At 39.5% G+C, this 72,089-nt stretch overlaps 1 pseudogene; it reads right to left on the bottom strand.

Moving 5' to 3' along the window:
- Positions 1 to 47,964: 47,964 nt before the first annotated feature.
- On the bottom strand, positions 47,965 to 50,842 carry LOC100758180 (annotated as a pseudogene).
- Positions 50,843 to 72,089: the final 21,247 nt, after the last annotated feature.

The raw sequence follows: 72,089 nt of genomic DNA, 5'->3' as shown, positions 1-72,089 counted from the left end.
GGTCAAGGATTTTGAGCACTTTCTTAAGTGTCTTTCCACCATTTCAGATTCCTCTGTTGAGAATTCTCTATTTAGTTCTGCACCCCACTTTTTAATTTCATCGATTGGTGCTTTGGTGGCTAGCTTCTTGAGTTCATTGTATATTTTGGAAATCAGCCCTCTGTCAGATGTGAGGTTGGTGAAGATCTTTTCCCATTCTGTGGGCTGCCATTTTGTCTTACAGACTGTGTCCTTTGCTTTATAGAAGCTTCTCAGTTTTAGGAAGTTCCCTTTATTAATTGTAGATCTCAATGTCTGTGCTACTGGTGTAATGTTCTGGAAGCAGTCTCCTGTACCAATTCATTCAAGGGTATCTCCCACTTTCTCTTCTAGAAGATCCAGTGTGGCTGGATTTATGTTGAGATCTTTGATCCATTTGGACTTAAGTTTTGTGAATGGTGATAGATATGGATCTATCTGCAATCGTCTGCATGTCGGAATCCAGTTGTACCAGCACCATTTGTTGAAGATGCTTTCTTTTACTAATGACTCTATGCATTGCAGGCCACTTCTGTCTCTTCTGGCTATATTTGTATTGAGATAGTAGTTATAACCTCAAAATAATAGTCATGTGCTTCTCCATGCTAGGCAATATTATCAAGTGTGAAGTATTCTTCAACCAAATCAAGTGACTTCCACTAATGTAAAAATATATAAGCAATCTGAAGTTAATACAATCTTCTACTTTGCAATCTAATTTTCATTGTTGCATTCTCAGTGCTTAACATAATACCCATCATATATTTGTTTCATAAATAATTAGTTAATTATCTGATATGCTATATTAATAGTTCTTTGTATTCATTTGTACTTTATCTTTCAATTGTACCAACTGTTACAACTAGATTAATTTGAAATTTTAGAGTTAAAATTTCCGTATGTCTTGGTTTTTCTACTAATATCATTTATCTAGGGTAAAATTATTAATAAAAGCAATTCAAAATTACTTTCTTTGTCTCCAACTAACAAGGAACAGAAAAAAGTATATAAAAGTCTCAGTAACCCTTTTCAAATTTCTGATGCCAGTATTTTCATAACCTGAGGACTCCACTAAACATTAAAATGCAACACTGGAACAATCTATGGCATTTTTCCATGGCCATGGTGTCTCTTCATGGGCCAAGACAAGGACAAAACAAACAAACAGAAAAAATAGCCAAAGAAAAAAGCACACGAAACACACACAGAGGCTGAGACATACATATTCACATACACAGAAAACCCATAAAAACAAACATTTGAAACCATAGTCTGCAAGCAAAAGATCAGAATGAAAAGATAAAAACCTTACAAAGCGTGTTGAGACAAGACCCTTCACCAGCTATTGTATTGTAATTTCCTTCAGATGAGATTTCCTCCCAGAGGGAGCAGGGAGAACCATAAGGTCTGTAAGACTAAGAAAAAAGTTATAAAACCCTGGTGACCAACAAATTTATAAGATTTAAGAGCCTACTCCCTGATAGTAAGTAAGCAGGAACTATTGATGAGAGAAAAGGAATTCCTCAGTGATGTCGATGCCTGCAAGTGACTCAGTGACACAGTTTCCAAGTTTTTCTCATTCTGAGGTAGAGTTTTCCATGATTCAGTTACCTGAGTTGCTCATGCACTCGCATATAACCTCATTCATGCTACTATTTGCAATCTAATACATTAATTTCTTCCCTAAGCTTGGTCTTGGTTAGGAAAAACCAAACAACAACTTATTTTAAATTGTGATTTTGTTCATAGAAATCATTTGAACAATTTCTAAAGGACTTTACCTTTGTAGCATGTCCAATTTTCAACTACTTTTGCAGAATAAAAAAAATCTTGATCATAAATTCATACGATGTGAAAACACTTCTTGCTATCAGAATATATCCTACCCAAAACCTATCCTTTAAAAAATGTAAGGGGTGACTTAAGTGCATTTGAAGAGTCCAGCTTTTGATACAAGGTGAAAATGAAACTAGAACCCTTGACCTCTACTGCAACAATCACCACCATCACCATCACGGTTCACAGGCAGCTACTTACTCTTCAGAAATATGTGCCACAGGGCCCTGCAGGGCACAGTGATAAGTAGGCAAGATGTGCAATTTTACAGCCATTTTGAAAACTCTAACACTGGTAAAATTTCTCTTATCATATTTTCTTGGGGCTAAAATATGACACTTCATCATTCTTGATTTGTAGAAGCTCTCAGTCATTTTGTTCTCACATGTCTTTTATTTCATAAGTTTACACAAACTCACCTAATCTAATTTCTCAGAAGGAAAACTTCTGTTTGCTTGTGTGAGAAAAGTGCTGAGAGAAACTCATGAACATGGGGTAGATAGGTAAGATGTCAGCCATATGCACTGGAAAATGTGCTTAAGTTCTCTTTAGTCTATGTAGAAGATGAAAATCTTCTGAATACTATTCATCTGAGGCAGGAGGCTAGCTCATGGTAGGCATTAAGAGAAAAGAATCCATGCTTAAAACTGGAAGTTGCTTCAATGTGTTATGGTAGGACTGGATGTCAGCATTAAAAGGTAATGTTAGGGTTAAAACAATGAAGTCAGAAGCAAAAAGGATGGCAGACAACAATGCTTACAGCTGGGTACAAGACACTCAAGACCTCCAAAGCTACACAGAGAAACCATCTCAAAAAAATAAACAAAAAACAAAAAACAAAAGACACTCAAGACAACCTTATAATAAATAGAAAAGTTCAGCCAGATCTGACACACCCAGACACTGCAGAGGACGAGGTGGCAGTTCCGCCTCCATCCACTGGTCCAGGTAGTCCAGGGGCTGTCTCCAGTTCGTTCAGCCAGATCAACACACTGGGACACTGCCAAGACCCCAATGGCAATCCCGCCTCCATCCACTGGCCCGAGTGGGCCAGGGTCTGTTTCCGGTTCTGGGTAAGTGACCCTACTTGGAGGCATCTGAGGCCAAGGGTTTGCTTGCCAGATCCGAGATCAGCAGCGGGATCCAACACACCCGGACACTGGAGGCCCCCGAGGCAGTTCTGCCTCCATCCACCACAAGAGGACAGACATCAGAGTATTGGAACTATTTGCATCTACCAGAAGGAAACCTTGGTCCCATTCCCACCAGGAGAGGAAGAGACTCCTGCTACAACCACCAGAAGAAAGGATGAGAAGAGGTCAATGTAAAAGCATATTCAACAACAGAAAACCCAATATGACACCGCCGGAGACAAGGAACCATACACCAGCAAGACCTGAACATTACAATGCAGATGAAGCAGAAAAGAATGACCTTAAAAACATCTTCAGGAAAATGATAGAGGATCTCAAAGAAGACATGAGAAAAATCTCTTAAAGAAGAAAAATCAAACCAAAAAATACTAGATATCAACAAATCTCTCAAGGAAACAGTTTAAGACCTAAAAACTGAAATAGACACAATAAAGAAAGCACAATCTGAGGGAATGCTGGAAATAGAAAAGCTGGGCAAACGATCAGGAACTACAGACGTAAGCATAACCAACAGAATATAAGAGTTGGAAGAGAGAATCTCAGGAGTTGAAGACACACTAGCAGAAATAGAATCATCAACCAAAGAAAATCTTAAGTCCAACAAATCCCTAACACAAAATATCCAGGAAATATGGGATACCGTGAAAAGACCAAACCTAAGAATAATAGTATAGAAGAAGGGTAAGAAATCCAACTCAAAGGCACAGAAAACGTATTCAACAAAATCATAGAAGAAAACTTTCCCAACCTGAAGAAAGACACGACAATGAAAATACAAGAAGCCTACAGAACACCAAATAGACTGAACAACAACAACAAAAAAGATCTCCTTGTCACATAATAATCAAAACACTGAACATACAGAACAAAGAGGAAATAATAAGAGCAACAAAGGAAAGAGGTCAAGTAACTTATAAAGGCAATCCTATCAGGATTTACACCTGACTTTTCCATGGAAACTTTGAAAGCCAGAAGGTCCTGGATAGATATTCTACCTACACTAAGAGACCATGGATGCCAGCCCAGACTACGATACCCAGCAAAGCTTTCAATCAATATAGATGGAGAAAACAAGATATTCCATGACAAAACCAGATTCAAACAATACATATCCATCAACCCAGCAGTACAGAAAGTTCTGGAAGGAAATCTGCAACCCAAGAAAGTTAACTACAACCTGAAAAATATAGGCAATAGATAATCCCACTTTACCCACAGCCAAATGGAAAAAGGGATAGAATCCCACACATAATTTCAACACCATCACCAAATCAAAAACAAACAAGAATGAACAATCAATGGCCATTATTATCCATCAACATTAATGGTCTTAACTTCCTATAAAAATACACAGATTAGCAGAATGTATAAGAAGACAGACTCCATCCTTCTGCTGCATACAAGAAACATACCTCAACTTCAAAGACAGATGGTACCTAAGAATTAAAGGTTAGGAAAAGATTTTCCAATCAAATGGACCCAAGAAACAAGGGGGGGGTTAGAATCCTAATATCCAACAAATTGGCCTTTAAACTAAAATCAATCAAAAGAGATGAAGGAGATCACTTCCTACTCATCACAGGAGAAATCCATCAGGATGAAGTCTCAATTCTGAACATTTATGCCCCAAATACAAAAGCATCCATGTTTGTAAAAGAAACATTACTAAAACTCAAATCACACATAAAACTGCACACACTTATAGTGGGAGACTTCAACACCCCACTCTCACTACTGGATAGGAACACCAGACAGAAACTTAACAAAGAAACAAAGGAACTAATCGAAGTTATGGCCAAATTGGGCTTAACAGACATCTATAGAACATTCTGTCAAAATACAAAACAATTTACCTTCTTCTCAGCACCACATGGAACCTTCTCTGAAACCGACGACATACTTGGCAACATAGCAAACCTCAACAGGTACAAAAAAATTGAAATAACCCCTGTATCTTATGAGACCACCAGGCTTTAAAGTTAGAATTCAACAACAACATGAATTACAGAAAACCTACAAACCCGTGGAAATTAAGTAACACCCAATTGGACAATTCCCAGGTAGAGGAAGAAATAAAAAAAAGAAATTAAAGATGTTCTAGAATTCAATGAGAATTCAGACACAACATACTGAAACCTATGGGACACTTTGAAAGCAGTGCCAAGGGGAAAGTTCATAGCGCCAAGTGCCCACATGAAGAAACAGTAGAGAATTAACAGCAAACGCAAAGCTTTAGAAAACAAAGAAGCCAATACACCCCAGAGGAGCAGACTCTAGGAAATAATCAAACTGAGGGCTGAAATCAATAAAATAGTAACTAGGAGAACAATACAAAGAATCAATATAACGAAGAGTTGGTTCTTCGAGAAAATCAACAAGATAGACAAACCTTTATCCAAACTTACCAAACAACAGAGCGTGAACATGCAAATTAATAATATACAAAGAACTCAAGAAGCTAGTCTCCAAAACACCAAACAATCCAATTAAAAAGTGGGATACAGAACTAAATAGAGAATTCTCAGCAAAGGAATCTAAAATGACTGAAAGACACATAAGAAAGTGTTCAACATCCTTAGCCGTCAGGGAAATGCAAATCAAAACAACCATGAAATACCATCTTACTCCTATCAGAAGGGACAAAATCAAAAACACTAATGACACTCTATGCTGGAGAGGATGCAGAGAAAGGGGAAGACTTCTCTGCTCTTGATGGGAGTGCCAACTTGTACAGCCACTTTGGAAATCAGTTTGGCGACTCGTCAAGAAAATGGAATTCAGTCTAACACAAGATCCAGCAATTCCACTCTTAGGCATATACCCAAAAGAAGCACCTTCATACAACAAGGACATCTGTTCAACGATGTTCATAGCAGCACTATTTGTAATAGCCAGAAACTGGAAGCAGCCTAGATGCCCCTCAACCGAAGAATGGATAGAGAAAATGTGGTACATTTACACAATGGAGTACTACTCAACGGAAAAAAAATCAATGGAATCTTGAAATTTACAGGAAAATGGATGGAACTAGGAGAAACCATTCTGAGCGAGGTAATCCAATCACAAAAAGACAAACATGATATGTACTCACTCATATCATGTGGATTTTAGACATAGAGTAAAGGATTACCAGCCTACCATCCACACTGCCAGAGAAGCTAGTAAACAAGGAGGACCCTTAGACAGACATACTTTGTCCCCTGGAGAAGGGGAAAGCAAGGGTCAAGGGTTTTTGTTGGGCGGGGGTGGTAGGGGAGGACAGGAGGGAGAAGGGAACTGGGATTGTCATGTAAAACAATCTTGTTTCTATTTCAAATAAAAACATCTGGAAAAAAAAGAAATAGACAAATTCTGAGAACTAAGACCAAGTGTCAGCAGGCCAACTGGCTATCTTCCTTGAAAAACCTTTGCTACCTTTGTCCATCTGTAACTCAAGCTTTGTTAGTTGTTGATCTTGACTATTAGTCACTTGGCAAATATCACTACCCTCCAATACTACTGAAGTCTCAAATAAAGTTAGTTATACTACATTCTCTCTTTATTCTCATGCTGCCCAGAAATATCTAGTGTTCTTGATTACCACGTTGTTTTCAGGATGGTCTAGGGTCTCTTTCCTGGCCTGAGTATGGGCTTATTAGAAATCATCTTTACTTAAGTTAGTCTGTTATAATTATCTGTGTTAGGCACAGGAATGTGTAACAAGCAATTATCTTAGCCTTTGTACAGTTTTTCCCATAGCCTTTAAAAAGACCTAGACAAGGATGTTTGATGTATTTTTCATGTCTTGAAAATCCCTTCCACTCTTGGGAGTGTCTCTCATGTTTCCTTAATTATTCACTTGCTGTGGAATATTATTTTAACTAGGCAAAGATGTATTACATTTGTTTATGCTGAAAAACATTAACTATGTGAAGGTGTGTTACATTTGTTTATGCTGCCTTTGTTAATGATATAAACATGTGTTACATTTGTTTGTGCTTGTGCTATATTTGTTTAATTAATAAAAATGTATTGTATTTGTTTCACCTTGCCTGCCTAAGGCATCTGATTATTTTAATAAAAAGCTGGATGACATATAAATTTCTAGGCAGGGTAGGGATAGATATGGCTGGCAAGCAGAGAGAATAAATAGAAGGAGAGAGAGAGAGAAAGAGAGAGAGAGGAGAAGAAAGAGAAGAGAGGGACACTCCCAAAACCAGATGTGGAGAAGGCAGGATAGTAAGATGAAAGAAAGAAAGGAAGAAAGAAAGAAAGAAAGAAAGAAAGAAAGAAAGGAGAGGTAAAAGCTGGACATTGGTGGCGCATGCCTTTAATCCCAGCACTTGGGAGGCAGAGACAGGCGGATCTCAGTGAGTTTGAAGCCAGCATGATCTCCAGAGGGAGTGCCAGGATAGGCTCCAAAGCTACACAGAGAAACCCTGTCTCGAAAAACAAAACAAAAAAACAAAACAAAATAAAACAAAAAAGAAAGAAAGGTAAAAAGCCCTGAGGCAAAATGTAGATGAAGAGAAACAGGTTAAGTTACAAGCACTAGCAAGAAATGAGCTAAGCTAAGCCGAGCATTCATAACTTACAAGAAGTCTCCATGTCACAATTTGTGAGTTGGCTGGTGGCCCAAAAGAATAGCCTGTTAGACTCTTCTTTAATTCTCCTTAAGCCATTATACATCTTCTTTGCATAGGTCCATGAGAGTCCTTTTTTAATCTCTACTGGCATGAAGAAACAAACTTGGCATCACTGTCACAGGTTGATTTTTGCTGACTGTGAATGTCTCCAGACTAAGCATAAGTATGCTGTGGAAGGCTCCATGATACCAAGGAATTCCATAACAGGTAGAGTGAACCTAAATTCTGTACTCCAAGATTATTCTATACTGTGTGACTGATTAGTAGCAATGAAGCCAACTGGCAACGAAGGATTTGCTATGAGAGAAAGATGCTTCATTCTTCCTAAGGCCAGAAATAGTGACTCTATAGTAAGTTAGCCATCATAGAGACCTAGGCTGCTCTTCCCTAGGGGAGGAATACTACTCACTGTCCTTGAGCGTATTGAGAACCAGGAGAAGGTAAGAGAATCTGAAGGGAGAGGAAGCTGAAATGGTTAGTTGGAACAAATAAGTTTTTGCTAGAAGCTATATACACAGTGGGCAAACATTTCTGAAATTATACTCAATCCTTTTTACTTCTTTATCCTTTTATTCTCAGCTGTTTGCAGTGACATACTCTCATTGTAAGTTCCCTTGAGGACTAACAAGAAAAAAATAAAGGCACATTTACCTTTTTTTCCCCTTCTGACTTCCTTTTTATTCTGACTGCTTATTTGTCATCTATATCTTATCCCATTCTTTTTCTCCTTATTTTTTTTAATTTAAATTGGAAATAAGCTTGTTTTACGTGTCACTCACAATCCCCACTCCCTCCCCTCCCTGCCCCCCAATCAACCCCTTATCCCATCCCCTTTCTGCTCCCCAGGGAGGGTGAGGCCTTCCATGTGGGAACTTCAAAGTCTGTCATATCATTTGGAGCAGGGCCTAGACCCTCCCCCATGTGTCTAGGCTGAGAGAGTATCCCTCTATGTGGAGTGGGCTCCCAAAGCCAATTCTTGTATTAGGGATAAATACTGATCCACTACCAGATGCCCAAAAGATTAACCAGACCTCTAAACTGACATCCTTGTTCAGGGGGTCTGGAACAGTCCTATGCTGTTTTCCCGGCTATAGCTCCCCCTTGTTCAGGTCAGCTGTTTCTCTGGGTTTCTCCCGCCTGGTCTTGATCCCTTTGCTCATCACTCCTCCCTCTCTGCAACTGGATCCCAGGAGTTCAGCTTTGTTTAGCTGTGGGTGTCTGTTTCTGTTTCCATCAGCTACTAGATGAAGGCTCTAGGATGGCATTTAAGGTAGCCATCAATCTCATTATCGGGGAAGGGCATTTAAGGTAGCCTCTCCACTATTGCTTAGATTCTTAGTTGGGCTCATCCTTGTAGATCTCTGGACATTTCCCTAGTGCCAGATTTCTCTTTAAACCTATAATGGCTATAGTATCTCTTTTCTTGCACTCCTCTATTCTTCCCCTGACTAGATTTTCCTGCTCTCTCATGTCCTCCCCTCCCCTTCTCTTTTTCCCTTCTCTTTCTCTTAACTCCCTCTCCCCTCCCCCATGCTCCTAATTAGCTCAGGAGATCCTGTCCCTTTCCCCTTCTCCGGGGGACCATGTATATCTCTCTTAGGGTACTCCTTATTTCCTAGCTTCTCTGGTGGTGTGGATTGTAGGCTGGTAATCCTTTGCTCTATGCCTAAAATCCATATATGAGTGAGTACATACCATGTTTGTCTTTTTGTGACTGGGTTACCTCATTCAGGATGGTTTCTTCTAGTTTCATCCATTTGCCTGCCAATTTCAATTGTTGATTCTATTGTTGTTTTCCCACTGAGTAGTACTCCATTGTGTAAATGTACCACATTTTCTCCATCTATTCTTTGGTTGAGAGGCATTTAGGAAATCAGCCCTCTGTCAGATGTGGGATTGGTGAATATCTTTTCCCATTCTGTGGACTGATGTTTTGTCTTGTTGACTATATTCTTTGCCTTACAGAAGCTTCTCAGTTTCAGGAGGTCCCATTATTGATCTCCATGTCTGTGCTACTGGTGTTATTTTCAGGAAGGGGTCTCCTGTACCAATTCATTCAGGGGTACTTTCTCTTCTAAGAGGTTCAGTGTGGCTGGATATATGTTTGAGGTCTTTGATCCATTTGGACTTCAGTTTTGTGCATGGAAATAGATATGGATTTTTCTGCAGTCTTCTACATGTCTGAATCCAGTTATGCCAGCACCATTTGTTGAAGATGCTTTCTTTTTTTTCCAGTATAAAATTTTATCTTCTTTGTCAAAAATCAGGTGTTCATAGGTGTGTGGGTTAATATCAGGGTTTTCAACTCGATTCCATTTGTTTACCTGTCTGTTTTTGTGCCAATACCAAGCTGTTTTCCTTACTATAGCTATATAGTATAGCTTGGAGTCAGGGATGGTGATGCCTCCGGAATTTCCTTTATTGTACAGGGTTGTTTCAGTTATCCTGGGTCTTTTGTTTTTCCATATAAAGTTGAGTATTGTTCTTTCTTTTTTTTCAGATGAATTATTTATTTGGAAATTTGTGATCAATTTCTCACAACTTATAGAGGAGTAAATTCCATATCAAGCCAAGATCTGAGCTTACAAAATGAAACTTCACAAGTACAGGGTACATGAGTATGTTCTTCTGTGAAATGAGACATAAAAGGCTTCCTGATCATGACTAAATCCAAATCCAGGGGCTACTGAGGAAAATAACAATAAACTGAACTAAATGTCCTTACCTGTAAAACTAAAAGGAACATAGGCAAAGTCAAATCACAGACTACAAGCCAGACAGAAATATTTTCAATATAGATAATATTGACTATCACAGACAAAGGGCTACCCTGACTACATAAAGAAAAAACTTTAAGTTGAGAGAACAAAGAAAAATACTGTCAATAACTGGGGGAAAAAAACACAAACAAGCAACTGACAAGAAGGGGTTGAAACTTTTCCTTACACATGTGAAAAGATATTCAACTTCATTAATGCTAATAGTAATGCAGAGTGACTAAAATCTGTGAAGAATTGTGCTGGGAGTTTGATGGGGATTGCATCGAATCTGTAGATTGCTTTTGGCAAGATTGCCATTTTTACTATGTTGATCCTACCTATCCAAGAGCATGGGAGGTCTTTCCATTTTCTGGTATCTTCTTTAATTTCTTTCTTTAAAGACTCAAAGTTCTTGCTATAAAGGTGTTTCACTTGTGTATTTAGCATTAATCCAAGGTGTTTTATGTTGTTTGTTTGTGTAAAGGGTGATGCTTCTCTGATTTATCAGCCCATTTATCTTCTTTATACAGTAGGGCTACTAATTATTTTTGAGTTAATCTTGTATCTTGCCACTTTGCTGAATGTATTTATCAGCTGTAGGAGTTTCCTGTTAGAGTTTTTCAGGTCTCTTATATAAACTATCATGTCATCTGCAATTAGTGAAATTTTGATTTCTTCCTTTCCAATTTGTATCTCCTTGATCTACTTTTGTTGTCTTATTGCTCTAGCTAGAAGTTCAAGTACAATATTGAAGAGATATGGAGAGAGTGGATAGGCTTGTCTTGTTCCTGATTTTAGAGGAATCGCCTTGTGTTTCTCTCCATTTAGTTTGATGTTGACTGTTGGTTTGCTGTATGTTGCTTTTGTTATGTTGAGGTATGTTCCTGTTATCCCTGCTATCCCTTTATCATGAAGGGGTGTTGGATTTTGTCAAAGGCTTTTTCAGCATCCAGTTAGATGATCATATGATTTTTATTTCTCAGTTTGTTTATATGGTTTATTACATTGGTGGATTTTCATATGTTGAACTATCCCTGCATCCCTTGTATGAAGCCTCCTTGATCATGGTGGATGATTTTTCTGATGTGTTTTTGGATTCTATTTGCCAGTATTTATTGAGTATTTTTGGATCAATGTTCATGAGTGATATTAGTCTGTAGTTCTCTTTCTTAGTTGTGTCTTTGTGTGGCTTGGGTCCCAAGGTTATTGAAGCCTCATAAAAAGAGTTTGGCAATGACCCTTCTGCTTCTATTGTGTGGAATACTTTGAGGAGAATTGGTATTAGCTGTTCTTTGAATTTCTGTTGGAATTATGCTCTGAAGCCATCTGGCCCTGGAATTTTTTTGATTGGGAGACTTCTGATGACTGCTTCTATTTCATTAAGGGTCATAGGTCTATTTAAATTGCTTATCTGTTCTTGATTTAATTTTTGTAAGTGATATCTATCCAGAAAAATGTACATTTCCTTAGATTATTGAATTTTGTACAGTGCAGGTTTTCAAAGTATGACCTGAAGATTCTCTGGATTTCCTCAGTGCCTGTTGTTATGTCCCTCTTTTCATTTCTGATTTTGTTAATTTGCATGTTCACTCTCTTCCTTTTGGTAAGTTTTGATAAAGGTTTTGTCTGTCTTGCTGAATTTTTCAAAGAACCAACTCTTCATTACATTGATTCTTTGTATTGTATTCCTAGTTTTTATTTTATTTGTTCCTGCCCTAAATTTGATTACATTGACTATTTCCTGGGGTCTATTCCTCCTGGGTGAGTTTGCTTCCTTTTGTTCTAGAGCGTTCAGCTGTGCTGTTAATTCTCTAGTGTGACTATTCTCCAGCTACTTCATGTGGGCACTTAGCGCTATGAACTTTCCTCTTAGTACTGCTTTTAAAGTGTCCCATAAGTTTTTTTTTTTTTTTATGTCGTATCTTCATTCTCATTTAATTGTAGGAAGTCTTTAATTTGTTTTTTCATTCCTTTTTTAATTTTTTAATAGGATAAAAAATCTTTAATTACTACTCATATTTACATATCCATTCCCCCCATTCCCTTGCCCTCCCATCCTCCTCCCATGTTCCCCCCAAACCCCCAACCCACTCCACAACTCCTCCACAGGGATAGTGAGGCCCTCCACGGGGACTTTTAAAGTTTATCATATCATTTGGGGGAGGGCCTAGGCCCTCCTTGCTATATCTGGGCTGCAATAGTATGCCCCCATAGGGAATGGACTCCCAAAGTACATTTTTGTTCTAGGGTTAAAGACTGGCTCCACTGTTAGAGGTCCCATAGACTGTCTTGGCCTCCTAGCTGGCACCCACATTCAGAGGGCTTGGTTTGGTCCAATGCTATTTCCCCAGTTTTATGACTAGGGTCTCCATGCTATCAGTAGGTCAAGAATGGTGCAATTGTGCATTGTCCATTTTCCATGAGTTTGTAGGTTTTCTGCAATTTGTGTTGTTGTTGAATTCTAACTTTAAAGCATGGTGGTCTGATAAGACACAGGGGTTTATTCCAATTTTTTGTGCTTGTTGAGGTTTCCTATGTTGTCAAGCATATGGTTGATTTTAGAGAAGGTCCCATGTGGCACTGAAAAGAAGGTATTTTCTTTTGTGTTTGGATGGAATGTTCTATAGATGTCTGTTATACCCAATTGGGTGGTAACTTCTATTAGTTCCTTTGTTTCTTTGTTAAGTTTGGTTTAGTGGTCCTGTCTACCAGCGAGAGTGGGGTGTTTAACTCTCCCACTATAAGTGTGTGAGGTTTTATGTGTGATTTGACTTCTAGTAATGCTTCTTTTATGAATGTGGATGCCTTTGTTTTGGGGAATAGATGTTCAGAATTGAGACTTTATCATGATGGATTTCTCCTGTGATGAATTTGGTTGATTTTACTTTGAAGTCTAATTTGTTACATAATAGGAATGCTACCCCTCCTTGTTTCTTGTGTCCATTTGATTGAAAAATCTTTTCCCAACCATTAACTCTGAGGTACTGTCTTTCTTTGAAGTTGAGGTGTGTTTCTTTTATGCAGAAGGATGGATCCTGTCTTCATATCTGTTCTGTTACCCTGTGTCTTTTTATATGTGAGTTAAGACCATTAATATTGAGGGATATTAATGACCATTTATTGTTTATTCTTGTTTGTTTTGGATTTGTTGTTGTTGGTGGAATTGTGTGTAGATTTCCACCCCTTTTTTCTTTTGGCTGTTGGTAAAGTGAGATTATCTATTGCCTACGTTTTTCTGGTTGTAGTTAATTACTTTGGGTTCAGTTTTCCTTCCAGAACTTTCTGTAGGGACGAATTAGTGGATATATATTGCTTAAATCTGTTTTTTTTGTGGAATATTTTTTTTCCATCTATAGTGATTGAAAGTTTTGTGGCTATAGTAGTCTGGGCTGGCATCCATGTTCTCTTAGTGTTGGTAGAATATCTATCCAGAACCTTCTGGCTTTCAGAGTTTCCATGGAGAAGTCAGAAGTAATTCTGATAGGTTTGGCTTTATAAGCTACTTGGCCTTTTTCTTTAACTGCTCTTAATATTCTTTCTTTATTTTGTATGATTTGGTTTTGATTATTATGTGGTGAGGGGACTTTTTTGTGGTCCACTATGTTTGGTGTTCTGTAAGCTTCTTGTACTTTCTTTGGCATGCCTTTCTTTAGGCTGGGAAAGTTTTATTCTATGATCTTGTTGAATATTTTTTGTCCTCCTTCGAGCTGTGTTTTCTCTCCTTCTATGCCTATTATTCTTAGGTTTGGTCTTTTCACAGTGTCCCATATTTCCTGGATGTTTTGTGTTAGAGATTTGTTGGACTTAAGATTGTCTTTGGTCGATGAATCTATTTCTCCGAGTGTATCTTGAATGCCTGAGGTTCTCTCTTTCATCTCTTGTATTCTGTTGGTTGTGCTTGTATCTATAGTTCCTGATTGTTTACCCCATTTTTCCATTTCCAGCACTCCCTCAGTTTGTGTTTCTTTATTGTCTATATTTCAGTTTTCAGGTCTTGAACTGTTTGAATTGTTTTCTTCCTCTGTTTGGTTGCTTTTTTTTCTTGTCTTTCCTTGCTTTCTTTAAGAGATTTGTTGATTTCTTGTTTATTTTCTTCCATTTCTTTAAGGGATTTTTTCATATCCTCTTTGAGGGCCTCTATCATTTTCATGAAGTTGTTTTTAAGGTCATTCTCTTATTCATCTGCATTGGGATGGTCCGTTCTTGCTTGTGTAGAGTCCCTAGACTCTGGTGGTGTCATATTAGTTTTTCTGTTGTTGAATGTGTTTTTATATTGTCTTCTTCTCATCACTTCTTCCAATGGGTGCAGTAGGAGTGTCTTCCTCTCCTGGTGGGTATGGGTTCAAAGTTCCATTCCAGTGGGTGCAAGCAGGTTCAATAATCTGATGACTCTCCTCTTCCTGTGGATGGAGAAGGGACTAGTACTGGGGCCTTGGCAGGCTCTGGGTGGGCTGGACTGTCTGGATGGTGTACAGTCCCCAGGCCTCACTGGTGACTCTGAGCAGGGCATTAGAAGCTTTTTTTTATAAAAAAGATTTATTTATTTATTTATTATATACACAGTGTTCTGCCTGCATGTATGCCTGCAGGCCAGGAGAGGGTACCAGTTCTCATTACAGATGGTTGTGAGCCACCATGTAGTTGCTGGGAATTGAACTCAGGGCCTCTGGAAGAGCAGCCAGCGTTGTTAACCTCTGAGCCATCTCTCTAACTTTCTCAAGCAGAAGGAAAGGCAGGTCAGGCAGGCAACTTTAATTTGTGTTGTTGAAAATGAGATCCATTTACTTGTAGCATCCATTGCAGCATCAACTTACTCTATTTAGTTGGCCACCAGCTTCCTACTAGGGATTATGGATTATATGTCCTTACAGCAGCCATGGTCTTAGTCAGTTTGGGCTGATGCAACAATAATTGCCTAGATTGAGGGTCTTAATAAAATCATTATTTCTCACAGGAGTACCAGGACAAGTTGCCAGCACATTCAATATTTGGTGGTGGTTCACTTCCTGGTTTGTAGGTTGTTACTTTCTTGATATAATTTCACATGGTCCAAGAGCCTAAACCATCTTCTATAACTCCTTTTATTATTTTTAAGTTTTACAAATCAGCATAGAAAGTAATGAGTTTCATCATTGAATTCTCGTGCATACTTTGTTTTGTTAACCTTCCTTTCCCTCTTCTCTCCTCACCCTCTTTCTTGTTTGTCTCCTCCTCACTCTAGTTAGTGCCCTTCTGCTTTCCTGACATGTATAGGGCTGCACTTAAGAAGACATTAATTACTAATTTCTCTCCAAGTTCCTAGTAAAGTCATAATTTAGACCAGGATTTCTTTTTTTCTTGTTTTCTTTTAAGGTTTATTTCTTTATGTATTTTATGTATATGAGTGCTTTGTCTGAATATGCACCTCCACATCAGAAGAGGGCACTGGATCCTATTAGAGATGGCTGTGAGCCACCATGGTTGCTGGGAATTGAACTCAGGACCTCTAGAAGAGCAGGGCAACCAGTGCTCTTCAACTGTTAAGACTTCTTTCCAGCCCAGTGGGGTAGGATTTCAACATAGTAATTTCTAGGGTGACCCCATCAGTCCATAGTGCTAATTTGCAATCCCACTAGTGACTCTTGGAAGGTGACTATGACATGGAGGTTAAAATAAAATCATTTTTTTTCTTTCATCCCAAAGGAAAATCAGCTTGTGACTATCCACCTCAGCTAAAGACAGGAGAGTTCTGACAAACTATTTCATTAGTTCTTTTTAAATCTGATGTACCAATGTTACTGCCAGAACTTTACGTATCAAAGTAGCAAAACACTTAGGTGAGAGTCAGATTAACTAGGCAGAGGTCCTGCCCAAGTGACTGGGTGAACTTGGTTCATTCAACCCTTTTCTCATTCACAATATGAGTCTAAGAATGCTTACTCTACCAGGGTCTTTAGACTTTTGTTAATGAAGAGGATCATAAGGAAACTATTCCAGTAAGCAATTTCAAAAGTGATTATAAAATACTTCATGTGTATAAGCCGGCATGGGGGTATTATACAGAGGGAATCTGAGTGATCCTGTTTTGCCATTATCAGTGCAGAACAGTTTTAAGTGACAGTATTGAGTCCCCACTAAAGTTCAACCTGGGAAATAACCATTTAATAATGTCCAGGGAAGGTAGAACAAGGCATGTTCCAGGACTGGATGTGTTCATATGTGAAAAAGATTAATTAACCATTGAGTTGTTTCTACTTCAAAAATCAATAGAAATGCATCTTTATAGAAATCTTTTATGAAAATATAAAAGGTCAAGCTTTCTGTATTTTCTTTCTCTTGATGTTACTTTATTACAAAACTTATTAAGACAACAAGAAATAGGGCACAAAAACTATTCACAGAAACCTAATTGATATTTCTACTCAGAACCTGTGGTAATAAGAAACAGACTGTTTTAGTCTGTATGTTTTCTTAACCCTATGCCTTCTTTCCATCTTATTGGTCTTTTAGTTTGTTAAAGTCTCTTTTCTCCACTTCAGTTATTTATGACCACTGAAATCAGCCTGGAGCACCCTTACTTGCTCCAGCAAGGATCTCCTTGCAGTTAATAGGCATAGGCTTATTCACACTTCCCAGTTTGTTTTATGGTATGTTACAACATGGCACACATTGCTTCACTTTCCAGTTGCTGCTTGTGTTCCTTCAATGTCTGTCCTATGTGCTCAATGACCTGCTATGTGCCTGGCACTTGCTTGACCTTAGGAAACATCTGGGGGGATGAAACAATCTCAGCTCTCCAATTATAGCAAGGGAGATCACCAGAAAACAATAAACACAGTAACAGTTAGATTATGGGGTGTATTTTAAATCAATAAAGGATATGGAAGAAAGAAAATGGGACAAGAGAAAGTGTTTGGGAGTAGGGGGGTCTGGAATATGTGGAGCTGCTATTTTAATTTGGGTAGCTAAGACAAGACTTATCAATTCGGGGGAAATCTGAAGAAATATTTGAATGGGAGAGGAGAGCTTTGGCAAAGTGTCTCCTGGGAAGGGACTGTCCAGTGCAAATGGTGGGTTTGATACTGGGAGAGCTTCAATTACAATATTCTTTCCTGGAGGGAAGAGTCAGCAAAGTTAGCAGGTTTAGCAAGCTCCAGAGATTATAAGACTCACAAGGCATCCCTGCTTCCTGGTTAGAGAAGCAGTAAAGAGTGTTGAGGGAGAGGGACTTCTCTGGTGGGACAGTCTACATGTGTGGCAAGAAGCTTCAGGGATGCTAGGCTGGGGTTTCCATGATGCAGCTGCCTTTGAGACATCATGCTCCTGGAAATAAGCCTTCCACCCATGTTTCTGTAAGCAAAGCCAACAAAGTCCCTAAGCTAGACTTACATTGAATCATTTCTTTGGCTCATCATGGGTGCCCTACCTGGGCTGAAGAGATGTTTATTCAAATCCTACCAGGAAAACTCACACACAAGAACTGCAGGATGAATTCAGTTGTAAAAACAGTGGTAGCTCCAGACTGTACAAGGGCTATGGGCCAATGGGTGAATAAGGTGCCATTTTCTGAGATTGTAATATAAAAATTGAATGACTTTTGCATACAACATTTTTTTTGAGAATTAGTTGTAAAAACTTTTACCTTGTGACTATCAATTAGTTAATTGATATAGAATAAATCACAATAATATATCAAGTTGGACACATCTTCTATGTCATCAGTGGGTATTTAGGCAATTTTAAATTTGACTACTAAATATCCCATTAGAATTAGAATGGTACAAGTGTCCTTGTACAAATGGTCAGAATTTTTTGTTGAGTTATTTTATGTTTATGAAAAACACTTCTCTGATACTTTTATTAAAATATATCTCCCCCCCTTTTTAAACAAATTCCCTGTGTAGTGGAGGGTGACCTTGAATTTTTGATCTCTGACCCTCTGTCACCTACCCCCCCAGAGCTAGATTACAGGAATGGGCCACCATGCCTAGTTTATGTGGTTTTGGGAACTGTGTAGAACTTCCTACATAATAGGCAAACACTGCAGCAACTGAGCTACATTCTTAAGCCCTTTTCTATCTTCCTGTAGTTGATTTAGAGTTAATATTTTGTATATTCCAGTATTCATTGTCTTCAGAATTTACTTTGTTGTGTATAGTAAGACTCACTTTAAATTTTGTAATAGAGAGATCTTGTTCCTTTCCCCTTCTCCAGGGGCCATGTATGTCTCTCTTAGGGTCCCCCTGGAGAAGGTGAAAAGGGCAAGATCTCCTGAGCAAATTGGGAGCATAGGGGGAGGGGAGAGGGAACTAGGAGAATGAGAAGGGGAGAAGAGGAGGGGTGAGGAAGACATGATGGGACAGGGAGGTTGAGTTGGGGGAAGAACAAAAGAGAGCAAAATAAGAGATAATATAATAGAGGGAGACATTATAAGTTCCCATAAACATAAAATAACTCAACAACAAAGAGAAATCAGGCACTAGAGAAATGTCTGGAGAGCTACAAAGATGACACCAACTAATAATCTAAGCAACAGAGGAGAGACTACCTTAAATGCCCTCTCTTGATGAGACTGATGACTAATTCATATGCCATCATATAGCCTTCATCTAGCAGCTGGTAGAAGTAGAAGCAGACATCCACAGGTAAACCTTGAACTGAACTGAAATCCAGATGCAGAGAAGGAGGACTGATGAGCAAAGGAGTCCATACCAGGCTGGTGAAACTCACAGAAACAGCTGACCTGAACAAGGGAGAGCTCTTGGTCCCCAGACTGTTAGCTTGGAAATGAGCATGGGACTGATCCAGACTCCCTGAATGTGGGTGTCAGTGAGGAGACCTTGAAAATCAATGGGGCCTCTTGTAGTGGATCAGTACTTATTGCTACCATAGGAATGGACTTTGGGAGCCCATCGCACATGGAGGGATACTCCCTGAGCCTAGACACAAGGGAGTTGGCCTAGGCCCTATCCCAAAGAATATGACAGACTTTGAAGACCCCCTATGGAAGGCTTTACCCTCCCTGGGGAGCAGAAAGGGTATGGGATAGGTAGGGTATTAGTTGAGGGGGGCAGGGGAGGAGGGGACAAAGACAGACCTGGATTGACATGCAAAATAATTTTTTTTCTAATAAAAAAAGAAAAATGAATAAATTTTGTAATAGAGAATTGAATGGCTCACATTGCTTGTGTGTGTGTGTGTGTGTGTGTGTGTGTGTGTGTGTGTGTGTGTGTGTGTGTGTGTCTTAATATCTAGGACTCCCACAAATAAATAATTCTGGAATGTTTAAATTTTATTTTATCTCATATGGGTAGAGGAATGTTGAGATGGTAGAGTGCTAACAAGGGTTCTCCTTAGATGGAGTTGGGCCCAGAGTCAGAAGAAGTGATACGAGGACAGAAATAGAGTTCAAATGGGATGCTAGGAACAGACTGTAATAGTCATCTTAATTTGATTTCTATTGTTGTGACAAACCACCGTGGTCAAAAGCAACCCCAGGAGGAAAGAGTGTGTTTATACTTCTACATCACAGTCCACAAAGGAAGTCAGGGCAGGAGAAACTCAAGGCAGGAACACAAGGCATGAACTGAAACAGACAGCGTGGAGGAATTCTGGTTCCTGGTTCACTCACCTACAGCTTGTTCAACTTGCTTTCTTAAGCAACCCAGGATCACCTGCAGAGGATTGGTACCACCCATAGTGTGTGGGTCTTCCCACATTAATCATCAGTGAAGAAAATGCTCCACAGATTTGCCTGTAGGCCAAATTTTCAGAGACATTTTCTCAGTTTCGAGCCCCTCTTCCCAAATGGCTCTAGCTTGCATCAAGTTGACACTTGACTAACCAATACTTCATCTAAGAGGCTGGAGACTTCCAAAATCTAGAAGAAGCAAAGGGACACCAGTAGGAGAGGAAGTACAGAAGGGATGAAGCTCTGCCAATACCTGAACACTCTTGTGTAGCTTCTAGCTTTCTGTTGTATTGTTGTTAGTTTGTGTACCACCCAGCGACAAGGTTTTAATAATTTATCACAGAAAAGGGAAACTCATGTCTTATCTATTTATCCACTTACTGGTTCTTCCATTCTTACAGAGATAAGATTTCTGGAAGTATATATTCATAATGTTAATTAGGATCCAAATCATTTACCTGAATTAATACAGCAATTCATACTTCCACTGAAATGTCACATACAGGCATGAGATTTTACTATTAAAAATTTCCACTCTGACTGATGAAAAAATAGTGCCTCAATTTAGCTTTAATTTGCATATCCATGATGGCTAGTAAAACTGAGTGCCTTTTCAAGTGTCTGAGTCTTCCAGTTTTTTTCTATTTCACTATTCATATTCTTTGCCTTTTAAAAATATTGTCCTTTTCTTAAAAATTGATAGGAGCTCTTTGAATCTTACAGATAACTCTTACACTGTTTACAGGCAGTAAACATTTTGTCCTTGGTGAGTTCTCCTACTGTTCAAAACTGCTTTGGGACATTTTTTTCCCCTAGAAAATTATTTTACTTTTGATACATTAGAAGTGTTTATCTGTTTTTGTGTGTGATATTTTGGTTTTTCTCTTGTTCTTGTTTTGACATAGAAGAAACTCTTATACCTTGGGAATCATTCTTAGTTTTTTAAAAAAGTCATGACAATCTCATAAGAAGAGAAAGTTTGTGCTCATAGAAAGAATGAAGCCTCTTCTGTGACTCAGTTTCTCTCATCCTACCCAGGTTTCCTGCCCATGGGGATTTGGGATTTAAAATGACTGTTCTCATGAGTATTCTAGCTCAAGGTTGAAGTGCTCCAGAAAGCTGCATATTTTCTATTTTCCTTTACATATAAGTGAGATTGCCCAATATAGTTTGTTGCTCAAACTGGTCATATTTCCTCCATACATACAGCATCCTGGGAAAAGCTTGGGCATATGGCTACTGCAGGTTTTTGCTAGACTCACTTGACTTTTTTTGCTTCAACATTGGTTAAATCACCACAAGGAGTTTGATTGATCTTCTTCAGCCAAGTTTGGGTTCCGAGTGTTTGCCAGGATACTTGGCTGTGGGATGCATAACAATTAGAAAAATGGTTTGGTACAAAGTTTGGTAGGAGTAGTTCTAAAGATGACTATCTCCATGAGAAGCCACCTTCTCTGGACCATTTAGTAAAGAGGGAGCAGATTCACCCCCAAGAAGGTTGTGGGGGCTGACACCGTATTTTCATGATGTACAATTCTATCTTTATTTGGACTGAGATTTAGATTTTAATGTTGTACCTGTCTTCTATGTGACCATGGTAGATTCACCTAACTGGTTTTTGCTTCAGTCTCCTCATCCATACAGGAAAAATTCTGTTTTCTTCTGTCTACCTTGGCTTACAGGGTGAGCATGACAATTCTTGTGGAAGAGGAATGCCTTTTATTTTATTTTATTTTATTTTTATTTTTATTTAGAGACAATGTCTCATTCTGTTGCCCTGGATGGCATTGAAGTCACTGTAATGCCTAAGTGTACTAGTCAGGGTTCTCTGCAACAGCAGAACCGACTCAATGAATATTACAAGGAAATGTCTGATGATGGGGAATGTACTGTGTATGTTCATCTTATTGATTATTGAATAAAGTACTTGTTTGACCAATGAGACAGCAAGTTAGACGGGACTAGGTGTCAAAGAGGATTTTGGGAAATGTAGTAGAGAAGTGGTGATCCAGGCAGAAATTGACATAGCAAAAAGACTCATATTTAAGCAAGGAGAAACAGGAAGTGTCCCTTTCCCCTTTGCCTTCTACAGCGGCGGGATGTGAGCCACCAGCAAGAGAGGGCACCAGCGAAAGTCATCCTCTATAAGATAAGTCTTATAAAATATAGATTTATGATAATTAAGACTGAACTAACAGATGAGAAATTCTAGTCATTGGCCAAGCAGCATTTGTACCTAATACAAGTCTTTCTGCGTATTAATTTGGGCCCTAACACTTGGGCGGGCGGCTAGCATAAAGCATACACATGGCGGTGGGGCTCGACGGCTTTTGGCGGAAAGATTTATCGTAACAGTCTGAGACTGTGTTATACAGTATGGATGTAATAATCCAAATGGCTAAATCACACTGGAGACACCAAGAACTCTGGTAATTTCTCAGTTCCAAGAAGCTGGCAGTCTCAGGCAAGCCAATATGGCATCAAGGACATGGCATATTCCTGGAGGGACACTGGTCTTCAGTCGATGTTGGAAAGCTGAAGAAGCTGGTGCTGATACCAGTGAAGAAATCCTTCATGTCAACAAGGAGACATGAACCTGTCAGACAGTGAAAGCCAAGTGAGCAAAAGCATCCCCCCAAACACATGTCCTTTTGCCTGGGCCTGTACCAGACGGTACTCCTCACATTTAGGGCTGGATTTCCCACATCCATTGAAGCATTAAAGACAGTCCCCACAGACATACATACCCATGAGCCAACTCAGGGTGGGAAATCCCTTACTGAGACTCTTCCCAGGTGATTATTAATTGGGTCAAGCTGATAATCAAAGCTAAACATACCAGGCTACCCTCAGATTTCTAGAAAGCCTTCTGGCTCAGCCTCCCAAATGCTGGGATTACACATACCTCCACATGCAAGTTTCTTTATAAAGTGCATGAAAATATCTGATTTGAATTTTCTCTATTTATTACTCAAGCAGATTTTGTGTTCTAAACTTAAAACACACAGACATTAGTTTCTCTTGCATTCCCCCAAGATAGAGTTCATTTCAACATTTGCATAGAAAATAATACATTTGGATCAGCCAGCTGTAGCATTTTTAGAAGATTAACAAAAAATGTATTGGCATGCAAAGTGTGGTTGCATTTGATGTCCATAGGGAAATGACCTTAGGTCTCTGGAGCTAAATGGTATAACAAATGTAAAAGTGGAAAATTAATATCATTCATGTTTTTAATAGCCCTGTTATACACATAAGGATGGGCCTGAATCTATGATCCTCCTGTCTCAGTCTCCTGAATAGTAGGGCTATATGGGTGCATCACTGCATCCTGCTGAATCTCAGACAATAGCTGACATTTATTGGGAACTTGCAATTATTATTTCAAGCACTTATCATAAAATAATCTATTATATCCTGGGGCATCTCTGTGGAGAGGATTTTATTATTAGCACTATTTAACATATGAGAAAAGTTTGAAGCACAGAGATGTTATGTATCTCCCTAAGATCACACAGCTTGATTGACCATGGTAGAATCAAGGTTTAAAGGCTCCAGGCTTCATACAGCTGACCACCACATCGTACTTTGTTCATTTATTTTCCTTTCTCCTTGACAACTTTACTGAATCAGTTTCAATTTCTTTACCACTAGAAAGGAAAAAGTTTTGGGTCAGCACTTTCAGTTTCTCTATTCAGCCATGGAAAGTAACTTGAAGTTGTTCTTGTGGTAATAGATGTGAGAAAGGGCTGGGTTTTGCCTTGCATAAGCTGTGTGTGTAATTAAGGAATCTCAGATATAGGGGCTCTATGGTATGTAGAAGTCAGTTGCTATTGCTATTGTTAGTGAAGAGATAATTAAGCCTGATGTGCACAGTTCTGCTGCCTTTATTTGGCTAAAGAGATGAGAGCCATTAAAATCATTTTTAACTGATTTTATTTCTGGTGGAGAAAGAACAGCGATAAGACTTTGAGCCATTAATAGAGGACATTTTAATATTCTGGGTTTAAAGATATATCAGCATGCTGTTTTCCCAATACACAGTCAGAACAAATAAACTAATACTGACATGTGTGAGTGCTGTAAATACCTTTTCCATTGATGACTTGGTTCTCCCAAACTTCCTTTTTTAGAGCATGTGTTGTATTAGGCTACAAGATCAAGAGCTTCCTTTATTCCCACAAAGCCATGGGACTAAGGGTCATTGGCTTGGGTCAATAGTTTAACATGATAGTTTATCCTAATTTTATAGTATTTTCAAGCTTATGTGAAAATTTGCAAGCAATTAGGGAACACACTTCTGCCCCCCAGTCCCCCCCACCATCCTTTCTAAGTAGCATGGAATCTTCTCTACCTAAGTCTTGAGTTTGCACTCCTTATGAAGAGGACATTCTTGACATAATCTAATCATCAAAGACAGAAATACCACACTGACACATTACCTATTGCATCCTCTAACTGCATTCAGGGTCTGGCAACTCATCCCAACAATGTTAGTGAAGATGGTCTAGATTAGATTCCACATTGCCTTTAACTGTCTCCCTCCATCTTCTCTCATCTGGGATCCCTGTTATGTCGCTGAGCTTGGTGCACTGGAGATTTCATACAGTTTGTTTGTTTTTTTTTTTTAGAATTATTTATCTGAATTGTCTGATGTTTCTTTATAAAATATTTACTCTATGTATTTTGGGTAGGAATATTACAGAAGTGATTCTGTGTTCTTTTCATTGCATTCTGCCAGGTGTATCATAAATTCTATTTGCTCCTGGGCTGCTGATGCTACTTTTAATCTTTCCATTTGTCAAACAGATCCACTGTAGAGCATCTCTTTTATTCTTTATGGTTAACATGTATTTTTGTGACATTTGACACTTTGTATGCACCCTTGGTCTTACCACAGATATTAGTACTTAACAGCTAAATTGTCTATAACTATGACAGTTGCTACACAGTGATTTTTTTCTTGCTCTGTTGTTTCTTCTACATCTATTAGTTAGCATGTTATTGCAAAGAGCTTTCTTAACTCTATTTGTTTATTTGTATTCATATTGTTTCTTGCCTCCCCATGCTCTTTAATAGTTTGTAAATTACTCTGATGTGTGTTTTCATGATAAAAGTAACCCAGATTTGGTCAATGGAACTCTGTTATGTTGTTCTAATTTTGTTGAAATCTTCTTTTGTTTTAGTTTCTGGCTTAATATTTCAGAATGTTTGTCTACTTTCTTTGCTATGTCTATCTCCCTGGGTGATTCTGCCTGCTTTTGGTGAAGACTAGTATTCCTAAACAAGGATCTGATGTAGGTGTTCTCACTGCTTTGGAGTGGCCTGCTCTCTACCCTCTATTTACACAAAAATGTAAAGTATGTGTTCATATGTGTGAAGCTACATAAACATATGTCTTCATGTATATTTACTTGTACATAAGTCATTATAATTGAAAAACATACCTTAGACCAAAACATGAAATTCTAAACTAATGTTATAAGATTGATTCCAATTTTGTCTCCTTTCATATTTGTAACCCACTTTAAACATGAAAAACATGGCTTCTGTTGTTTTCAGTGAGCGTTTACATTTGTTTTCATTTTATTTTATGTGTATGGGTATGGGTGCTTTACCTGTAAGTATGTCTGTATACCACATATGTGCCTGGTACTAATGGAGCCAGAAGGGGGCATCCGCTGCTCTGGAACTGGTTGTGAGCCTCTATGTGGGTGCTGAGAAATACACCTGGATCCTCCGGTAGAGCAGTCACTGCTCTTAACTGCTAACCTGTTTGTTCAGCCCTTCAATAAGCATCATAAATTTGATCAACTTCCTCAATTACCCATCCTCCCTGTCAATCCACTGACTAACTGTACTTCTGGTATTTTGGATGGGGTCTTGCCATGTAGCTCAGGTTGGTCTAGAATGCAAGATCTTCCTACTGCAGTATCCAGAGTGATGGGATTATAGCTATGGGCCATCATACTTGACTCATACATGCATATCTTAGACTCCTAACCTAGGACTGATGTTGTTACCTGCAGGGACGCACCTCCTTGGCTAAGCATGTTATAGTCTACCTAATCACTTAGGTCTTGCCATTCTGAGCAGAGCTATGCCCATTCCCCTCCTGTTCTTCTCCATCTAGTTAGTTTTGGACTGAAATGTCCAGAAAGGAAGTAAGGGTGTTACATCTCTTCCATATTATGTTTTGTTCCTAGGCTATAGGAGCTCTTATCATGGGATAAAAAGGTAATGTCATGCAGAGATGAAATCACAAGACTAGTGATCTACAAGATCTCAAGCTGCATATAGACTGCTCATATGACATGTTCAGTGTTTATTAATTTAAAAAGTTACATTATCTGAATAAAAGTGTACAGTTTTTATCATCTTTTTTTTGGGGTGGGCAGCTCAACATCAATCCCAGGGAGTCTTGCTGGAGGGATGTATATCAACAGCTCCCAATCCCAGGAGGGGCTTGCCTGGGCAATCGAAAGTCTTATGGGCATATCCAAGAATTCAGTTTGGGATGTCAGCAAGAAGGGAGGTGCAGGGAGAATGGATAGGACAGGATAAGGATCCTTGCTCACTATATGCCAGGTTTTATTTATTGGGAGGATCAGGGGCTAACAGGGCAGCAATGGGAATATCCAGTATGAACCACTAGTATGAACAATGTCAATATTCTCACAATATGTGTGCCTGTCTACTGCTGCTCATGGGAACCAGGTTTCCAGGTGATGAGGCAGATGTCACTGTAAGTCTGTTCACTTGGCAGGGCTTTGGGAAAGATAGAATAGATAAATTTGCTCAGATACAGTTGGAAAAAGACCAGTAAGCTTGATGGGAGAGTGGGAATATCTGAAATATCGACCTATGCGTTTGAAATGAGTCTTGTTCTTTTCTGACTGGGAAGCATTTTCTGTTGGGAATGTTATAGCAGAAACAGAAACTACAGGCTTGGGAGGGCTTTGGGATCAGAAAGCACCCAAAGCAAACTGACTTTCTGAAATCACAAGAAGTCTGCCTGAATTCCAGAGTTAGAGTAAGAAGTGACTAGATTCTCATCACCCCTAAACGGTGAGCTGTTGACCCTTTGCCATTCTTCCTCAGACTTGGGATAGGGAAGGGGACAGAAGACGTGAGAAGAGGAGAGATTTTGCTTTTTTGAGGTTCTGGGGCTCAAACTCAGGGCCTCATACATACCAGGCCAATGTTCTACCACTGGACTAGATCCCCAATTCAGAGGACAGAAATCCACATAACATGGAGGAAAGGGAAGAGAGGAGGCTGGCATCTCCTTGCTCACAACAAATGTCACTTTCCCATGGCACCTCAGTGATGGTGAAGTAGAAAGTTTCCTTATTCATTAAAGAAGCCCAGCAGAGGTGAGATGCTGTAGGCAGTGCCTGTCATAGCATGTTAGAGCTCTAGAGACGTGAGGATTACTAGATCCAAGGAACAATGATTTAGGAAATAAGGGGCGAGTTCCACAGTGACCACAATAGCATACGATGAGAGGGATGGTGTCTTTGGGGATACCTACATTATATGATGATGATGCAGGGTTATCCCAGTCATGTTCTTATGGGCAATATTAACAGTAAAATAGTTGAGAGCAACAACTGGGAAAGCAGAGTTGTTTTCTGAACTCTCCTCGCCCTTCCTTCTAGTGAATGTGGGATTTCATAGACATGAAATTCATAGATGTGAAAGATAAGATGACAGCTCTTGCAAGCTAGTTTGGGCAGGGCAGGCTAACATTCTTCTCAACACACCTAGGATCAACCAGTACAGATAGAGTGGGCTGGATACTGTTTTGTTCATTATGGCCCAAAATACACTGACCATATTTGAAGGAGCTACCTCTCACTCAGTCATGCTACCAGTTCTGAGCTATTCATTACTTGCAGAAACGTTCCAGCTTCACTGTTTTGCAAGTGACAGTGACAGTGACAGTGACTTGATGGGACTATAATGATCCAGGGCAGTTAAGTTTCTTCAGAATGTGTTTAGCAGTCAGCCCCTCCTGCTTGAATGCACTTGAGCAGCAGGCTTGACTGAGACACAAAGGAATCAGATGGCTTGACCTGGACCCCCATCCACAAAGAGAGGTGACCACTTAGTCCACTATGGGATCTGGCACCTCTATGGTGTTCAGTTGTTTGCAGCAAACACCGGGTCTCCTGCCTCATGAATGCAGCTGCAGTCTCTTGCTGAAAGCTTTGCCTCCTTTCACAGAGAAGGCATAATTAGGAACACAGCTGCAAATTGGCTCTTCTCAACAATTCTCCCCGCTGTCCCATAAAATGTGGAAAATATGGGACAGTACATTGATTAGGCAGACTCTTAGGGTTGAATTGTATGTAATCCACCCACTTCTGGCTCTCTGAGTTAAGTTTTTGCTATTCCATTGGAATTTAAAGAGGTGAATGGGAAACAGCAGTAGTCTGGATAGTTCTTGGCTGCACACTTCTGGCTCCCAGGGCAGAAGGATATGATGGATGTATATTCTCATGTGAGGTTTGCAATACACAATAAATACAGGCATATTGAGGATGCCTCATTCAGGGCTGATAGCAATTGATCTGCTTATTTCTTCTCTGAGTCTCGGAAGAAGCAACTCATTTATTGTGGGTGTGCTCATCTGTGAGATGAAGGGGAAAAGGGAATGTAGGCAAGGGTAGCACACTTTTTCTTGGCTCCTGTTTCAGTGGCATTGGACAATGTAGTAGGTTTGTTATGTGCATTGGTCAGATAACTTGGGTTCAAATGCCATATCCACTTCTTCAGTCCTGATAGCTCAAGCTATTTGTTTAACCTCTGGGAGCCTCAATTTCTCCAGTGTGAAGCTGGGGTGATTATTGTAGAATTATGTGGTTGCCAAGAATAACAAATTTGTGCTTGGTTCATAGTACATGTTCAATAAATTGGCCGATTACTCACATCTTCATTGAGATAAACAAGGCTGTTAAGTAAAAGAGGGTGAACTAGCCTTGTTTTCAAAGAACACTGTAACATTTAAGCGAAATGATTTTTATTACACTGGGGCCATTACATTTAAGGAAGGAATGGAGAATATTGCTTCAATGTAAGTTGTGTGAACAATCTGTATTCAAGGGGAAAAATGCAACAATGAAACCCCCTTTAACCTAATTCTGAAAGGAGTGCAGGTGTATTACTGCTGCTCTGACTCTTAACACTCATCCCCAGTAGAGGACAAGGTACAGGGAAGGCATGGTAAAGACACGGGCACATTTTCTTCGTTTTTATTCCCCTCACTTTGGTTTTTATCCAAATAATGAGCTCAAGAGAGTTCCTGGTGGTTGCTCAGCAAGCTCTCCACTGAGTTTTTCCCTCTCAGACTCTCTAGTCAGCTGCAAACAATGCCCAGCTGCTGTCTCTGTAGACTCAGCCTGATGAGTGGCTGGGCCCTGTGCAATATTTGGCCCTAGGCTGTGAGATGAAACAAGGGTGTGTGTGTGTGTGTGTGTGTGTGTGTGTGTGTGTGTGTGTGTGTGTGTGTGTGTGTTCTTCATTTTTACATTGCCCCCTCCCCAAAGCAGGGAAAAAAGGGCGGATGTGTAAGCAGCAAATGGCAGTGGAGGGGAATGGATCCTCCTGCTGGGTGGCTGCCCTACTTTAGCTCCCTGGGAAGATTCAGCAGGGAGAAAACCAAGGTTCCATGCTTTGCACAGGCAGCGACTGCACCTGTCTCCCCCCTGCAGATGTGAAGTCAGATTTTAAATCTGCAGAGGATGTCTCCAATCAGAAAGCTGGCACCCCATTAAGTGTTTTTCAGCTTTTCTGTCCCCTTTCAATCACCCTCCTTTGCCCTCCCTACTTCAGGTATTCAAAAAGAAAGGAGCAGGATGAGTCAAAGAACTGTTTTATTCCTTGTAGAATAAATAGATGCATGAATATCTTTCCTGGGATTTAGTCTCATGCAAAAGGTTACAGTCATCCTAAGTATTTGCCTTTATAGGGAAGAGAAAGGTTTCCAATAAAGGCACAAACAAGGCCCCCCAAGGCTAAGACAAAGGAGTCTGGGGTTGCCAGTCAGGGGAAGTCCTACTCTACCATTTAAGTCCTTACGAATGCCATTCAAAGCCATGGTGTTTGTACTGGAGACTGATGAGCCCTGGGACTCTTGTTCAGCAGGGGTGGTGCTGTTTAACCTTTGTCTTCCATCCCTCAGGAGAGCAGGCAGCACCTCTGTTTTCAATGTTTCTTCTGAATGATTTCCTGCCCGGTGGATTGACAGGAACTCTGATTATCTGCCTAAGGAAAATGAAGGGATAAACAGCCGAGAGATGAAGATTGACTTGCAAGGACTCCGTCAAGGAGTGTATGTTACACTTGGATAAAGACAAGAGCAAAAAGGGGACATGCAGAGAAATGTCAGATTAGCACCTAAATATATTTTGAAGAGGTACAGCGCTTTGTCAAAATGGTTGCTTCTCAAATTGTAACGATGGCAGATTGTCACTGTCACAAGCCAAGAGATCTACCTGAGAAGATAAATCATTTTCTCTTTATGCCATTGACAACAGTGCTCCCTAACAGAGGACTGAGTCATCTCATTCAACCATTTCTGGTCATGGCCAATGGTCTTTCTCCTGGCAGTGAATCTGACCAAAGCCAACATGGGGAACAAAATTAATAAAAAAGGATGATTTTACATTTAGTAAATAATGATGAGTTTTCTTCCTGATGTATCAGTACCATCCCAAACCCAGACTTGCTGTTCTATTTGGGCACGGAGGTCTTTCATCAGCTCTATTGCAGTTGTTTGGGGTACTTTCCCCCACCTTGCATCCCTCTAGACCAGAGTGTCTGAGATGGCACTTGGAATGCCACACTTGATTTTCTCAGGCTTAAAGCATATTACCAGTAGCCATCTTTTTTTCTCACTTTTGAATGGTCTGTAAAGCAGACATCAAGTAGCCGAGTCTTGTTAACTGGTGTTCCGTTGATGATGGGTCAACTTAAAACCAAATGGCTGAGGTTAACAGTAGAAACAAAATGTGGTTTCTTACCCAGCTGTTACAGTTTGAATGTGGATGGTCTCTGTGCTAAAGGTTGCAGCCCCCAGGGGAGATGTGGATTTTCAAAGGTAGGGACTAGAGAGAGGTCCTTGGGCCACTGGGAACCTATCTTCTAAGTGATGATGGGAATTGCGCTTGTCCCCTCATCCTCTTGCTCTGGGTCAAAGTGTGAGCAGATTGTTCTTCCATGTGTTCCCACCATAGCTCAAGCACAATGAAGCTACCGAATGTTGACCTTGAACCCCAGAAGCTTGAGCCAATAGCTCACCTCAGGGGTTCTGTTGGAGGACTGGGAAGAGAACTGACACACAGGTTTTTTAAATTTTTAATTAGAACAAATACTTTATAGTACTGTAAGACAGACTTGTGTTTTCCTTGAAGCGAATAGTATTAAGGAAATTTTCAGAAGGAATTTTAATGTGTGTGTGTGTGTGTGTGTGTGTGTGTGTGTGTGTGTGTGTGTGTGTGTGTGTTTAGAGGAAAAGGGCTGTGGGAAGGAGCACTGTGCCCATGGCAAGCAAAGGAACATCACAGCTGCAAGAAATTAATGGGTGTGCAGTCCTCTAATATTACCCAGCTTAATCATTGGTGGGGTTCAGGCTTTTTGAATATTAATAATAATATGTGTGAGACATGTCTTGGGGTCAGGGGTACGTGTCTGGGGAGCTGGATCTCTCACATCTTTCCTTGAGTTCTTGGGATTGAATTCACTTTGTCAGGATTGCACAGCAAGTGCCTTTACCCTCTGAACCATCTTGCTGGCCCATGTGGACAAATTTTCTGTCAAAACTAGTTGTACCTGTGAGTGACCCAACCTTTTGAAAGTGCAGAGCAATTGTCCCCTGGCTGAATTAGAAAATGGAGCAGTGAGGTCTTTGAGCTGTACAGTGTCTGTTTGTTGCCCATTCTGTCAAAGTTAACTATGCTGGAGAACTCATCTGTAGCATGGACAAATGAGGTCATTAAGACTTCTTTATCCATCCTTGGTCATGACCAACTGCACTAACCCCTGGCACAAGGGAGGGTGACTGTTTTTCTTTCAACCATTGAGAGGATGTTCAGTCTCACATGCAGTTGAGAACAGGCTCTCCCAGCTTTATATTTCCTGAAAATGAGAACCCTGTGTACCTGTGGTCATGAAAAACACGCTGGGTAGGCCTTATTTGAAAATTTCTTCCACAGCCCACTTGTATGTGTTGGCATTCTATGGACCTGTTCCCTCCTCACAGGGTTAGGAGCAGCTGGGGCTGGGAGGCAGCACAATGCCCATTATGCCAGGACCTTCTGTGTCCTTGACCTGCGTAGACTAGGCCCAGTCCTGCTCATATTCACAACCTGTTCTGATTCCTCTGTGCACTTTCCCTTTGCAATTGTCTTCTCCTCTCACTCCAGTGAGGGGAATCTCTTGCTATTTTTTTTCCCCACAGGAGAATTTACCATATCTGGGTAGTATAGGGAGAGGAGCACCGCGCTTCACATGAACTTGTGTCAAAATCAGCAGTTTGGCTCCCTCCCTCCCCGCCTCCCAGCAGCAGCCTTCAGAAGGGAAAATGCTTAAAGGTCTAAATGGCGCTTTGTCTTTTGAGCTCAAGACAATCGTCCCAGACAGGAGCACTCTGCTGTGTTTGTGTGTTGAAGGGACAGAATGGCATAGACCACACAGTGTGGAAGACAGCTGTTACACAGGGGCCACTCAGTATGTCTGTCCTCTTGTTAATAGTACACGTTGCTACCTACTTTAACTCTGTTCTGAAATGGCTTTCATCTCCTCTCCTGTCCTTTCTGTTGTTCTCTCAGTTTGCAGCTCACTCAGTTGCTCTACCCAATGTTATTGTGCCTCCAGGGTCCTAAAGACTGTTCTCCTAACCTGTGAAGGCTCTACTCACTTGACTGGTCCTTCTGCTTCCCTGCTGACCCTGGCCTTCACACCTGCTGGGGTAGAGGGAACATCACTTTCAGCCTGCTGCAGTCCAGAAAGGAAGCCAGGCATGCCTTCCAGCAGAGAGATGCCAGGATTCATGACCTTCTCCACATTTTCTCTTAACTTTATGGGTGCAGGCTTAAAGGTTGGAGAAATTGAAATAATGTTGACTTCAGCCCTCCCTTTGAAGAGGCCATTGCTATGCTTACGTTTTCAAAAGGGATTATGATCTTGTGTAGAACCCGAGTGAAGTTTCTCTAAGGGTGTGGAGTGCCAAGGGAAAAAAAAAATCCCTAGTTGCCCCCTCCTTACCCCACTCCCTGCTCTTACTAGAGGGCACATTTTAGGAAGCTGACTACAGCAACTCTGCTTGCTGGACCTGGCCGGATCCTTGGCAAAGGCTGATGCTGGTTGGAGCCAAGATCTGTGTGTGGCTTCAGGATCAGCAGAAGTTTTATAGCACATCCATGTGGAGCTCAGGTGCCTTACTGTGGCTCCAGGACATACACACACACACACACCCCATCAGCAAGGCCCCTGCATTGGCCATCATTTCCCAAGCTCATCTCTCTGTGGACTGTGGCCAAAGTCCACTGTGCCCGGCCAGGTTGTAATATCCAGCCTCTAGCCGATTTGTCAGGAAACACCCTCAGTGTGTACGAGTAGGAAATCATCTAAATGTTTTTAAGGCAACCAGGCAGCCTGCTGTGTGGGCTGTGCTGCACAAGCCAACACAGAATCGTCAGCAGATTCCTCCCTCAGCTGTCACCCCTGGAAATTTATTCTGTGCATTAGGCCTTCCCTTGTTTGCCGACCGACTATGGATGCAGACGCTGGATTTCTCATTTTACAGCTGAGTTGCTTTCAAGACTGGAATTAAAACATGAGTGGCTCATCAGATAGTAGCCATGAGGGTGGTGGGAAACAGAACTGGACCTCATCTTCGTTTTCTCTCCTTCCTCTCCCGTTTCCTTTTCAAACGGTTGCTGTTCATTTGGTTGACCCTGATTAAATTGGTCCTTACTTGATTTTGCTCTGAGCACGCAGATTCATTTTGGTAGGAATGTAAGCCTTGGCCATGCCAGCGCTGTCAGAGGAAGCTGCTGCTGTGATGTCACCTCTGCTTCCCTCCCGTTGGGTTGCTCTGTGCCATTGATGCCTATTGTGGCTAATCAGATAGAGGATGTGGAGTTTTAGACTTTGCCTCGTTTTACTTCTCCAACTGAAATAGGAACTTGTCACTACATTTTATTGGATGGCGAAGTATTATGGACCAAGCTACTCACTCATTCGTCACTGGGAATGTGAAACTTGGGGAAGTGACTTGGGCTCACCCATGAACACACAGCAATTTACCCAAGCCATCCAAACAGTGAGTTAGCAGCTTTTGGCCCCTAAAAAAAGTATTTCTTTTGGTGGTTATTATTCTAGGACAATGTTAAAGAAACAGTTTTTTTATTAGCATGTGTTAACTGTAAAAGCCAGCTTCACTGTGACAATTTATAATGTAAAGCATGTTTGCCCCATTATCTTCTCTTCCTCTGTTCTGGCTCCTTGTCCTTCTCCACTTTCCTGTTTTAGTCCCCTTGGCTACTTTTGCATCTGTCCACCATCTACTTTCTATTTGTAAGAAAAAAATACTAATGTTCTTCTTAAACTCTTACATCTTAAAAAATGAACCAAATCAGACATACTAAAGTAAAATCACGCATTGTGCCACATTGTGACTGCTTTGTAAAGAAAAACTGGCTCATCTAAGGAAGGCAAAAAGGCTGGTAAAACCAGCCTGTTATTCCACAAAGGGCCCTAGGTGGCGCTGTTGTATAACGTCTGAAACCGGCGTAATTCAAACTCCAAAACCCAAAGCAAGGAAAATCCACTTTTTCTTTCTATTTCTTCAGTGTCCACCTCTAACAACTTATTCTTTTAAGTCCAAATCTTTGAATATCTTACTTCCCAGCAGAAAGAGAAATAAAATTCTCTCTGTGGGTCTACAAAATTAGCATTCCTTATGTGTGCAGGGGGAAAGCCTGAGTGCAGTTGTGCTTTTAAAATATCTTGAGGGCATCATGCCGATGAAGCCCTCAAGGGAGTTTGCACATATATTTGCTGATGTTTCCAGGAGCCGAAGGTAAGGGACTGAGGTGATGTAGCTCATCAGTCCTCAAGGGCTGTCTTCTGAGGAGACATTTATTGCTAAACACCATCTCAGATCCCTGAAGTCACAAGGCTTGGTCAGAATGTCATTTCTGTAAGAGGTTGAGGCCACACACTTTTGCAGACCACGAGGGGCCAATACATTCAGGTTACAGGCAAGGTCATAGTGTATGGTTTCTACTAGATAAAGGGTGCATTTAGAGTTCTGTGTATAAGCAACCCAGAAACTTAGCACGGGGAGCCCAGAGTGAGTGTTTCATGTGGTATGAACGCTGTTCTTTCTGAGAGGACACTTGGTGTAGGCATTCAATAAAGCCGTGTGCCTTGTAATTCCCTTAAAAGTTAATGAACGGGTTAGAATTAATGTTAATAAATGTTAATTAATTGCTGTTTGTCTTTGTTGAAGAACACCCCACAGTATTTGGCTGTCATCTGTGGTTGTTTTGAAAATGCTCACAGCAGATGGCGCTGTTGCTCTATATATGCCGCGGGCAACGGCCTGCAGAGGTTTGGCAGGAAAATTCCCACAATCCCCTTCCATCAGAACTCCACTAAGAGATGCACCCACAATTAAAACCTGGATAGAGACAGAAAGCACAGCCCCGGGAATTTTCCAATGTGAACTCAAAATACGGGGATAATTTCATACTTGTATGATTTAGCTTAATCAAATTTTACTGACCTACAGAACCATATAAATTACATGGCCAAAGATTTTCAAATAATGGTGCTCCCCCCTCTCTCTGTGTGTGTCTGGCTCCCCCCCTCTCTCTGTGTTTGTGTCTGGCTCCCTCTCTCTCTCTCTCTCTCTCTCTCTCTCTCTCTCTCTCTCTCTGTATGTGTCTGGCTCTCGCCCCCCCCCTCTCTGTGTGTGTGTGTGTGTGTGTGCACAGAAAGGGGGGAGATGGGTATAAATGTTGTTATACCATGTATAGATATTTACATATACCATCCATCCATCCATCCATCCATCCATCCATCCATCCATCCATGTTAACCTACCTGCCCATTTCATATATATTCAGAGGATGGCCAGAATTGCTGTTCCATGTGTGAAATCTCTAGTTACAGGTGTATTGATGAGCTCAAGTTCGACACTTTTCTCATCTAGGTAATAGTTATGAACTAAAGGTTTCTAGCACCAACTTCAGCTCTGACACTTATGAAGTTTGTGAATATTTCCATATTTCCTGGCACTTTTTGCACCTTCAGAGTTTATAGAATAAACTCTTGTCCTTCAGGTCACACTGACACGAGTGAAGTCATAAAGCTGCGTTATGCTCAATGTCATATCATATTTGGCTCTTGGCTACTACTTATCAAGACTCCTGTCCAAATGGCAGGCAATGGTGACCAAGGCAATTAGGGAGATTGATTTAGCATGCACGATTTCATTTTCTGCTTCCTACGGTGAGAGATGAAGGGACCAAGATAACCAAATTTGACTTAGCCAAATTTAGACATCAATTTTTCAGATTGTTTTTGTGTTGTAACAGCACTTAAGATAAATTTAAACTTCATTATTTTTTAAAATGACTATTTCAGAAGACTTTTACAGGTATGTGAAATCTACTTGTCTTTTCTCAAGGTCTCTATGTCCTTTCTACATTAGTTTATTGTCTTAAAAATTGCATCAACTTTTCAAATAGTATCATTTTTGACCCTTTTTGTGTATTTGGTGTTATATCAATTTGTTCATTAGTTTTAGGTTGGTTCATTTCATTGCTGTTATTTTAATGTCATATATTAAAATGCCAACAAATAATAACCTTGAACAAAAAAAGTATGGCTGAAACAGCTCTGGTATTTGCTGGATATTGATTCCCTAATTGGATTAAAGTCTGTCTTTGACAGGATTCCAAGAAAACAAGAAACAGCTCATGATTCACAACTGACTGGATCTCCTCCCAGTGACCATGGGTGATGCTCATTCATTCGGCAAACTCTGATTAAGGGTTTTGGTGGGCCTGGCTCATGTTGTTGGCATTTCGCCTGCAGCTATACTGTTGGTATAGTTATAGGACAAGTAGACATCTAGGAGAAGAGGCATGAGTCTTGGAATTTGTTCCAGTCTGCCTAAAGGAGAAAGAAAAGCCCTTGCAAACCACTGGGAAAGCTGAATTGCCGTGTGGCTCAAGGAAGGATGCTGAGGCATGCCTCATGATGGGCAAGGAAGCTTTATGTGGCTCCCCGGTGACAGCAGCTCTGGACATCGAGAGGACTCCTTGATCCAGCTTCAAAGACTTTGTAACTGTCACATGAACTTCTATGAAGGTGACTTCTGGAATGGTAGCTGCTCTGTGAGGCAGTGTCAGGAACACTGTTGACAAGGTCATTACAGATATTCAAATAGCATGATCACAGTGCTTAGTTCAGAAAAGGTGAATTGATGGCTTTTGCTTTCCTACTGTTAGGTTGCTTATGCTTTGATATTGTTTTTAGCCTTTGTTTAAGTATGTGTGTACGCGCGCGTGCGTGTGTGTGTGTGTGTGTGTGTGTGTGTGTGTGTGTGTGTGTGTGTGTGTGCAGGTGGTACTGAAGTGTGTCAGATCATCTGAAAGTGGGTTTATGAGTGGTTGTCAGTCTGTAACTGTGGTGGGAACCACACTATGGCCTTCTGCAAGAGGATGGGTCACTTTTAATGGCTGAGCCATCTCTCTTGATGCTGTCTATGCTTTTTAATGAGAAGTCTTGGGGATTAAGAAAGCTAGGTTAAAATGGAAGGTTCTTGTGTTTTTCCATGATCATCTGTATATCTACCCTCATGTCCACAACCCAGCGGGGTCTTCTGCACCAGGAACAAACATTATGACCATTTACAAATGTTTTTAGGTAACTTCACTTAATCCTTACAACAACACTATGAGCTAGACATACTATTGACATTTCATCAAAGGTCAGAGAAGCTACATCTCAGAAGCAGGAAGTGTGAAATTCTAAAGTGTATGCGGTTGTTGCTAAATGAAACCATCCCCATTGGGATCCTCATTACATGGGTGAGAGATCAACTGAGCTATTCTGTCCAGCATATACTGAAGCATGACATTCTTCCCCTGGGCATTAACTGCTGAGAGGTAGCACAGTGGGTGATAAGACCAGTGTTTGAGCATCCCCAGTAACCTTCACATTGTTAAGATTTATAAATCTGCTAATTTCTTGGCAGCATTGAAGCTTGCAGTGCTTTTGAGAAGCAGTGGTGCTGTGGTGCTCTGGGTATCTTGGCTTTCTTATGCTGTGTTAACTTTCTTGATCTTCCTTTGTTCAAGAGGCTGAAGCAGCATAGGCATCTGGCTGATTTGTGAAGACAAAAAGCCCTATAGAGGTGAGGCCCCAGTTGTGGAAAGGGGAAAGATATACAGATGGCGTTACAGCTTGATTGCAATTCGTGGTGTCTGAAGTGGTTTCCAGAGTGTTAATGTAATTTAAAATGGAAGTTTAAAGTGACAGCTTAAAGGTCAGTTGTTTCAGAAGAGTAAAGGGGTCATTAGACACCAAGTCTTGTACAGCTTCCTTCATAACTAGAAATAGCAATGGAAGAGAGATAGCCATCGTAAGAATTACAGTGAAGTAAAATGAACTTATGCCCAACGGTACCTACTCTTTTCCTTCCTTTATGTGATGATCATGAGATAGTGTAGGAAGAGGAGTTAAATTATATTCTAACAATAGTTCCTTAATTCGTAGGTGAAATCTAATATTTCATCTATCTTATTACGTCTTTTAGCATACAGTGAATAAAGTTGTCAAATTAACTAGACTCATTGAAGCTGTTAAAATGAGTATTTAACATAGTTTCACTATGCTTTCATGATACAGAGTATTCTAGTTTCCACGATCTACCTTGTAAGGCCGTGTTAGCATCATGAGAGGACTGTGCTTCAGTTCTGTCAAACCATGGGAAGATCTTTGAAGGGTAAGATGACAGATTAGAAGCTGCCTCTTCGTGAATTGGTAAAGAAGAGTTAACATAACAAACAATAGAATCTATTTCAAAGAGACAGAGAGCTAAAGAGTACTAGAAATCTCAGGGAATGAAGACAGCAGGATAGGGTGGAGCAGCAGAAAGGGTGACTCAGCAAAAAGGAATCAGCAGGGGGCACCCCAGCTTGAGAAGACGAAGCAGAGACAGCAATTGTAATCCAGGCAGCCATGATGAAAATAGATTGGTGAGCTTGGTGAGCCCACAGCCCTTTCAAGCCTTGACTGCAGTGTGGGTTCTGGTGCAAGAGTGGTATTTCTAGCAGGACCAATGAATCAGCAATAGAGAGAATCCCAGTTTGTCTTTTAGTCTCTAAGAGCTGTGGCCATGTGGCATTTGGCAGGGAATCTATGTCTTAAAAATAGAGCCACAAGGGGTGAGGGGTTTCTTGAGAACAAGGAATCACAAGTCTTGGAACCTGAAGTCACTTGCACAGTCCCAGGGTGAGAGCCCTGGGAAGCAATTGTGGAAACTGGCAGGCTCAATATTGACACACCGAAGGGTCAGATGGCAGAGGCACCGCTGAAGCAGTGGTGTACACACTGCAAAGTAAACCCACTGTTGGTGGCTAGGGTTGACCTCTGCGGCTGAGAAGAATGTTGGCCTCGGATAACCCTGGGTCTGAGAGCAACAAGAGGTACCACTTGCCTGCCACAAGGTTAAGTGCTGAGCAATCAAAGAACCTTAACACCCCAAACTGCTTACAGCTAACAGAGTGGTTTATTTATTTATTTTTATATTTATTTATGAATTTTTAAAATTGCAAAGACTGTTTTCTTCGTACAATATATTTTGATCTGGTTTCCCCTGCCCCATATCCTTCCAGATCTTCACCTCCTCCCCAACTCTCAACTCCGGCCTTCTTTTTCTGTCTTAAGAAAACAAACAGGCAAACAAAAAAGACAAACAAACAAGAGTAAAACTAAATTAGCAAACTGACAAGCAAACAAACAAAAATAAGCAAAGAGCATGAAAAACATGCCCCCCCACACACATATATGCGCACATAGGCACATGTACACACATACACACACACACACACACCATAAAAATAAAGATCTGAACTATAATATACAAGCAAAAGACTAGTAAGATGAAAAAAAAATCAAATAAAACTCTATGAGACAAAAACAAAACAAAACTCCATAAATACCATTGAGTTTAGCTTGTTTGTGTTGGCTGTCTATTGTTGGCCATGGAGTCTGCCTGTAAGTGTGGTTTGTATAGCCAGTGAGACTCCCTTGGGGAAACATTTTTTTTTCTTTTTCCTTTGTGAGTTGTTATCAACTGGAGCTTCTGGGTTAGGGATGGGGATTCCTGTCTACTTCTCCATCTCAGCTCGAGGATCTCCTCCTGGGCATGATGCCACAGTCTCTGTAAGTTCATATGTGTCTGTCCTGTTGTGTCCGGAAGACATGGTTTCCTTGGATTCATCCATTCTCTCTGGTTCTTACAATTGTTCTGCCATGTCCTCCACATGTCCTGAGGGGAGGGATTTGATGAAGGCATCCCATTTAGAACTGTGTGTCCAAAGTTAATGCTTAGAAGGTCTTTGAGTACAGAGACAGGTCTGACTCTATAGACCACAGTATCATGTTTGCTTCTTCTCTTTCAAAAAATGCTTTGGAGAAACTCCTAGTCTAGAACATGAAGTACCAGAGAGTATGTAAATTGATGAATCTCAGGAGGGTGGGAGAATTGCCCACCAAACTACAAAGCTAAGGAAGTCAGGCAAAGGCTCCTGAAATGCAGGAAGGCAAACTTCAAAAGCAAATACACCTCTGGCAGACATCTGGTACTAGTCCAGTACAGGCTCAACGCTAGTCTAAGTCTGGGGAAAGACAAGAGGCTGCAAGTTCAAATAACCTCCTCTACATGCCCCCTATATCCGCCCCTCTAACTTCAATTTTATATGACCCAAATAGAAGATATTTGAATATTCCATATTTTTCTCCTTTTGCTTTTCCTCTTTTCTTTTGTTTATAACCATAGTTTGGCTCATTCTTATTTCAAAAAGCTTTTGTAATTTTAGTTTTTATTTCATTTATTACAGTTATGTAATTTGGTTTGCACTTTTTTTTTTTTGCATTATCAGGCCTGCTTTTCCTCCCTACCTTCCTCCCTCCCTTCCTTTCTCCTTTGCTTTTTTCTCCACTTTCTTTTTAAAAGCATTTATTCTTCTCCATTTTTCCCTTTCAGTCACATTTCCTGTTTCTCATTTATTGACTGTTTTTGTATTTACCATAATTAAGCTTATAGTTAATTTCATACTCTGCATTCATCTTTTCATTTTCTGTTCTATGGCTGTTGGTGGTATATTAGTGGACATGAATTAATCTTGAGCATATTTCTATATCTGTATCTGGCATTGTTTTTTTATCATAGCTTGTTTTTTCATCTGTGACTTTTACTGGTGATTGATTGAGCTCTCAGTATGAGAATCAGTAGAAAGATCCCCACATAAACCAAAAAAGATATCCCACCAGCAGATATGCAAGTTGCAATGTAGAAACATAAGAACCATTGAAAAACTAAAGATAATAGGATTCCTTACAAAGATCATAATCCCTCAATTCAAAGATACTTAAATTTGTTTAAATACTAGGTAAAGAACTAAAAATTGACCTGTAGTGTTACTGTCATTGCTCTTGGTTTCTCACTAGAACTTGAGTCACACTTTTGTCACAGTGCTTGAAGATATCAAACTATTAGGGGCCTAAGAGCTTCCTCCCTACTGGGTAGCTTTACTAGTATGGAATAGTGCTATCTAGGCTGCCAAGGGAGGAAAGCCATCAATAGTCTTATTAACTGTGAACTGTGAGTAACAATTATGACCAGGCTGGTAAGTCATGCCCACTGATAAAATAGTGGCATGGTTGTGGATAAGGTCGTCAACAGCTTTCTAATTGAAGTTAAGGCTTTCTTGAGAGGAGAGGACTTACACCTGGTATGGTAAACTTGCTGAAGGACTCAAGGCTTGAGTTATAGGCTCTAGAGAGGAACCCATTACTACTATTTTGCTAAGTGAACAGAGCAGCAAAATGCCTTTAAAATACTTATAGAATAGTGCTGTTCTTATCCCTTATCAGAGAAGCTTCCTCTTACAGGGACAGTGGCTCACACAGAGACTCACAACTAGTGGAATTGCAGAGTATAAGTGACTGAGGTAAAATAATTTCTTGTACCATATCAAACTTTAATATAATAACTTTAATTCAGTAGTAAGAAAACATAGACACTGTGCAAATGTGTGGGAATTGAATACTGAATTCCCAGCATAAATTAAAACATTCCTAGAATAAAATGTAAGTGAAAGAACAATGTACTAGATCCTTAGAGATATGACAAAAGCAGTTCTAAGAAGAGATTTTTATAACTATGAGTGCCTTTAGTAAGGATCTCAAATAAATAACTTAATGGTGTACCTTGCAGTTTTGGAAAAACAAAGACATTCCCAGTGAAAATGCTATAGATTTCAAGAAATAAATATTGGACAAAAATTAGTGAAATGGAGACTCAAACAACAATTCAGTTCAAAGAATCAATAAAGGAAAAAGTTGGTATTGTAGAAAACAAATACTATCAACGACACTCTGTAAGGATAAATCTTTCTGCCACCAAGTGGGAGCCCATAATAACACACAGAGACTTATATTAGTTACAATGCTGCTGAACAATGATTAGGATTTCTTATATGCTAGCTCAGTCTTAATGCACACACAATAACACCACCACCACCAAATCCAAAACAAACAATAATGAACAATCAATGGTTATGAATTTCCCTCAATATCAGTGATCTTAACTCACCTATAAAAAGACACAGGCTAACAGAATGGATATGAAGACAGAATCCATCCTTCTGCTACATACAAGATACAAAGCTCGACTTCAAAGACAGATGGTACCCAAGAGTTAAGGGTTGGGAAGAGATTTTCCAAGCAAATGAACCCAGAAACATTACTAAAATTCAAATCACACATGAAACCTCACACACTAATAGTAGGAGACTTCAACACTCCACTCTCACTATAGGACAAGACAACCAGATAGAAAATTAACAAAGAAACAAAGTAACTAATAGAAGTTATGATTGAACTGGGTTTAACAGACACCTATAGAACATTCCATCCAAATACAAAACAATATACCTTCTTTTCAGTGCCACATGGAACCTTCTCTAAAATCAACCACATACTTGGCAACATGGGAAACCTCAACAGAAACAAAAAAATTGGAATAAACCCCTGTATCTTATCAGATCACCATGCTTTAAAGTTAGAATTCAACAACAACACAAATTGCAGTAAATGTACAAACCCATGGAAATTGAACAATGCACAATTGCACCATTCCTGGGTCAAGGAAGAAATAAAAAAAGAAATTAAAGACTTCCTAGAATTCAATGAGAATGAAGACAAAACATATCTAAACTGATGGAACACCTTGAAAGCAGTGCTAGGAGGCTAGTTCATAGCACTAAGTGCCCACATGAAGATACAGAATAGTCATGCTAGGGAATTAACAGGACAATTGAAACCTCTAGAAAAAAAAGAAGCAAACTCACCCTTGATGAGTAGACACCAGGAAATAATCAAATTGAGAGCTAATCAATAAAGTAGAAACTAGGGAAATAATACAAAGAATCAATGTAATGAAGAGTTGGTTCTTCGAGAAAACCAACAAGATAGACAAACCTTTATCCAAACTTACCAAAAGGCAGAGAGTGAGCATGCAAATTAACAAAATCAGAAATAAAAAGGATTATAACAACAGACAATGAGGAAAACCAGAAAATCATCAGGTCATCCCTTGAAAATCTGTACTTCACAAAATTCGAAAATCTAAAGGAAATGGACAATTATCTGGATAGATATCACTTACCAAAATTAAATCAAGAACAGATAAGCAATTTAAATAGACCTATAACCCCTAAGGAAATAGAAGCGGTCATCAAAAGTCTCCCAATCAAAAAAAGCCCAGGGCCAGATGGTTTCAGTGCAGAATTCCACCAGAAATTCAAAGAAGAGCTAATACCAGTACTCCTCAAATTGTTCCAAAATGATCATTGCCAAACTCTTTTCATGATGCTACAATTACCTTGGTACCCAAGCCACACAAAGACACATCTAAGAAGGGGAACTATAGACAACTATCCCTCATGAACATTGATGCAAAATTATTCAACAAAATACTAGCAAATCTAATCCAAGAACACATCAGAAAATCATCCACCGTGATCAAGTAGGCTTCATCCCAGGGATGCAAGGATGGTTCTACATATGAAACTCCATCAGCGTGACTCACTACATCAACCATCTGAAAAGGGAAAAAACCCACATGATCATTTCACTAGATACTGAAAAATCCTTTGGCAAAATCCAACACCCCTTCATGATAAAGGTCTTGGAGAGATCAGGGATAACAGGAACATATCTAAACATAATAAAGGAAACATACAGTAAACCAACATCCAACATGAATTAAAACGGAGAGTAACTCAATGCGATCCCTCTAACATCGGAACAAGACAAGGTTGTCCACTCTCTACATATCTCTTCAACATTGTACTTGAAGTATCAAGGTGATACAAATTGGAAAGGAAGAAGTCAAACTGTAACTACTTGCAGTTGATATGATAGTTTACATAAGTGACTTGAAGAATTCTACCAGGGAACTCCTACATCTGATAAACATCTTCAGCAAAGTGAGAGGATAGAAGATTACAAAACAATCAGTAGCCGTACTATATATACACACAATAAAGGGGCCGAGAAAGAAATCACAGAAACATCACCCTTTACAATAGCCACAAACAACATAGAATATCTTAGGGTAATTCTAACCAAACAGATGAAAGACCTGTATGATAAGAACTTTGAATCATTAAAGAAAGAAATTAAAGAAGATACCAGAAAATGGAAAGATCTCCCAGGCTCTTGGATAGGTAGGATCAACATAGTAAAAATGGCAATCTTGTCAAAAGCAATCTACAGATTCAATGCAATCCCTATCAAAATCCCAGCACAATTCTTCACAGACTTTGAAAGGACAGTACTTAACTTTATATGGAAAAACAAAAGACCTTGGATAGCCAAAAAAACATTGTACAATAAAGGAAATTTTGGAAGCATCACCATCCCTAACTTCAAGCTTTTCTATAGAGTATAGTAATGAAAACAGCTTGGTATTGGCACAAAACAAACTGGTAGACAAATGGAATAGAATTGAAAACCCTGATAATAACCCTCACACCTATGAATACCTGACCTTAGACAAAGAAGCTAAAACTATACAATGGAAAAAAGAAAGCATCTTCAACAAATGGTGCTGGCATAACTGGATGCGACCTGTAGAAGATTACACAGAGAGACACATTTCTATCGCCATGCACAAAACGTAAGTCCAAATGGATCAAAGACCTCAACATAAATCCAGCCACACTGAACCTCTTAGAAGACAAAGTGGGATGTACCCTTGAATGAATTAGTACAGCTTCCTGAACATGATGCTTACACATGATAATGTCATGATGAAGCTTATTACTTTGTATGCAAACTAAGAAGGCATAAAAGAGAAAAAGCATGTGAGCTATATCTTTACAAGGTCAAAAAAGTTGTACATCCTCAATGGGGAAATTGTTGCCCAATAGTACATAGCTATTAGCAAGGGTTTTCCCATCTGCATGACAGTGGAATTTGCTGGCTTTCTTATTCTAACCTGTAGCCTCTGACATTTATTTCTGAAAAAAATGTTAACATTGAATGGCAATTAAAGGTCATATGGACTCTATCATATGACTCTGAAATTTGAGGCTGGAACCCAGCAGTGGCCCAAGTTCCTGATTTCTCTGGAGAGAACTGGATGATGGCATCCTTCAGTGTTTGTGTTTAAACAGATGAAGCTGCCTTAAGAGCCAAGCCCTGTGACTCTGGGTAGATGCTTCCTTGCAATTTCCGATTGCAATATAGAAATGATCAAAGGAGTAGGTGCTTTGTCTCTTCCTTTGGTTAAAAGCCACAGATACATAAGTTCAAGTAATTGGCAGGAATTTATGAAGCCACACTGGGTGCTTTGGAAATTTGTAGAGTATTTTCATGTACATTGTCAATTTATTTTAATATTAGGTATGATGCCAGGAAAACATATAATTAATTAAGCAGCACTTGGCTTAATTTTCCATTTTAGTTTTAGTTTTCTTTGCTTATTAATTGTTTATGTGCAATGTGGCTAGTTTCTTTTTCCAATGTGGCTAATTTTCCCACCTGAAAAACTTCTGGGTTCCATATTTGGATAGAGTAAGAGTAACATTTTGACTTGGCAATTTAAAGAATGATACAAAATGAATAGGATTTTTTCAAGAAGAGGATTAGGATTTTTGCCTGGGGAAAATTGGTATTTTCTCAGTCTGTGATCATGCTGGCGAAGCTTAGAAAGCAATTCTAGTCTCCTGAATATGTTTTCAAAGCCATGCGGCATTATTTTCACTGGGAAGAATGTGAGGATTTTTAGTGGCAGATGGACTGCATAGGTGATGTTCTGATAAGCCCTTTCAGTTCAAGATGGCAGAGTGGGAGCTGTAGGAAATGCCTTATGGACTGTGGGGTAGGGGCAAAGGCCACAAACCAAGACAAGATACCATGTGAGGCCAGTTGAGTAGATTGTGTGACATTCTAAGATAACATTTTGTTCTCCTGAGGATTTATCTTCTTTTTAAATTTAAAATAAGTTCAGGAAAAAATATTTTGTTCTTTTCCCCGCTGTAAGAATGTGAAAGGAAGTGCTCTTAGACACAAAAATCATGATATGGTGTCCTGTGGCAAGGGACAGTACCAGGTACAGAAGCAATCTGCATTCCTGCTAACCCCTGCATTGTGGTTTACTATGTTAGCTGTTCAGATCGGGGTGTTTATTTTCTTATTACAGAAAAAAAGAACAGATTTGTATAAGTTAATATATAAAACATGACTGTTTTCGACTTCATGTTGAATTCTAGAGGGATGTCAAATTCATTAACATTTGAAAACAAGTACATTCCTATAGTTGAGAGTTCAGTGCAGGCTTCCCACATCATGAGGCTCTCTCTAATGACTGTTAACTTTCAACACTTGAAAGAATAATTGTCACTTTAGAGCAGTATTAACTATTTTTAGTAATATTGCCTGATTCTGAGTATAGATTTCTATGGAAAAAAATTATTATTATTACTACTATTACTATTATTTAAAGCAGCAAGGGCCATAACTTCACTTTATTTATGTTTCCTTCTTACACAAAACCATCTAAAAAACAACAGAATAAGGCAAGGAAAAGGCTGGAAATTTGTTCAATGCACATGTCCTCGGGGCTGTTCCACAAACCTTTTCTTTTTTCTCCCGACCCTTGCTCTGAAGGCTGAGTACCTGTTCATGTTGCTTCATATCCAGCACTACTAATTCTTCATGCTCTAGCCAGAGGCCTTTGAAGATTGGTGGCTTGTGTCCCGTCTTTTTTTTTTTTTTTTTTTTGTAAACAGGGTCTCACTATGCAAGCCCTAGCTGGCCTGAAACTTGTTAGGTAGACCAGTCTAGCCTTGATTTCACAGAGATCCACCTGTCTCTGCCTCTAGAGTTCTGGGATTGAAGGTGTGCACCACCATGTTTTGCAGTCCTGGAATGCCTACCCCTTGCCCACCATGGCATAAGGTAGGAAAGCAGACTGAACCGTTCCTTGCTGACGAGTGAGGGTCTCACAGATAAACTGTACCAGTAGCTGTTCTGCACCTTCTGTGCCGTAGGAACAGAACTCAAAGCGCTTCCAAGACTCAGAGCTAGAGGCCAATGGTGTAGGAGCGGTCAGTGGGGCTGTAAATAGAACAAACTGGTACTGTCACCGCCCACTCATACCACACCTTCTTACAATTGCTGCATTGCCTGAAACGTATGCAGATGTTCTGGCCTTCACGCACCATGATGGGCTGCTTAATGGAAAAAGAAGATGGAAAACCACGAGAACATTGGAGTGGTTCTCTGGACGGATATTCAGAGTGATATCCCGATAAAGCACATTCTCAAAGTAGCTGCAAAGCCATGCAGCACTGTGTTCACCTCCACAGGAAACTCCAAGTAGCCGTTGTTGTCAATCATAGGATCTCGGTTGGGATGGCTGAAGGTGAAACAGGGCTGGGGTGCAGACAATTAGTGGAAGTTGTGCAACCGAACCATGTAAGGCATCTCAAAATGTGCCTCGGGGTCACGGTCCTTTTCCCCGACAGGCTTGGACCTTATTGTACAACTTAGAGGAAGAAATGGGAACCAGGAAGGAGGTATATTCTCCATCGTTTTTCAGGAAGTGCTGTGCTCCATCTGGAGACACGGGTGACAGCTCATTGTTGGCAAAGGAACCCAGAAGCTCACTGACAATGATGTCTGCTTTCTCCAGAGCCACCCATTCCCGCATATCCGGAGAAATAACCATCACCTGGCTCCCCCATTCCTCAAACTGCCAGTTCTCTAGTGTCACCACAGCATTGGGGTTCTTCTCTACAGCATACAGCCTTTTTTTCCAGTTAGCCTGCTTGGCTGTCCCGAGAGATGCATTCACCAGAGGGTCCCCGCTTGCGCCCAGCACCATCAGTACCTGGACATTGGTCTCCTTTTCCTCTTCTGGTACTCAGTCGAGCAAACATTTGTAGATAGCCTGCTGACATTAAGAGTATTTGGTGGGGTCCTTTTCAAATACTTTGTATATCTGAGAGTCCAGATTGTCCAACAGTGGCTGAGGTGGGGATTGCAGGTAGTCTTCATAGCCTTTGGCAAAGAGTTCATAAGCACTGGATGGAGGACGATTTTGGCCTAAGTATTCCAAGTATTGGAGGTAGGGGCAGAACGCCTTCTCTGAGTGGTGGTTGGTGCCAGTGATGATAAACTGCACTTCCAACTTGAGGAGCCAGAAGATCAGCCTCTGCTGCATCTTAGAAAGAGCAGGAAATCCTTCTTGTTGGTTAGGAAAAGCTGGTGGGGAGATTGGCTGCTTTGATGGGCTCTCCAAGCCAACGATCAATGACGTTAGTAGATGCAAGGTCAGTCCCAATTTCAAGAGCTACTGCAATTCTCTTGCTACAGTTAGAGTCCGGAAGTTATGTTACCACATCCACCTCTTCTCTTCCCCACTGTACTCCTTGTGTGTGTAGTTTGGGACACTCTCAATGACATCATCTCTCAGGTCCTCTGGAGTCACCAAGGATACCCTCATCCAGAACCTGGAAGAGTGGTGGCCAGTGTGGATGTGGTTGGTCAAAACTCTGGCCAGGTTTGTGTTATCTTCCTGATTCAGGGGCAGCAGGAAATCTGGAAGACACAGATATGTCCCCAAATTCAGCTCCTGTAACAGCTGTCTCAGAGTTCCTACGGATCTTCTAAACTTAGGAGTCTGGACGAATCCATGGAGAAAGCTTTCCCACAATTAACATATTCCAGACCCTTCCTGACCGCAATAGGTCTGATCATGTCTGGGGGCCAGGTGGATTCTTAGTAGGATCCTGAGTGAACTCCCTCTTGAAACGCGGGTAGAAGACAGGCATGCCGAGGAAATCAAACCCCTGCTTGGCCACACACAGTGTATCAGCTATTTCGGGGACGACAAGCAATTCAGGTCCTTCCAGTGGGACACGCAGCTGCCACCGGCACCATCTTTTTAAATTATTTTTTTTAAAAAGTAAATTAACTAGCAGTAATTTGCAAAGACACACTCAGTGTTTTCGTAATTTATGAAGTATTTTTATGTACACTATCATCTTTATTTTAATATTAAATGTGATGCCAGAAAAACATATAATCAATTAGAAAATTGGAAGTAAACTGGAAAATTAAGCCACATAGTTGTATTTATTTATTTATTCATTTATTTATGTGTGTGTGGTGTTCCCTCCTGTGTATATGTCAGATGTGTGTGTATGCCTGTGGAGACCAGGTCACTGAATGCCCCAGAGCCAGAGCTATCCGCAGTTCAAAGCTACCTGCTCTAGATGCTGGGAACTGAACTTGAGTCCTCTGGGAAAATGGGAAGCTGTCTTAGCTACCCAGCCATCTCATCAACCTCCATTTATTGTTGTCTTTAATACATCTAGTTTGTGTCTAATATATATCATCCACTTGTGTTCTTAGATTCAATAAACATGATGCTAAATCTTGAATTGAAATTTTGATCTGAACTTAGTAATTTTCCCGACAGAAGACCATGAGTGAAGTTTTACTAATAAACAGCAGACATGAAAAGATGATGCACATTCATGACATCAGAAGAAGCAGGGGGAATGTGGCAGAACCATTGTGGAGGAAGTAGCAGAGTGTGGCTTTATTATTTCATATGTTTTGATTTTTAATTTGTAAAATTTCTGGAGTGTCTGTCAAATACATTTTGACAGGTATTGTGTGGCAGTGTGAAATACAAAGGAAGTTTTGACATGCATATGAGATATAGTTCTAAGTGTCAGTGTGAAGAAAAAGTAAATATAAGTATAGACTTTCTGTTTTCCCTGTGCAATCAGAGTATGCTTCCTTAGGCCCTATTTGCAGCAGACACTCTGCTATGGCAGATGCGTAATACTGTCGAGTTTCAATGTACTGTATCCCAGCTTAGCTTCATTAAAACAGGCTGACAGACCCAGTGGACCTGCAGAAGAGCATCGCACTTGCCTTGGACACCATGCTTTATATCTTATAAATCCCATACACCTTATTAGATTTGTCTGTAACTAAGCTTACTGAAATATATGTGAGGTAAATGTAATTTCAACACAGAAAAACTATTTGTGGGCTTGCCTTTAAGGATGTGGGGTAATGGAAAAACATGAATGGAACGTTGATGAGGCAATTTCTTTCTGGGAATGCTGTATTGTCATTTGAGATAGGGATTAGCTATGCTTGATTTATGAATGGGGTAAGAATCCAGGATAACTGTTTTAGTGGAGATTATACCTGTCCTGAATTCAAAATTGAATGAAGAAAATACAAGAAATGAAGAATCAAAAAAATATAAGGGACTCACTGAAGTAATCTATATTGAAGATACTTATGAGAGAAATGAAATATTTGGTGCAATGCCATGCCTTTGTAAGGTAAGTCTTAACTCTTCTGCCCCCTTCTTTCCTCTTGTGTTGATTAGATACAAAAATTTATAGTTATTAGTCCTTGTATTTTTAGATATTAACAACATCTTTGGCTTAAAAAGCTAGACATTACTGACTTTGTTCTTATGTAACAAGACAAAACTTCAATAGTGTATCTGGGTTTTTTTCTGTACTTTAGTGTTGAACTTCTACATTTTAGAGCTATAAAAGCTACAGAAAGCCATTGAACTTAACTCACTTATCTTTATTAGTACATTTTCTACATTGACAATGTCATACACGTATATAATGTGTTCTGCTTTCTCTCTTCTACCATCTTTTTTTCTCCCTCCCACCCTTTGAGTACAAACAGGGCTGCTTAGAAAGTGATTTGATGCTGTCAACTCATCAAACAACAATAAAAAGCACCCTTTACGGTCTAAAGTCTCCCCGATACAGGTTTTTGGATGGATGGGCTTACACTAGTAGGCATGGATTCCCTCTTGTGGCACAGGTCTCAAATCCAAACAGGGAGTTCCCCTATGACTGTCCTGTCACTATTGCTCTTTGGGCACACTGGTGATATATGAACTCCACACATTCATCATAAACCTCCTAAGGAAGGCTCACATGCCATTTATCACCTCACAAATTATTCTTAGAGTAGCAAAAAGCCCTCTAGACGCACTATTAATGTTCAATTTCATTTAATGCCTAAAATTAGGGACTCAGGCGATTTAGTGAGGTAGCAGCTGATAATCACCAAATTTGTGATTGTTGTGTGTCAAGCCCTGGATGATTAAATCCCTGGGGAAGGAAAAGATGTGAAAAGTACAGCGTGTCCCTTTTCTTCCAGGCCATATTCCAAAACGACTGTACAAAACTGGAACAAAATACTCTTTCTCCCCTCTTTATACATATAATTATGACTAATATTAATTTATAAACTAAACATGGTAAATGATTATGATAATAATAAAGTAGAACAATTATAGAAATGTAATGAAAGTTATTTAAAGCAAGGAGTTTTTTTTTTTTAATTTCTGGAAGTTTCAATGTAGTATCCAAGTTAGCTGAAGCTGTGGGGATAAGGTCCCGGTGTAAGGGAACAACTGACTTGATTGGATTGGAACTCCTTGGGGAACTGAGTGTACCATATACTATCTGCCTGGTAAAGAGCTGTGCTCTGCAAAGTACTGAGAGAAGGTTACTAGGTGAAAGGATCACCAAGAAAACTTAGTGTATGTACACAATTTGTTATGTGAGTATTTTTTATGAAAGAACTAAAGTTTATGAATTGAGTTTTGAGTCCTACTTATAGTGAAGTCATGCCAATAATATGTTAAAGACAACCAAATGAGAAGACAGCCTTGCCATTGTACTTGGGGCCATGGCTTTAGTGCTGTCCTCTTCACAGTGTGTTCTGCAGCAGCACTGGTGAGCAGTGACAGCAACTGCTCGGAGATCTTTATAGCAGCTACTTGGAGCAATTTTATGTCTCTTGAATGTAATAATGAAAAAAATTGGGACTTTCATTTTATGTCCCTACTCTTAATTGGTTTTCCTCAGCAATTAATTTTATTGACATTTATAATTTATAATCATCCCATGAAGGAAAAACAACAACAAAATTGTTCCTTCCTCACTTATCACTGGTGATGCATTCTTTAGAGAATTTATGCTCTGAAAAACACCATGCAATTCCCCAAACTACTCAAAATCAAGGGGAAAAAAGCCCATAAATTTAAAAATGAATTTTTTGGGTGGTATCACAAAAATCCTTCCTAGATGTTTTGTTCACTTTCCATCTTTCAGGCTTCAAGTATGCACTCCATTTGCCTCTGAGCTAATCCAGCTTGATGGTGAGAGCTCCCAGCAGACTGCATGTGAAAGGCAAGTAGCGGGCTCGATTCTGATGGGGTGTGGTGTCTGGGTGTGTTTTCACTGGCACAGGGAGAAGGATTCTCACCCACATGGTTGTCTGTCCTCTGTGTGGTGCTGACATGTGTTCTCTTTTGTGGGGGCCTGTATATTGGGGCACATCACGGTTATGTCCTGGTAATGATTCCTATTACCAACATGCTCAAAAAACCAGTGACTATTATGTAGAAGGGAGTAGACAAGTGTAGAAAAATATAATTTAGCATGCAGCTGTGGGCTTTTTGTAATTTTCAGCTCAGGGCTGAGTAGTCTGGATGGGAGAGATTCTTTGGATTGCTCTGTCAGATAGGATAAATCTTTCTGCTTGCAAAATGAACAGTGAACTGAAATGAACATCAGCAGTTTCAGCGCGGGTACACCCAATTCCACACTTCTGACTCTGTTAGCGCTCTCATTGATTTTAATGATGATGTTCAAAGATTCAGTCTGTCACACCTAGATGAGAACTGTCCTCATAAAATGTGCCTGCAGCTGGTGGATGTTATCAGGAGGTATGGTACCACCAGTCACCTTGGGAGAAAATGCTTGTAATTGGCCCAACTCTTGCTGTTTGTGATTAATCATCTTTTCTGGACTGAGTCGATCTGGTGTGGTCTGCCTAGTAAGCCTGTGCTCACATGGACAGAAGTTGGTTGCACAGCAAAGGTTAAGTTTGAGTTCCTTATTCTGCTTTTCCTTTAAAATTAGCAAACTCTTCGATTGTGTATAAAGTAGTCAAGGAGTGTCTAAGAAGTGCATTATTCTGAGTAGGAAGCATGTACTGCCCCCAGAGATTGGTTTGGAGTGTTTTTTTTTTTTTTTTTTGGTAGTGTGGGAGACTTGTCATGCTTCTTTCCAAGTATATGGAGATCACCTCTATCCCACTATCCCCATTTCATTGTCTCCACTCACAGAACAGTCTATTTGATTGGGAACACCTGCAATGTCTCTTTTCATCCGATAGAAGTCATCTTTTGGTGCGTGAGTGAAGTCCCATTAGGCAACAAGCAGTGTACTAGATGCTATGTGGATTTCACAAAAGTGGAACAAAGTATCTTGACCTATCCATTCCCTTACACTCTGAGCTGCATTTCCCCCAAGATGATCGTGCAGTATTTTGTCCGTTTATTTTCTAGCAAGGTCACAGGTACTCCAGAGAAGACTCTTGATACCTTATTTCTTTTAAAGTTCACAGAATTCCTGATAATTTGAAATGATTTAGGAATATGTTGCTTGAGAGTTTAAAGATTAGAGGTTGGCAAAATAAACCACCTTCCTAGAAAATGAGTGGACAGTCCACCTTCTAACTTAAAAACCATTTCAAAGGATGTTGTAAAATTATTGCCCATTAAAGCAATCAAATGCTAATAGACTTCACCTTCTATACAGTTTTATCAGTGAGGAAAGGATACACTACACTGAGTCTCAGCACAGCAGTGATTCTGTGTCTACAGCCTTGGTAGCTCTGCTAGATTCTTCTGGGCAACTGTTTTAAACTGCATTTGTGACTCCATCACCACCTAGAAGCATTATCTATAGATTCTACTGTCTCTCTCAGTGGGAGGAGGGAGCAGTCATGTGGCAGCTCTCCAAAGGTTCTGTTGGAGTGACAGGTCATCTCCTTTCACACTTATTGGTCAAAGCAAGTTGCCTAGATATTCAACTTTGACATCCTCCCATTTACATGAAAGGCGAGGCTAATGGCCGAATTTTGAGCAATACTTAGCAGAATTTCCAGGTATAAAACTGAGTGAGGTCACTTATATTGGCAATATGTTTTCTCTATAATTAAAAAGGAAATAAAAATTAACTTATTTATCTTTTTTTTGGAAGTGGTCTTAGGAAATGAAAAATGCTTTAAGTGATCTAGCAAAAGTTTATGGAAGGAAAATGAAGCTAATTTTTTTTATTGGTGATTCAGTTTCAAAGCTGATGTAAAAACAAAGCCGCAGACAGCAGTGTTGGGTTAAGGCAGTCACAGTTGGGATGTGTAAATACAAAAAGATGTAGGAGCATTTCAAAAGACGACATATTTACAGCGAGTGTCAGCTAGTTTCAGAAGGTCTCACAAGGAGTGGAGGAAGAAGCTTTTCTCTCATATGTACATTGAAATATTTCTATTGAACAGAGAACTTGGAGATTAACTTTGATTAAAAAAAATCAGTGCCAGGAAAATATTTTTTTGGTGACTACATCTAGACTAACCATTTTTCCCTACATTTTCCTTATTTTTAGTTGACTGCAATGCAAGGGTTTTGTTTGGGAAAGAAAACACCTAGTGGCCAGTCTATTTATGTAAACTAGCTTACTCTTTCACCTCCTCCAACACAAGTTTCAAATTTTATGATTTTTTATATATTATACACATAGTTATATTATTATTGGAGCATACACTTGAAATAATTATTAAGATTAGAACTATTTTTCACTTCTTGAATGTGGGCAAACTTCTGGCTTTCAGGTGGAAAGAATTTATGCTTGTTATTGATCTCCCAGGGAAACTACATTTTTTTGTCAAGGGTACTGGATACAGAACAGATTTTCTTATTTATTTAGTTACAGACCTTTCAACTGTGAGTTGAAATCCCATGCATGTCCACAAAACATAATTTTCTGGTATTTTTAAACAAAAACTGGAAGAACCCAGGAGATTCTTCACCATGGAATTGGAATTTCTAATAAACTTCTACTGCAACATTTATTAAAATGCTGTAGCTACTACTCTTTGTGTACACTTTTGTTTTTACTTTGTGTACAGTTTTTAAAAATAAATTTAAATAGTATTTTGTTATAAACAAATATTCTCTAGCCTTGTTTTAATTCAGTTATATCCTTTAATTTAAGTTTTCTTTCTAAAATTCATTTTTATTTTTTACATATTTTAATTGAATTATAATTACATCACTTTCCCTTTCCAATTCCTCTCTCCATTTCTCAAGTCACCCCCTCCAATTCCTTCCATGCACTCCTACCATCAAGTTGACAGCCTCATCTCCCTGATTATTATAGTCACACACACACAGACACACAGACACAGACACACACACACAGACACACAGACACACAGACACACAGACACAGACACACACACAGACACACAGACACACAGACACAGACACAGACACACACACACACAGACACACAGACACACAGACACACAGACACAGACACACACACACAGACACACAGACACAGACACAGACACAGACACACACACAACACAGACACATGCACAGACATACACACACATAGACACTCTCACACACACACACACACAGACACTCTCACACACACACACACACACACACACAGACACACACACTCAAATATATAAGTACAGCCTGCTGAATCCATTTTTATTTGTGTGTGTATATGGCTCAGGACTGAACACTTTCTATTGGATAACCAAATAGGAGGTTCCTTTCTGGGAGAGGCTAACTCTCTTTACTTAGTAGTCATCAGTTGCCTTGTCCTGAGTGTGTGATTTGATGCGATTTTCCCTTTTCTGTATTAGCATCTCTATTACACTGCCATTGGGTAGATGTTGTTCATGAAGCCATTTCTAGGAAAGACTGTTTCGCTTATAACCTTTCTGCCCCCTCTTCTGCAATGTACCTTGAGCCATACATGCAGGGTCTGTGATGTAGATTGGGAGTCCAGTTGGGGCTGGACTCCCAAAGGTCTACTGATTATGATTTTTCTGTCATGGTCTTCATTTGCTGTAAAAAGAGACTTCTTTGATAATGGCTGATAGTTACACTTATCTATGAATGTAAAGATGAGATTGAGAATGTCCTTTGGAATTACACTGGTCTAGCAAAGTGGCGGTAGTAGATGCCCTGCTAAGGTCCATGACCTCATGAGTCAGGGGAATTTAGCTAGGTTTCTAGTACCAGGCATGATTTCCTTCTTGTTAAAAGGGCCTCAAGTCCAATTAGACAGCTGTTCGTTACCACCAACATGTGAGTGCCACATGCTGCTTGCTTCCCTCCATTGTCAATGTGTGTGGTATTTTCTGATCCCATGAAAGCCAGCCGGCAGAAAGGAGGATTTCAGGTTAGATCCAGCTTGAATAATTTGAGTTCTGTGACCTAAGTGGGTGTGTCTTCTGAAACAGGGGTTTACCTTCAACTTCTCAGAGGCAACCAAGGGCAATAGTCACAGTCTCTATTGTCTTGGGAGTCACTTGAACTACCCTGACCAGCCATTCAAAAGGAGTTTCTTGTGCCTGGTACTGGGGCTTTTGTAAGTCTATGATTCCTATAGGGAACATCATCAGGCCTAGTGGCTGGGTCAGGAGAAGAAGGGAGGAAGTGCAAATAACACCAAACTTGTTTGATAAAGCCTCAAGGAATATCATGAATTTATATTTACTTAAAATCAAGCACATGTATGCATATACATATACTTAGCCTAAGTCAGTTATATTCCAAATAATTTGGTTCCATCTGCTGTTCTCCATCTGCAATGACCATTCAATATAGGTATGTATACTTGTTCAGTATTTTTCACCTTGGACCAGCTACATGGCTGAACTGACATGTATTTTCAAGGCCAGCACTTAGTTAAAAAAGGCACCCTTTTATATGTCAAGGAAACCGTATAGACTCAACACAGAACTGATCAACACACAGCTTTGTTTCAGGGAGTTCCTTTTTAAAGATTCAGTTGCAATTATTGGAATGTATCACTTTTCCTTTTCTCCTCCCAAAAGAAAAATGAAAACGGTCCAAGGAAATGGGTGAAATATTAAATTGAATGTGATTTTTTTCTATTCCAATTTTAAATTGCTCAAGGAAAATTAAATGTTGCAGCTTGCACTTCCAAGTTTCCATTGTGTTGCAGTTCTAAATAATAAAAATGAAATATATTTTCATAACCCAGTAGTGTATCAGAGCTGTGGTTGGCTAGACCACATAGAAGGGAGCCCTGTTTGGGCTGCACTTTGCTGTGGATGCATTCTCTATTTATAGGTCCAACTGTGAATCCTTCTGGGGAATTGTTATGTGGTGTGGTCATGTTTCTGTCAAAGGATTTAAAGGAAATAACAAAAGGAACTCCTAGTATAGACTGTGCTGATCAATATGTAATAATAGGTCTGGATCAATGCATTCTAATTTTCCTGGTTTTCAAAATGTCAACTTATGAATATATTGGCAGTTTCCAAAAGTTTCTAAGTAGAAGAAATGCCAAATTCAAGATAGATTTATTACTTATTTTATTCATGAGCATCACATTTTATGTCGATAAAGTTCATAGTCAAAAGCATCTTCATTCTGTAAGAGTGTAACACAGTCCAGATATTTCAGTTCCAAGAATAGAAGTTCCAATTACTCACAGTAGGTTTTTCTTCCATGTTCAAAGTCAAAGGTAAACATTTCTGACACAGTGACTCTCAGAACTCTCAATGATGTAACAGGATGCCTTTAGATGTAAAGAAAGCCAAGTTGTTTATAATTTTAGAATTCAAAGGTAAAAATTACATGTAAAATACTCTCAAGCAGTTTAGGTCCAAAAATGCTGAAACTTGTATTCTGGGTCCTGTATCTGTCACCTCCAGCACAGTTGGGGTCCAGAAACCTGACTGGGGCAAGAAGAGAACGAGGAAAGGACAGACACACAGACCCACATACAGAATATCTGGGATTAGGTAGGTCACACTTCCTTTGATGGAGTGATACCCAACTATGCAACACTCAGGGACCTCAGCGTGTTTCTTACACACAGCATGAGGAGGGGTTAGTCCTCTTAGCAGTTCTGGGGGTGGGGTGGGGAGTCTCAGGTTGCAGTCCTTTCATCTAGGAGGAGGAAGCTGCAGTTGCTAGTCTCTCCCAACATCTGCACATGGACCAGAGGAGTGTTTTGGCTGTTCCTATGTCTCTGAGGCATGAGTTCTTGTCAATCATACACATTTACTCAGACCTTCACCTGCTCCTTGCATGTTCACTTAGGGCTTCCTTTGCTCCACAAGAGTCCACCTCTGTGTGATGACGGTTTGATCTGCGTTTCCATGCTTCTATGTAGGTGAGTGCATCTTTCCGCACTTTGTCCTTGCTTTCCTTTTCTTTTCTCAGTCCTTGTTTTCCTTTCTACTTCTCAACTTCTTTCCCCTTGAAAATTTTGATGTGATTAGAAAATTAATTTGTACTTATCCTGGGAAATTTAATAAAAAAATTTAAAAGTGGAAGATAAACACTTCCTCTTTTTGTATACTTTCCTCCAAACTTACCCCAGGAAACATTTTGTTTTACAGAGTTTGTGAATAATCTTCACTCAATATCTCTTTTAATTTTTACATGCAAAGTATCATGTAGTCTCATTAAAGACTTTCAAAATTATTTGTCTCCATAAATGCCACTTGTTGAAGGTTTGCAAATGCTGCACCTGTTCTGTATGTCTTCTCTTTTTCTCTTCATAGTTTTACTTTTTTCTTCACAGACTCTGTAACCTCCACCTTCTGATGTGTATCTGAGTCCCTGGTATTCTGAGTATGTTTTCTAATCCCATGTTCACTTGTAATCACTGCCTCTTTTTCTTCTCCTGAAAATGAATGTCTCACTCATGTTTTAAGTCAGTCCGTTCAGACATTGCTGCCATGAGTCTACAACTTGCATTGAAAAAGAGTGGTGTTGCTTGCCTGGAGACCACTGGTTTCTCATGACTTCTTGGCATGACATGTTTCTGAAGACAACTCCTTCTCTTTATATGCTAGTATGGTGGTCTTCCAGGACTTAATCATCTTTGCTGCTCATAATGAATTTCATTCTTTCATCACCTCATTAATGGCTGCCAGGTGACTGTTCCTTTTGGTATAAACAAGAGACCCAAGTTTTCATATGTTAAATCATTATGTCTAAATTCTTCCATTTCTCTGCTTTAGTTTTGGATTTTTGCTTTCACTGTGCCCTTTTTCAAATCATAATTGTGGACATGTTCTTTACTTTTTCACCTTGCTCACTGCATCCCTTCTGTTCAGTGGGGCCATGAGGCCCTGAAAGAGCATCTCCTCCAAATGTGCATGCCTGTCCTCCTCTCCTCCCCATGGTTACACCTCAACATAGTGTTCTAACATTTCTGGCTGAGTGTGCTGGGTCTCCAGCACCCTGCTCCTCCTTATCACAGGGCCCAAGCATATTCAATAATTTCCCAGACATCACACAGTCTCAAGACTTCAGTAGAATATCAACCTATGCTAACTTTCTTGACATTCTGTGCTCCACAGACTTTTGTGACTCTGCACCTTCCATAGACATTCTGTTGCAGGGCAGTTCCCAATCATGTATTCTCACATATCATCATGTGTCTTTCATTATGTACCATGCTTTCAGCAGTAGATTATAGCCCTCCAAAAGGTGGAAATGACATTGATAGAGTATGTGTTATTTTTTTATGTTCCTTGTACCTATGACATGAGTGATACATAAGTGGAAAATGTAGGAGCCTCTGGCTTTGTAACATTTAATTTTTTGTTCAGTTAATTTAAAAACATTTCTAATTTGTTGCTTATTTGTAGTGCTAGAAGACATATCCTAAGTCTTCACTTGAATTTTGCATTAATTTCTAAGGAAGGAAACAATCCTCAGAAGTAGAATTACTGGGACAAAGAATATGCTCATTTTAATGACTTCCAATACATATTGCTTAAATATGTATCAGAATGTTTGATATTTTAATATTCCACTCAAATTTTAATAAAATTTTGATTTAAAAACAATATTGTGGTGAAGTCCTAGCTTTTAGTTTCTAATTTTCCAGCTGGCAAATCCTTTCTGAATTGGATGATGTTTGGCTTCTATTTGTGAACTGACATAGCGACACGCTGAAGTTGGTAATATTAAATTACTCTCAATCTCCTGGTGCTATTGAAGATATGGAAAGCAACATTCAATATCAGCCACATAGGCAATATATAAAAGCTTGCTTTTTTCTTTCCTTTCTTTTTTTGTCACAGCCTAACAAATTCCTTGTGGACTTTGATTATTAAGACACAGTGCAAGGCCCACCTTTTTAACCTTCCTTTCTGAATAGACTATTGATTCCACTTAAACTGCTTTTTAAAAATTCAATATGCGCATCTGGGGAGTTTGCTACCCCGGTGCTTTACAGGAAGGTTGTGAAGATTAATACATTTATAGAGCATATGTGCTTCTTGGATGAAAGGCCTGCTCTAAAATACAAGCCTGGTATTGTTATTTAAAAGCAAACTTTCTTTGGGGGAAGAAAAAAAGGCCTCCACAGTAACTTTTGATTAAAAGTTATATACGCTGGTGCTTTTCCCCCCAAAGGCTATCTCCAAGGAAGTTGTGAAAATTGTATGCCTCGCCATCTGCTAACATGATGCTGCATAAAGGAGAAGTGATACAGAGTCATTTCTGTCCATCTATTTCAAGGTGGTGTGGTCCAGATTTGGCTCCTGCCTATCTTAGTGACACTGACTTTATTGTTATACTGTACTTACATTTTAAGCCATTGTCTATTTTAATTTGCTCAATTGGATCTGAATATTTTTGGCAGATCTTATCCTATCTATATTTTCTCTCGCTCCCCTTTTGCTCACTCTCCCAGTATTTTACTCCTCAATCTCACAGAGGAGATCCCAAATGAACAGGGATGCATGGGGTTTTGGTAGCTATGGTAACCGCATCATAAACCGTGATGGATGGCAGGTGCTTTAAGCACTTCAACTATTAGAACCTTATGGGCACTCGATGTGTTCAGCCAAGAATGACATTTGCCCACAGGGATCATAAAACAAAAAGAACCTTTACTCTTGATTTGGCAGAGAGGAGATAACAGACATGGACTAACGAGGATGTAATGAAACTGGATGAGGATTACTCTAATAAACACTGCAAAAAGGGAAAGATAGTGGGCTAAAGCTGAGTGATTAGTCTAAATGGTGAAACAGTATGAACACTCACTATACCATAAGTGCATCTGATAACAAACAGTGGTTTTTCTATTATTGTCTTTAAGTCTATATATCCTGAGTTGTATATGGCTCACAAAAGAAACCTTAGGAAGAAATTCTAAGTCGAGAACTTCTGATAATTATGTTCATTTGAAAGGTGAGGAGGAAGACATACTTCTTCTATTTTTAGATGGCTTGGGAGTGTAAATGATGTACTATCAGGCAACCTGTCAGATAACAGAATAAAGGTTTAAAATCAGTAAGCTAAAGTGGGTGTTACCTATGAAGTTACAGTAGGTAGGATGTTTTAAGAGATGAGCTGATGGTCACCTAGGAACAAAAGCATATTATAAAGATGTTAAGTGGGAACTTAACTAGGGATTTGTAGCCAACTGTGTTTCAGAGATTAAAATTCTGAGTGCTATTTAATAAATCAAGGAACTCAGAAACAAGCAGTCTCGGGTAGAATAGAAACACAATGCACAAGTATTTCTGAAGGACTGCAAGATCATGGGATCACAGGGAATGTAGAAAAAGAAAAATTAACTGTGGCTTTCTAGGTCATGTTTTTGTTACTCCGAATTTCTTGCCAGTTGTTCCAAGGTTGAAAGAAATCAACTCACACCAAGTGTAGAGATTTATGTAAGTAATGAAGACATCTCTGGGCAATGGATTGCAGGAAGAATTAGAAAAGTTTTGAAATTGTCTTTTTAAACAGTCTTTAAAAATGAATGGTAATGTTTTTCATTAGAAAGAATGTGGTTTCAGCCACTGTGGGCTTTGTACCACCAGTGTTAGCTTCAAAGGATTTTGAAATATGTTCCCATTTCTAATTGATAAAATGTAGCATTCTGATTTGTGATTTCATAGCAGGTGGATGTAGATGAAATCAGGTACTGGTTATCTCAAACAGCTACAAGAAAGGCTTTTGAATGTTTTCACCATAAAGAAATAGTAAATGCCCCCAATAAAAAGTGTGTTTTGCTTGATATAAGCATTGTATCATGCACAAATTCATTAACACAGCAGATGGCTTTCCATCAATATGTGCATATTTATATTTTCGTGGATCAGTTAAAAATAAATTTAATTTAAAAAGTCCTCAAGCACCTCACAATATTGTCAATTCTGTAGAGTCTGTTCATTAAAATTTTTGAAGGCTAGGGAATCCATTTGTTTGATCTAATGTTGACTGAAAATTCTAAGTTTTGTGTGATTTCAGTGGCCCCATTACTGAGACAGAGCACTTCAGATATCCTTACTTAGTGCCAGTATGGGAGTTTTCCTTTTCCTCTTCTTCCTTTCTTACACAGGTTTTCTTCTGGAGTTGAGATGCTCATGAAAGATAGACATCAACTTTTCAAGCTCTACCAGAAGGTAAATAACCAAAATGGTTTCACTGACAATTTAAATAATTATAGAAGAAACTAACGCTTTTCAGAGCCAATAGAGCATTTTATTGAACACTTTTTCCTTGTTGATGCCATTATTTAGAATATTTTGATTGTCACTAGAACTATGTTGGCTCAGGTAGCATAAGCCATTCGAAGGAGCTTAGGTCAAGAACAGTGGGTTTTTCCTAGAAAGTGAGAGTCTTACAGAGTTAGAGGAGTACAGCCACAAACAACCAAACCCCATCAAAGGACTAAAATTAGAAACTGGAAATAATTAGGCAGCACACCAGTCCTACCAACATGTCAGAGTTCCCACACACGGTCAGAGTACCCAAGAATGTTCTGAGCAACAGTGTCAAATTACCTTGAGAGACATTCTAGTAGTTTCAGTTTGGATCAACTGCATCCCTGACCTGTCCAGGTAGGGCAGGAGTGTGATGGCATATGCCGGTGGCATATCAGTGTGTGGCTTATGGATAGGCATAAGTGGCATCACCAGGGCATCTACTTACTAGGTAGAGTCTTGGGCCCACTGAGATCTGAATAGAAAACACTATAGGGTTGCAATCCAGGAGCCTGAGCTACAACAATCTATCTCTACAGATAATTCTGAAGGACATTGCCCACTAAGCCTCTGAAGGATGACTGATGATTTTTGTTGTTGTTTTTGTTTTTTAGTTCTGAAAATTGGTTACCCCAAGGAACTTCCTTAGCCCAGGCACTATCCTGGATTTACTTCCTATTTAATAGGGTTCTAGGGAGCTGATTATCAGACAAAGGGGGCCAGGAAGTTTCTCTTAGAAGTGGAAGTTAGGGTTGTAGAAAAGAATTATAAATTGTATTTATAAAGGAAACTCTTCTAATTCTAATTATGCATGTGTTTTCCCAATTTGCCCCTAAAAATGAATTACTTTAAAACACTTCTCTCGGATAGCCCAACACCCTTCAACTACCATTTTTATGTTTTGAAAGTATACCTAACATTCCAATGGTTAACATATTAAGCTTTTATTTGCTTATATTTGCTCACTCTAAGAATTAAACAGAAAATTTCCCAAATTAATCTCTCTCTAAGCTGGTGAATACACCATTTCCTGTTTGGAAAAATACAAGGTCAAAGTAACATATTTATAAATAAATTTCAACTTATAAGAGTTAGAATTTCACATCACAGTGCTCAAGCAAACTGGGGAAGTGCTTTGTTGCCATGGATAGTCAAGCAGATTCCATTATTGAACTTGCTCCGGGGACAGGTAACGTTTCATTGTTTGTTATTTCCAGAAGTCAGAGACTCAAGGGAGTTATCATTCTACATTAAATCAAAAACCTCTAAACACCTTCATCGTAATGAAAAAATCTTTCACAATGGACAGTTTGAAAGATGTAGAAGTTATTCTCTGTCGCTGACTGAGATTTTATGGGGAAAGCTGGCTCTAAGTACTCCTTTGTAAGCTTTCCAATAAATCAACACTATTGAAAACATTTAAAAGTGTCAGTATGGCATGGAAATTATTGCCATAGAATTATGACTTTTCCCCTTTCTATTGCTTCAAGAACAGTACAATATTGCCAACACCTGCCACTCCAACCAACCCTATAGTAGACGTGAATAGCATCACATATTGGAAAACATGATAGCTGTGCATTTGTAAGATATTCTTATTGAATAACACTTCTAAGCTGCACTGGGGTTTAAAGTAAATCAACGAGAATCCCATTCTGTGAGATTTAAGAGACATAGAGTCTTAAGACTTAGAGGGGAATTTTTTGGGCCGTTTATGGTTTTCAAATTTGCTAATACTAGAAATGTGCTTCTAGAAAGTCTTTATTAAGCAAAATAAATAATACTTGCTATTTCTTTTTGAAGGAGAACTTAATTTACATAAAGGTAGCTTATATAAAGAATTAAACTTGCTTGAACATTCCATTACTACAAAGAGGCTGGCTAAGAGCCCGCATGCACTCACGCGTGCGCGTGCACGTGCATCCCCCCCCCACACACAAAATTTACAAGAAATATTGGTGTAGGATCATTTATTTAATTTGATTCATAAATTAATGCTGGAGGAAACAAGTTCTGGTAGGAAACTGTAGATCCACTCACAGGATTGCTATAGCACTGAAGCTTTTAAGTGAAACATTGGGAATGATGAGAATCTCAGGTCACTACATTTCCTCCAAGAAAGTGGCTTGGATAATCTTGAAGCACTTTAATTGTGTTCTTGATTTGAAGCAGAGACTCTAGAGGACTTCTTACCTAGTCATTAACTTAGGGAGTTGCCAGGAAATGGAGACTGTGAGGTCCAACTTCTCAATTTTACACATGAGGAAACTTGAGCCATGTCTTGATGAAGGGTTAGGGTGGAAAGGACTTACTTCATGAGGAAATCGCCTATGGTTGTATTTGACCTCATTGAAAATGACTTACAAATTTTGGCTTGTTGCTGAGAAAATGAAGTTTAGTTTGGGAAAAACAAACTTTAGAATCTAATAGTAGTATGTACACAGGTTTGATAGGTACATTTCAGATGTATGCAAAAGAGAACTGTCCAGTTTGGTTTTTGTTGATTCTGTGCTACCCTGCTCACAGCACTGTTCAATTGACAGGTCTTTCTCCAACTCTCCCCGCTTCCTCCCTTTCCCGTAGTTCTGTGGGATAAATGTATAGAGTAAGGGACCTGAAGTGAAAGATAGACTGGGTGTGTTTTCCCAAATTTTCTCTGAATTTCAAAAATAAGTCATGTTTCACCACCAGTGTCTAAGAAAGTGTATTCTTGGCTATTCTATTCATGAGTGATGCTGATTAATGATAGGTATGGCTACCCTACTCCTTGTGCCTCTCAGAAAAGCTCACACCACAAGTACCTGTGATGTCTTCCCCTGTATGCACATGCTCCCAGTTCCATTTTAAAGAAGGTTCTTCAGCCCGAAAGCAGGCATACCATCTCTTGCAAATCTGAACTTGCATCCTTTTCACTAGTTAAACAGAGAGAGAAACGAGCCCTGGTGGTATTCAGGCACTTTCTCCTCCCTTACCCCACTGTGCTGAGTGGGTTGCATTTCTGCTACTCTATGGTTCTCTGTTCTCATGATATAGCATCAGAGCACAGATCCAGGAGTTCTGTTCTCCACCCAGTTCCTATAAAAAAGGCGTCATTGGAATTAACTAGCCCTTGGCTTCCAGGTCGCCCCAGCTGCACAAAGAGACTGGCTGAAGTATCTCTTATCAATTAAGGAAACAAGCTGAGATGTTAGTCAGTATCCTTTTCCAGAATGCTGGCCCAAATACCCATCTGTCTTCATATCCTTGAGGGTGCTAAAGACCAATGGAATATTATTGCTTCACTCTCATCTTTTCTGGACTTTGATTTTTTAGCCCTAAGTAGTAAATCTCATTCCCATTCAGTTATTCTAGGTACTAGTGTTAAAGTTTTATTTCTGACAGCAGTTTTTGTGGTGATCTATGTCCTTTTAGTTTAGGCACTAAAGGAGTAGAGAAATCAGCAGGAAGTCTGAGAGAATTAAAAAGAGGATTTTTGTTGCTATTTTCTGTCCCATTTTCCTGTGGCTTTGGATAATCCAGCACACAACACAGAGAAAGACTAGGCGCATAAAACAATCGCAAAGACTTTATGATCTAGGTGCTTAATACCAGTCATCGATCAAGCAGTTTAGAAATCATCAGGAGAAATAAATAAATTTTTATTGTATTTCATGGACCATCTGTGGAAGATGAAAATAGATATGTTTAGATACTCAAGGAGCATCTTTTAGACATTAGCAAAAACCTCAAAAGAAGAATAACTTTCTGAGAAGAAAAATGTCTCTCATAAACAATAGGCAGCTTTTTATGAGTGTTTACTATTAGTATGATCTCTCTCTCTAATATATATACACATATATGTATATATAATGGCATATCTATCATATTTATCTATATCCATCCATCCATCTATCTATCTATCTATCTATCTATCTATCTATCTATCTATCTATCTATGTATGTATCTATCTACCTACCTACCTACCTTCTATCTATCTATATCAGTGTTGCTATTATCCCCTTCTTGGTTTACTGAAGGTTCCTCACTTGCCCTTGTAGTGCACCTAGGAAGTGGTGGAAGTGGATCAGGAACCAGGTATGATTGCTCTTAACTAATATGTATATGCTGGAAGGTGCCTCAATGATGCTGTTAAATCTAACCAGTAAAGTTAGATTTAGCATCACAGCGCAGTTAGAGTTAGGTGGTAGATAAATGCATTGCATCATCTAGTGTTTTCTTTGTTGGGCCTGAGGGATATGTTCCATGCTGCTTCTGTCTCAGAAGGGCAATGTTGCCCTGTTGTTACCTTCTCTCGGAGTGCTTATAGGAAGATCCTCAAAGACTGATTCAGTGGGTTAGGTAGTGTTATGGAATCTACATGGTTTCCCTACTGACCATTTGCTTCTGATGAAAACTGTTTCCTTGGAAGATTCAGATATATCTATATCCAAGTCTTAGAAGCTCTTTTTTCTTGAAGTGCTGAATCTGAGGTCCTGAGCTCATATATTCAGACATTCTAGGCAGAACAAAAGTGCAGGGGACCTAGGGTTGCCTGGCATAGATGTACATTTAAGGAGAGAACAATACCAGTGTGATTGCACCTAAGTGGGAGACAACTGGAGACTGATTAGGGATCAGATCCTATAGGACCTGATAAGCTACAGGGTTGTGTGTAGAATTGGTACCTAATTTTAAACGAAATGGAACGGAGGTTTCATATAGGTTTGATACTGCTCAATTTAGTATCTCACTATCAAATGAAATTCAGGCAGATTGTACACTGGAGAACATCTTTTCTTCTGTAAGAGAAGATAAGTAGTTGGGCTGTTTTTCCGAAGATCCTTATATTTCTTTAGCTTCAAAAGCTTAGGCATTATCCCATATTTTCTATGCACTATCATATCATTCTCCCACATAATTGAGACCCTTGAATAACCTCCCTCATCTCAGGGTCTTTGATTTAATCACACTGGGAAAAAATCCTGTGTGCCATGTAAGCTACATAGCCACAGGTTTTGATGATTAGCATGGTCAACTTTAGGTGAGGTGCACTACTCCATCTGCCAACCAATGTTTTGCAGGAAGACTTTCATGCACTATCAGGGAGCTGGTTTGAATCTGGCACCCTGGTGATTTTTCATTGAGGCTTTCTTTTCTCTCTGTGAGATCAACAAAATATTTCATCATTTTCTGAAACCTTTACCAGCACTGTTATGCCTTAAATGTGTACAGAAGCTTCTATATTACACATAAATTGTTTTTCTTTCAATTGTTTCCTCTCCCCAAGTATTCTTTCCTTTTATTATTGCATTATCTTTATGTCAAAGCATTTCTCAACTTGACATTTTCTTTTTGAGGTTTTCGTCTCCACTGGGCAGGCCTCTTACTGTTTCATGGGAGAGGGTCATCATGGAAGTTGGTTTTATTTTCATCCTGATTATATTGCTCTCTGACATGAACATCATTTTAACCTCTAAAGGGTACAGATGTATTTCATATTTTATTTATTAGAAAGAGGTGGTCAACAAAGACAATTAAATGTCTGTTGGTGTTCTTGGTTTATTTTCTGATTGAAAACCGGATAATTTTATGTTGCTGTGGTTTAAACAAATATACTAGCATACAGCTCAGAGGTAGAGTGCGTGACTGTCATGCAGGAAACTCTGGGTGTGATTCCTCAATGCTGCAAAAAACAATCCAACATTTCCTCATAATTACTATATACATAGCTATGCTTTTTTTAAAACATACACATTCAAGTGTTTTATAAATTTCTACTTACAGTTTCTGACCATTGTCTTCTTCTAATCCATCATTTAACTTCTGTAAGATAACCTGCCAAGCATTCAAGCTTCTCCTTAGCCTTCAAATGCAGGGAGAAGGTGATTGAAATGAACAATAGAGTACACGTGCTACTGCCATCCATTCCAAAGACCACATTAACTGCTTACAGAAGTGCTATTAACTCCTTCACAGGGCCATGTGAATTTGGAGGTGGAACTCCTTAAACAAGGTTTTAACTTGGAGATTACGTGACAGCCCATTTGTATGTCTATTCGTCTTAGCAGGGAGAACAAAAAAAAAATCTCCTTACAGGTTTGTCATTTAATTTGCTTTGTCCCCATATTCTTGTAAATGTTATGGCTGTTCTTTGACAACTGTCTGATTTTTCAAACAGAATGACTGTTCATGGGAGGATTTCAATTTTCAGCACTTGGCTTTTTTTCCCCTTCCTCCTTAAATATGCAGCTTAAATTGTGGAAATGCCAGTTTGAACTTCAGCTTCTCAAATTCAAATATCAACGAATGTCTCCCTAAGTCCTGTGATATTTCATTTGCGCTCAGTTCCCCACATTCTTAATGGAACCTTTAGGGAACTCTGCCCTCCTCCTCTTCAGCTAGAGAGTCTAACAACTAGAATATTCTGAAGAATACATACTTCAGATTTTTTCCTTTGTCTCCAAGTTTAAATTATAGTTCAGCTCTCTTGCAGACTGGGAATTTATATTGAATCTTCATAGGCTGGGTGTATGACTTGGGAAAGTTGATAATGAACATTAAGACTGACATCACCTTTGGGTGAGGCTGCAGGGGAGGAAGGTTACAAGAATGGCTTTTGGAAAATCTCTTCAAAAAATCTGTGAATTAAAACATATGAATCTTTTCAAATGTATATTTTAATATAAACTAACCCAATTTAGGAAAACTATTCAGGACTTTAAAATGGTTAGCTGGGTAAATTTGAAATGATGTCACTTCTCAGCCTGTGAAAATATTCAGGTCAAGTTACAGCAATTTGAAAATATTGTATTTGCAGACAAATGGCACAAATATATCACAAGCCTAAAATTGGTTTATAAAACAATCTCAACACTACATGCAGAGTCAAGACATTTTAAAGATGTGCTCGGGGGAGCACAAACCGTCATTTCATGGGAAAATAAAGAACTCAGTGCTAAGAAAATTGATGTTATGCTAGAAAGTTCCCTACCTAAAATATGTATACAAACTGTGAAGGGAAAAAGAAAGCCACCTAACATATGACTTCCGAGTACTGTATCAAATACAATGGTCTAGAATATCATAGATGTAGATCCATATTTTAAGTCTTTCATTGTGTGGTAATTATTTCTCAAATACTTCATTACTGCTTGGGTGAAAGGCTGTAGTCTGAAGTGGAATATTTAATGTTGAGTACAATATGACCTGTCCACCCCCAGCCACTTAATTGAAGTGAAAGATTACACACTAAAATAATTACTGAACTTTGAATGTTTACTGTCTTAAAAAGGGAGAGTCCAAATGCCATGGTACTTTACAGGATAAATGGGTATGTTCAATGGACAATTGGAAAGTAAAATGTCTCTTAAGGGTCACACACAAATCTAGACATTCTGAGGTATCACACAGGACTGTATGGAGTGAGGGACAGGAGAGGATACAGTGTGGCGCTGTCCCAAACTCTAATGTTCCTTAGGTTGCAACTGTCTAAAGATCAGTTTTTAATATTTGAGAAACATTGGTTTGAGTTAGTTTCCTGCATTTTAAAATAAGAATATTTTACATATGAAAATACAGGTTTCAAGCCGGGGCTGGAGAGATGACTCAGTGGGTTAAGCGCACCGGCTGCTCTTCCAGAGATGTGGGTTCAATTCCCAGCACCCACATGGCAGCTCACAACTGCCTAGCACCCTGGCACAGACATACATGAAGGCAAAAATGTCAATACACATAAAAATAAATAAATTAAAAAAAAAGCTGAGTGTTGGTGGTGCATGCCTTTAATCTCAGCACTGGGGAGGCAGAGGCAAGTGGATCTCTGTGAGTTGGAGGCCAGCCTGGTCTGCAGTGTGAGTTCTAGGACAGGCTCCAAATCAATAGAGAGAAACCCTGTCTCGAACCCTCCCCAAATAAATAAAAAATAAAATAAAATAAAAAATAAAAATTGCAGGTTTATGATTTTACTTGAGACAATCAGGTCCACAATGGTGCATGGCAACAACTAGTTCCAGCAGTTACCTAGGTGTCCCCCTTCTCAGAAAGGGTCCTACCCCAAACCCTCATTGTGCATATTCATCTGTATGTCTCTTTTTGGCTGGTGTCTGAGATTTCAGTTGTTGACTTAGAATGAAGCACAGATGGTTTTGTGAACAAGCTTATACATGTAGCTCTTAGTTGCTGAAAAATCTTTTTCTTTTTAAAGAAAGGTCAATAGTGACATAGCTGCACACTGGATTGGTTGAGGAATTGGGGCTGATGGTTCAGTGGGTAAAAATGCTTGCTTCACAATCCTGGTGATCTGAGTTCAATTTCCAGAACACAAATAAAGGTGGGGGAGAGAAGTGACTTCACAATATTGTCTTCTGAACCTCTTTCGGTATGCTATGGCACATGCATTCTCTCTGCATCATGTACACACATGGTAATAATCCAAAAAAATTAAAATTGGAAGACTCTATACACACAAATTAGATGTGAAATAAGCATGGAAGGCAAAAACATGACCATACAGAGACATCTTGGAAGTGTAAATTTTAAGGATATGTGGCTGCCATATATGAGCACAGAGAAGGAATA

Source organism: Cricetulus griseus (assembly GCF_003668045.3).
Source record: "Cricetulus griseus strain 17A/GY chromosome 1 unlocalized genomic scaffold, alternate assembly CriGri-PICRH-1.0 chr1_0, whole genome shotgun sequence".
In the NCBI taxonomy this organism is placed as follows: Eukaryota; Metazoa; Chordata; class Mammalia; order Rodentia; family Cricetidae; genus Cricetulus; species Cricetulus griseus.
Note: the sequence above shows the minus strand (reverse complement) of the source record. Positions and strands in the feature narration are given on the sequence as shown.